This window comes from Oenanthe melanoleuca, chromosome 24 (genome assembly GCF_029582105.1).
Source record: "Oenanthe melanoleuca isolate GR-GAL-2019-014 chromosome 24, OMel1.0, whole genome shotgun sequence".
In the NCBI taxonomy this organism is placed as follows: Eukaryota; Metazoa; Chordata; class Aves; order Passeriformes; family Muscicapidae; genus Oenanthe; species Oenanthe melanoleuca.
In genome coordinates, this window is record NC_079357.1 from 4,278,405 (window position 1) to 4,348,763 (window position 70,359).

Sequence of the window (70,359 nt, forward strand, 5' to 3'; positions counted from 1 at the left end):
GCACAAGAGTCAAGAGGCTTTTAGAGGAATGAAACCACCTCCAGGGCTGGCCCAAAGGCTGCTGAGCAGCACGTGGCTGTCCCTGGGGCTGAGGATGGGACTGTGGATTCCTCAGGGACCAGCTCCCGTGTTTCTCCCCAGATGTCTAAAATCAGGGCTGGGCTGTTTTTCCTGTGTCTTAGGGGCACAAGACAAACACAACTTTCAGCCCCCAGCCTCTCTTAAGGACTAAATCCCAGCCCAGACTTCAAACCCAGCTCACCTCAGCTCAAAGCCAGTTCTTGGCATTTCATTGACCTGACCAAAAATAAGCCCAAAGTGGAAAAAAACCTTAAAGCAAGAGGAAAAGGAGCACTTGCTCTCAACAGCAGCGGGGATCCCCACGTTTAGATCTACTAGAATTTGTAATTTTACTCCAGTTGAAAATGTAAATGAGTTTCCACACTTGCTCCTTGCTGTTTTTCCCCCATTCAAACACGTTCTGAATGTGCTTTCCGTGATCACTCAAGGGATTATCAGGGAAAATCATTCAGTGTGAGCAGCAGCAGAGAGCTAATTCTGCACTTAAATAATCACGTTGAAAAATAAGATGTTAAGATTGTTCCTCAGCCAAAAGAGGAACAAAAACATCTTTAGTGTCTTGTGGACTCATGAAAAACTAGCCCAGACAGCAAGAGAATTGCATTTTTACCCAGACTGACTCATAAATTATTAGAATGGGATTAACAAAGGAAAAAAAATAATTAAAAAATCACTGGAACTGTTCCCACTGTAAAGTGGGGCTGAGTCAGAAACAATTATGTTCATCTGGGAAGTGGGAAATGCCATTTTGTAAAATTTACTTTACCCTTTATTGGAAAATGGCCAACTTTGCTTTCCTTGGCACGTTAACCTATCATTAAAATTTTTGTAAATTTTGTATTCTCACATTTATCAGTTTCATTGGATAGCAAAGAAACACCACACACTGCTTCCTATCTCAGGGCAAGGAAGTGATATTTTTTCCTCTTTCTACATTTATTTCCCCACCCTGTTATATAAATTTATCAGAATTCTTCAAATTGGACAAATCCACTGGGTACCAACTGCAAAGAAAACCCAACAAATGGATCTGCATTATCCATTTGATGAAAAAAAACATTGGTTGAAGAAAATACTGAAGTTTCCAAATGCTGTGTTTACAGCACATCTCTGATTGGGTTTTTTTAGTTAAAAACTTCCCAGGATGGTTTGGGCTGGAAGGGGCCCTGGACCTCATCCAGTCCCATCCCCTGCCACGAGCAGGGACAACTTCCATTATTCCAGGTTGCTCCAAGCCTGTCCAATGTGGCCTGGGAACAGATTCAGTACAATATATTTCACTTTGACTCAGACAAGTTGAAATATCCTTGATGCTTTCCCTGATAGTCAGCTTTTGTTTCTAGAATAATCCGTACACAAAATTTGATTTAATCAGGTGTTCAGGCTTACAAATCAACTGAGTAGGAACTCTTGCAAAGCTTTTTGCAACTTGATGGTGAAACTCATTATTAGACAAATGATTCCCACTCAATCTTCCTGAGTACTGTGGTATTTGAGACTTGTGGAAACATTTTCTGTGGAGATAGGAGAGCTGATGCCACTATCCAAGAACAATAGAGGCTGATTACAGATTTCATAGATCATCTAATCTAATTCCTGTATAAACAGGCCATAGGCCTTTTTAAATTAAATGTTATTTCTAGTCCAATAGATACGGTTGAACTACAGCACATTTCTGGAAAGAAGAGACAAAAAAAGACATCCAGAGATAAAGAATGTGCAACAACTCAGACATTGTATTGTAGCTCCAGACGAGCAGCAAAATCTTGCCTCACCACTTTTGCCTCTCACTTGGACTGTCACAAGGCTCTGTGGAAAGAAAAATGGTCAAAGACAACTAAACTTTGATGCATTTAACGGTAGAGGAAACACTTTGCAATTCACAGCCCGTGTTTCCAACAGAACAGACAAGAGGGAAATGTTTAATCACATTTCTAGTTCACTATGACAAAGGAAAAAGGAGCTGAAAGGTAACAAATACCAGTTCTTTTCTTAGTTCCTTCCAGATGCCCAGTTCTAGTAAATTTGATTTAGGTTTAGGTGCAAACCTGTAGATGCACTCAAGTCAGTGGCTGCCTTTTCCCAGCTGATTATTGTGCACTCCACACTCAGGGAGTGGAGCACGTCCCACCCTGGCTTGGCTGAAGCAGGTGCTTTACCACGTGAAACTGCAATCCCTGTCTCTCACAGTAAACACACACAGTGAGTAGCACAGAGAGGATTACCTGGAAAGCATTTCTCTATTAAGCCTTTTCAAAAGTCATTCCCCAGGCAGGATTATACAGATTCATTTCTTCAAGGAGTTACCCACATTTTATAACATTAGCACTCTTCTAAGACAGGAAGTCCCACAAACTGTTGCTTATATGACTTCTTATTTATTTTCACCTTTCTGAAAGCCATTTTCAAGTTTTAAAGCACATCTTCAGTCACTGACTAGATGGAGAGCAAACAACAGGGTTTGATGAATGGCAACCATGGAAAAGTCTTGCCAAGCTGGGACACTCAACCATGAAAATAAACTGCACAAATTCTTTACCAAATACCTATTTTATGTCACCCAATGCAGCACAGAGCTAATGCAAAGCTGGAATCAGACACTTCCAAACACCAAGCAAGAAACTGGGGGAAAAAGAATCCCTTTCTCCCCACTCAACACTGCTGGGAAAAGCCATTTGAGATCTGTGTGTAAATCCTTGCCATCCCAAAAAAAGGGATATTCAGAAACCATCTTCAAAGGGCCACAAAGAGCCAATAAATGTGTGTCCAAACCTGGAGGAGGTGACAGAAAATAGTGCCCTTCTTCTGACACATTCACCCAGTGGCAAGGTGGCATTTACAACACCCTCACCTCCCTTAGAAAGTGCTACAAATAGAGCTTGTACAGTGATGTTAAGGAAAATCTGATTATTTCCATTTCCTCCAAATTTTGTTGGAATAGAAAAGTTTATTCCAGAAAAGCCCCTGCCTGATATTCTGAAATGAGAATCTCTGGAAAAGAAACAACAGTGACAACTGTTTGATTCATATATTTTATTTTTAATTAAAAAATAAAGGTTATCTTAATACATCTCTTGCAGCCTTTGGGCAAAATGCACCCAAAACAAGACTCTATAAAACATGATGCACCTTTTTTCTTGGCATACATCTTAAACAAATGCCAACTTCCTGCAGCAACTTTGGAAATCCATCATTTTCCCCAAACCCTGAAAACATTTAACAGTTCATTTAAAAAACCCCCCAAAAAAATTAGAAGTGGGCCCAAAGCAAAAGTCCCAGATCCAAGTACCCAAAAGCTTTTGGAGCAGACTTATATCCAAATGCTCATCTCATTCCAAGTTTTATCCCACATCACTGCAAATTCACAGCACCCAGACCACCCAAGGAGAGGCAACTGGAGCTGACCCAGGTGTGGATGTCCCTTTGGAAGCTTTAAACTGGGCCAAAGCAAACCTGGGGTCTGAACCATTTCCTAAAACAGTTGAAGTGGGGCCCATCCCTAACAGAATTAAGTGCTGGTTACAGGAGGAAATGGTGCTGTCAGAGCTCCCATTCCTCAGCTATCCCTGATCTGAGCCTAGGCCAAGCTTTTTGTCCACTGGCACCACACAAGGCAAGTTTAGCACAGTGACCCTCCAGCACACCTGCCCCCCTGCCTGGGAGAGCCCCAGGCTTCTCAAGGAGCTGCCTGGGGTTCTAGGCATGGCTTTCCCTGGAAACATGGCCCGGGCCTCTCTGCAGGAAGGCTCAGGCACCTGCCAGAGGAACAGGCTGGCACCACTCTCATGGCATGTCTCTGTTCCACCTGGCCCGTGATGGCTGATTCCCAAAGGCACAAAGTGACCAATCTTTAGACTTATTCACAAGGTCTACATACATATATATATATTTATATATATATGTACACACACACCATTACATACATATTTAAATATATATATACATATATATATTTGGTTTTGATTTTTCTCTTTTCTCTCTCTTTTTTTTTTTTTTTCTCTTCTTTTCCTCTCTTTTCTCTCCCTTTTAACTTAATGGTGTAGTCTCCTCTGAGGAAGGCTCTGGTGCATGTTCTGGACACCCCTCTGTCTCCAGCAGGACTTTTTCTGGGTTCTCCTCTGTTAGTTTTGGCTCCTCAGAGGCTCGAGATCCCTCCTGTGCCTGACTCTGAGCCTGGCTGTTCATTTTCTCCTCTGCTTCAATCTCCTCTGAGGTGGGGATGGAGTTTTTCTTTGGGCGGCCTTTGGGCTTCGTTGGAGCTTCCTGTCCACCCTTCAACACCTGCAGCAAAGAGATGAACTGTCAAGGTTCTGAACTGCTGGGCTCAGACATCCTGTTCCTATGCCTAATTCCCTCTCTCTTCACACCATTCCTGCAGCAGCAAGACACTCCAGCTAAGGATCTATATCCAAGTAATGCCAAATTTGTCAGAAGTGACAGCAACTTCTGCAGGTGCCACATACATCCAAAGGAACAGCCTAGAACTGCATCTACTCTCCCAAATCAGAAAACTGGTCACCTCCACTGGAGAATTCATCATGTTCCCACCAGCATTTATTGGGTGGTTGTCCTTTATAAAAGAGCATTTTAACTGGAAAAGGACCATGAAGATGAGAATAAGTGAAAGGAAGATATATAAGCAAAAATTAATGATACCAGGTCTCAAAACTGCTCCGTTTCCATAGAGCAGCAGTTTTTTTTTGTCTATGCACAAAACCAATCCCAGAAGCACTGAAATCACACAAATGCCAAAAATGCAGAAGGAGGTATTTTGCTTCTTCCCTCAGTTCTATTCTCATTTCTTTCACCCCTTTGCTTTGTTCTCCTCCTACTGCTTTTTGTGGTCCCCTCTAGCCCACCACATATGCTGCAGTAGGAACACTTTAAAAAAGGAGATCATCTCTGTGAAAAATGATCAGGAATAAAACAAAATTTGGTATAAATAGACACAGTCCCTTCACTATGTTCAGCTTCCAAATCTGTTCTTCGCAATTAGTTTTAAGAGCCATGGAGAAATTACAAGGACCCACTCACCATTTTCTTCCACTTCATCCTACGGTTCTGGTACCACGTCTTTACCTGGAGCTGAGTCAGCCCCAAGGATTGGGCTAAGTCGAGCCTGGGAGACAAACCAGACAACAAAATGAGTCTACAGAAGCCAAGAGGAGCTCAGGGGCCAGGTCTAGGCAGTCCAACACTGTTAGAGCATTCAGCAGTGTCTCTCTGATCAGTTTCTCAAGAACAGTCACACAAAAGTGATAAAACCCAAGAATTCAGAATGCAAAGACATGCTCCTGTGGAAGATGTAGGTGCTTGCAAGCTCTCTTTATGGCAGGGCTTGTCTGCCCTCTTCAAAAAATGAACCTGCTGCACTCCAACTGCTGATGCTCCATGTTTGTCCATTAATTGGGAGCTACTGGTACATCACATCTGTGTAAAACAGGTCACTGGTGTCTGAAGCAAACATGTAGGAACAGATGTCCAACATCAGCTGCTCTTCAGATCATATTTCTCCTTCACTACCTTCAGAATGGGGATCATAGTACTTGCCCATTTCTCATGGAGTAGTAGTAGTACATCTAAATCTATTAATTTCATATACATTCTGCTATTTAGGCAATTTAGGTTTCTAAGTGATTTATTTTTTGTATGTTTAGCTGCAGGGTATATGTGGCAGAAAGCCCATAATCCTGATTCATCCTCCACAAATCTCCAACCCATGGAAGTTCATGTGAACCCATTCATTATTTCTATATGAAAGCCCAGGATATGAAGCAAATGTGGCTCAGAGTAGCTCCTGATCCTTCCCCACCATGCCCCTGGCAGTTTTGTAATGGAGCTGCACGAGGGATGGAGTTGGAAATCCTCAGCCATGCCAGGAAAATGCCCCTTGGAGTCATGCAGGTCCTGCAGGTGGGACAGCTCCAACTAAGAGCCACATTCCACAGTACTCTGCATTCTGTGACTTTTTGGCAAATATCTCCTTGCCTTTGGATAGGGAAACACATTTGTCAAGGCCAAATTTTTCATAACAAAACCTTTTTTACAGCTGGGCTCCTTGGGCAACCAGATTTACATTTGTAAACACCCACACACCCTGCACCAGGTCTTTGTGCTCCACCTCACACTCAAGGATTCATGCTCTGGATTCACTCTGGACCTGCAGGCTTGTTCTGCCACTGCATTATATCTGAAGCCACTGATCTAAGACACCATTATTAACAGGAGTAGAAGAGGTCAGAGTCATTACCCTGATGTACTGCCCTCCCTCACTATGGATAAACCAGGGTTTCAGGTGCTATCCCAGGGCTACAGCCTCCTATCCAGGCCAAAAGCTGCAGCATTGAACACAGACCACAGTCCACTGCTTTGCCACGTTTCTGGCCATGAGCTGACAGAGAGAAGCTCAGCTTAGCCAACCCTTGTACCTTAGTGCATGTCTGGTAACACCTGGGTAATTTACCTGCAACCAGCTGCCATCTCTTGCCACACATCTTAATGCAACCAACAGTGCCTGGAAACCCAGGGAAACAAACACAGGGGAAGTGGAACACGGGCAGGAATTGCTCATCGGCCTCAGCGAAGCCAAGGAACAATCATATGAGTTATTAATTACCAGCCTTGAGTGGTTCAGCAAAGTGTCAACTATCTGGTGACGTGAAGCTGTTCCTGCAGGCACAGCAGGAACTCCAACACTCTATGAGAAAGGTTGGCTATGGCCAGGAGTTTTGGTCTTGCAGCAATCTGGTGACAGGCAGTAGGAGCAGAAAGGGCCATCTTCAGAATCAATTTAAACACTGGGACACTGCCCTCTGTGGAGTGCAGGGATTGATACCTTTCAAACCTTCTCCAGGTTTACAAACTTCCTAGGAATTGGATGGATCATTTCCCCATAATTTAAATTTGCAGAGTAGGATTCAAAGCTCTTAAAACAGTTAAAATCTCTCTTGGTTTGGCTTGTCCATGTGGTACCAAGTAGTGCCTAAGAACTTGCCTGTGCCTTTGCAAGGCAGGTTTTAACCCCAGGCTGTGTTTTCCAAGCTTATGGACAAGCCACCACCTTCCCACTGAATTGCTGGCCAAGGTGCTGGATGAAAGCTGGCTCAGGAGCAGCTGAAGATATCATGAACACACAGCCATGAACTAGCAGATCCCAGGGGCAGACAGGCTCCATCCTTTTTCAAGTGTGCAGCAGGAGTGGGAAAGGCAGAGATCCTTCTTCTCTGAGGATATCTGTGAACCTGGAGACCTGCTCCCAAGCATGTGCACCATCATCTGACACTTCCACTGATATGATCTATTCATGTCACCTTTGATCCCAGGAAAAGCAGCCTGGAATTTGAATCAGTTACCTGCACATGGATGCAGCCAACGGCAGTGGCAACTCGGTGGATGCAGAGGCAGCACCCCCAGGCAGGGAATGTTCAGCGTGGAAGAGCTGAGCAGGGCTGGAGCATCCCATTTGCTCATCCCTATTCCTGGTGTGAGAAACCCACCTACCTATCGGGGGTGGAGAGGTACTTCTGCTTCTGGAATTTCTTCTCCAGGCCCATGAGCTGGATCTCAGTGAAGATGGTCCTGCTCCGGCGCGGCTTCTTCGAGCGAGGCGGGGGCTGCTCTGCCTCCGACTCGCTGCTGCCCTGGGGCTCTCCGGGGGCGGCCTCGGCGGGCAGGAGCCGGGAGCCGCCCGGGAGCAGCGGCGGGAGCGCGGGCAGCAGCGGGAGCGCCCGCACCGGCGGGGAGCCTGCAGGGGAGAGGAGGGACGGTCAGCTCAGGGCCAGCGAGTTCGGGTAGCGGCAGTGCTGGGGAGAGGAGGCACCCAGCAACAGCCTCCCCGCCCTGCCGCTGCTCTTAAAGGAACACAAGCGAGAATATTCCCCTTTTGACCTGAGCCTTCTCCCAAATTGCACAGCTTTTCTTGGGCTGGGGAACCCTAACCCTAATCTTAACACTAACCCTAAACCTAACCCTAAAACTAAACCGAAACATAATCCTAAAGCTAACCCTAACCCTAACACTAAAACAAGCCCTAAGCCTAACACATTCCCTACCCCTAGACATAGCCCTAGCCCTATCCCTAACACTAAAACTAGCGCTAACCCTAACCCTAACACTAGCCCTCAACCTAGCCCTAACCCTAATCCTAATCCTAACCCTAGCCCTAGCCCTAACCCTAACCCTAACCCTAACCCTAGCCCTAACCTTAACCCTAGCCCTAACCTTAACCCTAGCCCTAACACTAACCCTAAATCTAGCCCTAACATTAACCCAAACCATAGATCTAACCCTAACCCTAACCCTAACCCTAACCCTAACCCTATCCCTAATGCTAACCCTAGCCCTAGCCCTAGCTCTAACCCTAACCCTAACCCTATCCCTAATGCTAACCCTAACCCTAGCCCTAGCCCTAGCCCTAGCCTGGACCGTAACTCTAACCCTAAGAGAAGGAAATGTAGGGACTCCATTTTTAGGACCTATTATAACCATTTAAATAATCTGTCTATTTACTGCAACAGATTAAACTCCAAGCAAAAGATGAAATATATCCTCATTCTGTTCCCAACTTTGTTTCCCAGGGGAAACTAGGAGAGGGTTCACCTGAGACAGTCACCTGCCCTTGCAGGTAACAGACAGTTCACAACTCACTCCATCCCCTAACAGGCAGCTACATCAGAACCACTCTCATCCTCCATTGCCCACACGAATCCTGCTGGCCATGCAGGAAGATGAGGATGAAGAGATCCCAAGAGTTCTTCACCGACTGAACTCTGCATCTACACCAACCAGTTGATACCAGCTCTAGAAGAAAAACAGCTCTGCTCCAGTCTTTTCAGGTCAGGGCTGTTCTGGGATGACAAATCCAAATATTCCCAAATACTAGAGGAAGTTCTGATGCACGTCAAGCCTTCTGATTTACAGCTATAGCAAATTCCTGCTCAGCCTTAGTCTCAGCAAATCACATGTTCCTTTAAAGTTTGGGCAGGGAAATTGAGCTACATATGGAAAATGTAATCTCACAGTAAGATTTACAACCTGCAGAATCTTGGGTAAGTAACTTTCTTGCTCTGTACCTTTTTTTAGCTCATTTGCAAGATGGAAACCATCCTCCTTACCTACATCACTGATGGTAAAACATGGATTAGAATTTAAGGTACACAAAGTATTCTGAGATCTTTAGATAAATGGGACTGTGGAAAGGAACATATTACACCAGCAGGCCTGATTGTGAAACCCTTCATATGAATCACCACTAATGAAAATAATGATCTCTAGACCTCAGTGAGCGCTGGGGTAAGTAACTCCACACAGTGAAAGAAAGGAGTTGCCAGTGTGGCCTGCTGATGACCTGTATTCCCCAGCCCTCTCCCCAGGTGTAGGGTTGTGATCCCAGGAACCAGGTCCTAGGTGAGCTGGGTACATCAAAGAACATCACAGGCTGTTGATTGTTGTTTCTCTCCTCAACCAGAGCAAGTTGTGCAAAACCTAGCCACTTACAAAGCAAGCTTGGGAAACTATTGTCAAAACCTTAAATCCCAACAGACTGGGATATAAGGATAGCTGTGACTACAGACCAGGGTTTAGGCAGACTGGGGCTTCAGTCTTGCTTTCTCCTCCATACCTCTGCAACACTAAAATCAAAATATTTCCATTAAATGTAAAGCTTTCCACTTAAACCACCAAGGAAGTGCTTGAAAGATGAGACTGGAATTGCCAAGCCAACCTTTAGCTTGTGTCAGGCTTTATCTACCTTTTTTTTCTGGGGATTTTTTCCAGCTGAAGACTGTGCTGATCAACAGCATCCCTGAGTAATCTGGTGGAAATTCTGCCTTGATTTGCAATTTCTGTGGCTGTTCAAAGATCATAAATCAGGACGGAGTGTGCTGTCCTTTGCTTTACACCACTGTCCTTTGCTTTACACCTCTGTCTTGCTTCACACACTAAATCTGTGCTGGTATTTATGCACCCTCTGACACCACCCAGCTCCACAGAAGGTAAAACAGATTCTGCTCCCATAGCCTATGTCCTCCTTGTCAAACCACCACTGTTCATTTCTGACACTAACATAACATGGGATAACATCACTGGGATAACATAAACTTGCTGACCCACCCATAGAACAGATTATTTCTTCTCCCTCAGCCAAATTTTCCCAAAAATCATCCCCTCTTGCCTCCTCAAAAGGTGTCTCCATTTCTAGACTCCTATGCAGGAACATTGAAGCCACCTCTGCCACGAGGGAGGTGTTCCTGGGTGTGCCATGAGATTCATGAGGACATCATGTGTTGATGTCTTCATTTGCAGCAGTTTGGACTCAGCCCCAGTACACAGTGCTCTTGGTCACTCAGGCTCCAAGAGGCTTCTTGGATCCCAGTTCTACCCTGTTTTGGATAAGGAGACTTAAGCTTAAACTTACTCCAGAAAGCAGTGGGCCCAGTCTTATTACATCCCCTTATTCCACTGCTGTGGGGTCCTGGTTCAACACTGCCCAGCACAGAGCTCCTCTACAGGCTCATTCTCCAAACCTCATCCCACAGCCCATTCCTGTCCTCGCTCATGAGTAGCTTTTGGCACCAGATCACTGATTATCAATACTTTTGTACCCCCATATATTTCCAGCAGGGCCCTTCATAAAGCACAAAATTACTCATGAATAATAAATCACCAGAGCTCAGAAACCCCTGCAAGGCTCCAAGTGACTGATACCTGATTTTTACAAGGAATTCTCTTCAAGGGAGGTCAGCAAAGTTGTTTGATATCAGAGCAAACAGGGATATTTGCTTTCCTGTATGGCATGGCAGCAGCATGTGGGAGCGCTTGAAGGCAGGGGACAAGCGACCCCAGAGCTTGAGATCTGCCTTCATTGAACAGAGAAAAGTCTCTTCAGGTTGTTTTCTAACAGTCAGGTATGACTAGGATTAAAGGAACTGCTTTTCAAGATCAGCAGCAAGGTCTTGGCTATTTCTGCAGGGTACAACAGTGGTTATTAGAGAAGAAAATGACACCAGAGTTGTTTGAGTCTGGGTTTTCAAGTGCTAAGCACCTGAATGAGGGGATACATTTTCCAAAATGCTCAGCAGCCAGCAGCTGTGCGCTGGTCAAACAGCTAAAAAAGCTCAGCACATGCTTATTTTTGGTGCCCACGTCAGGACACAAATTTATTTATGGCCCTTCTGAAAGTGCGGTGCTGCTTCTGTGCCAGTGGTGGTTCAAGCTGCCAAGCTGGCTCGAGTTCCAGGCGCTGAGCAGATCTCTGGGGCTGCTGACACCAAGTGTCTTGTATTTGTTTACCGTTTGTGCTTGTCAGAGTAACCTTTGCTTATGGTTTGACACCAACAGTTGCTTTCAGAAACCATCAAAATATAATGAAAACATCATGATCAGCCCAGCTTATACAAGACTCAGCTTTGTGCCCTCAGCCTGGTGAGGACACAGGACGGTCGTGGCATGGAGTAAGGAATAAGGATGGCATCTAGAAAAGACGTGGGGGTCAAGGCTGCAGATTTTTTGGGGGCAAGGCTACAGGTCAGAAAGGGGGCAATGCTTTAGTAAACCAGAAATAACCGACCTCTACGTTGCCTGAGCCAGCTTTCAGTTCCCAGGGAAAAAAGCCCAAGTTCAGTGTCCTGCTCTGGATCTAGTTATCCCAAAGTTCAAAGCAGCTGAAGCTCAGCCAGTCCATAGTCTCTAGGTACACTGTTAACATGACTCCCCTTAAACCATCTGTGCAGTTCTCACCCTGATAAAGCCTTGCCTTCCAAACACCATGAAATCTGAGGCAAGATCTAAACTTCACATCCCCCAGAGCTCAAAGGTACTTCTAGACTGACACGGTATTACAAGAATGGAATAATTTCCTAATCTTCAACAAATTAAATGCTGGCAAGCAGCTCTTGTCTGCTCAGCACTGTTGTGACACGCTCTGTCTCCCTAGCTGGGATGAATGGAGTGAGGAGCCCTTTCTTTCCATACCTGCCTTTCACAATGGCTCCACTGAACACGTTCTCACCTGCACTGTTGTGTGAGCACTTTTTCTGACCCACTGCTCTTTTGTACATGAGAACCCAAAAGCTGCCCACATAAACAAGAAAATGAGGAATTTGCTATCCTAGAAACACACCTCAAGCACTTCACTATTTCCATCTGAAACTCGTCAAGAGGCCCCACACTCCAGTGGTGAAACCACCACTGGTTTAGGACTGAGGAGCTCTCACTGCTGTCCAGGGACAATGGTCTCTTACTATGTGGTTTGCTACAGAAAAGTCCCAGTTTTATCTACTAGAATAATCTTAATCACCCCAAAGCCTAGGGTATTCTCAGGCTCACTCTGCTGATGAGTACTTCTCAAGTACTTGGGAAGAATAAGTATAATCCCATACTTCATATCATGCACAACTGAAGGAGAGCTGACTAAACAACAGATTTTTTCCTGTTTTTTTTTTGTTTTTTTTTTTGTTTTTTTTTGTTGTTTTTTTTTTGTTTTTGTTTTTGTTTTTTTGTTTTGTTTTTTGGTTTTTTTTTTTTTTGTTTTGTTTTGTTTTGTTTTGTTTTGTTTTGTTGGGTTTTTAAAAGGATTTGATTAATCTCAGTTTCAAGCAACAAGAAAGCTCTTATTTCTGTCCACCCCACAACGCAAACATCTGGCCACTCTTGCCAAAACTAACCAAGGGCTAAAAATAAAATCGACATTGGATCTGCAGAGCATTTTCTATGATCTGAAAACATTTTGCTTTGCTATTTAAATCTGCATTGGCAGCCACTACACTGTGAATAAAAGATCTGCAGTAAGCACTGCCCACAACACCTTGGCATGAATTGCCTTACTCAAGCCACACAGGTATAGGAGGACCCTGGACTCCTGTTTTCTAATTATATGTCAGATATTTCTGCAAAAAAATGTATCATGGTTTGATGTATCCAAGGATTTTTTTTTGTCAATTGTTTTTCTTTTCAGCAGCAACAACAAGAAGATGTTACATCAAGAAGATCAACCTGAAGCCATCTCCACTCATCTTCTGGGATGTTTCTAATAAACTTCTTTTAAACTTTTTCTGACCACTACCTAAGACACAGTGGATACATGACCACTGCAGAAGTTGTAATTAAAAATAAATACTTAAAACAAATCTTTTCCCCTTTTTTACCCCCTTCCCCCATCCTCCCTGGCTTAATTTCAACCCCTGCAGACACAGAATAGAAGGAAGAGAAAAGGGAAAGCACTAATTAGTTGCACGGTTTGACTGTCGGCAATGGAAGAACAGTTTTCCTCCCAGGCAAACTCAGTTTCCAAATGTTGTTTTGGAAAGTAAGAAAGAAAAAGGAAGGAAAGATTTATGGATCAGCTCCTCTTGGCAGGTCAGCCCTGCTTGAAGGCAGAATGAATCTCACTCAGAATGGGCTGCAGTGAAAGGTAAATAATAAAAGAAAATGAATTTACGACTCAGGAAGGTCTATAAATCTCTCATCTCCCAAGTGTCAAAACAAAGGGAACCAAGAACAAGTTGAGTTCATTTGGGCAAGAACTGGATTTTGCTGAAGGAGCAGGCAGTCTCCTGACAGGAATAAGCAAACCCTAAAGTGAAGCAAGGAAAACAAAAGAAGCAAAGAAATGTTGAGAATTAGTTGAACCACACACAGTTTCTTTAGTGGGGAGGGCATTACATCGACTTTTTCCACCATAGATCCCAAAAACCATGCCAATTCCATGGATCTCAGCTGGACTTTAGCACTGAGCTGAGCAGGGACCTGGTGCAATCCAGGAGCTCAAGGTGGGCCAGGAGCCAAGTGCTTAAAGACAACTCCAGGTACCCAGTGTGTGCTGCAGGACACACCACGTCCCCTCAGTCAGAGTGGGACTTGGCCTTGTGGCTGCCAGAGCTGCCAAAAGCTGACCAGACACAAAGCCTTACCCTTGTACAAGCTCTGCTCCTCTGCTGAGCTTCCTCAGGCAGCACATGGACCTGCAGCACCTCTCTTGTCCATCAGGAGCCCCACTGAGGGCAGGAAAGCAATTCTTGCACTCAGGTTAGACCTTATCTATTTTTGGTGACATCAGATTTAAACCTTTTCTGCTCCATCTGTACTAGGCTTAGGCACTGAGAAGTTCCCCACACATGGGAGACACTTTTTTATTTACTATTATAAGGTATCAGGGTTCTTCCCAAAACCAACACTGTACTCCACCAAGCACCCTGATATGGGCATAAAGGCAAGAGGAAAGGGAAGAACAGCAACAGGCTCTGCATGTACCAGAAAAGTTCACATCCTCTCAGGAACAAGTGCTTAGGAGAGGGAATTGCCAGGTCTCTGAGACTTCCTTGATCCAGCCCTTTCCAAGGGGCCTGGCCCACTTGAATCCCAAGTTTAAAATATTACCTGGGTGATGTTTCTGCTATGCAGCATGGTGGGAACAGATCCCACTGCTATGTCCATGCCAGGGGATGGCTCCTCAGCCAATTATGGCCTGGGCAGAGCTGGGCTAATGAGGTTGTGATACCTGTGCTGACAGCTTGGCACTTCCCAGCTGTGGGTCCATGAACTTGCCCTTGGAACATACTGGCACAGACAGTCCTTCAGAGCTGGAAGACCAGGCACAGCAACAAAGCCTCCCTCAGCTGTCCCTGAGCAAGGAATTGAGCTAAGAGGTGGTACCTGAGTGTGGAATTAGATGCTTTTAGCACCCCTCAAACAAAGCTTGGCCAGAAAGGTGGAGACAGGTAACTTGTCAGAAGCCCTTTGTATCTACCAGTTCAGACATTGATTCTCTTCTCATCCTTTTCAGACTTTCTGAAAGACAGCCCTCAGAGACTCTTTTCCATTTCCTATACCTCTGTCAGTCCTGGAAGATCTGGAAAACCTGCAGGGAATCCACTGAGTCTTTACAAGTGCCAAAGCTCAGCTCTATAAGCAGACTTGTCTGTATTTAATGGGAATTCTGGAACCAGGGGTGTTTGAAAATGCTCTTTGTTGCAATTCTTCTTCCTCAGCTCAGAGACAGTTAGCCCTGCTTTGGGAGAAGAGAACTGTCTGTGGTTTGGTTTCTTTTTCTACTTGCTCTCTTTCTTTGGATACACGTGGAAATCAGTTGTAACTAAGCTAGAGCTAAAGTCTCTGCACAAGAGCAGAGGTGAAGGGCACTTCTGGGATATTTTGAGAGCTTCCAAAAATAGTCTCAAGACTCAGCCCAAATGCAGAGACAAAATTTCCATAGGAATCATGTCATGGAAGCTACAGAAAAGCAGAGCAATCAAGCCTGAAATCTTAAGTGCAGATCTGGAACACGAATAGACACCACTGCTAAAATAAAATAGCACCAGTGAGGTTCCTTGGAGTAAAGTTTAACTGCTCCTCAACCAAAGACTGCAGGTATATTCACACTAGATTATTTTGCCACTTCAATGAATCCTGTTAATCTGACAAGGACCATGAGTCTTGCAAACGTTAAATACAACTCAGCAATACAGCAAAAACTGTAGCAAATGGCCTCTCTTCATTGTGGAAAATCAAGATCTAACTGATGTCCATAGCAAGATGCCCATCAGCTTCAGTGGAGCCAGGATTTCACCCACATGTGCCCACAGAAAGAAAACAGAAGACAAAACAGAAAAAAAAAAAAAAAAAAAAAAAAAAAGAAATTAGTGCAGCTAATTTTAGCACAGCTAAAATGATCAGATCCTTTTTTTAGGCATTCTGACTGAAAGCCAGTTCTTCAGGAATCTACGCCTCTGTATGAGCCAAGTGGGAATGGGAGAAAAAACTGGCATCTAATCAAATGGCAATTTTTGACCTCAGATTTTCAGGTGGGAGAAAACCTGGGCTCATCCAGGAGTCATGTTTAAACTTCCCTAAGAGAACAGTCTCTTCTTCAATCACCTTTCTGGGGTGGGGGGGAACAGGTTTTCAGCTAAATCTGTTACAAACAAAACCACTGATGTTGGTGGAGGTTGACTTAAAAGATGCTCATCCCCAAAGCATCTCCCACTCTGCAAATCCCAGTACAACTGCCCAGGGATGACTGGAGCTGGACACAGCTCCAGCTTCTGCTCCCTGTGGTCTGGGACACTTGGAGCTGTGACTCACTTCAGCCCAGTTCAAAGCCACAGGGGAAATTCTCTCAGCTCTTGGAGCTGTAGGATCCAGATTTTTCTGTTGTAAGTGTCTCCCATTAGCAATTTATCAACATATTGCTGTATAACTTCTCAATAATAATAGCAATTAATAAGTTTGAATGACACAAGGTGTGCATGCTGCAGACCTCCACAAAAACCAACACAAAAATAATTAATCCTTACTTATTAATGACATTTGATATTAATATTGTGCTTTTTTGTGTGTTTAAAGCCCTGCACACAGTAAATAACTAGCCTTGAACAGCTGAGAAGCCTGAGAGCCTCCCTGAACAAGACCTGTCAAACTCCCTGCTGCCACAGGCAGATGTGGAACACCTTGCCTTGGACAGGTCTGGATTTTAGGCAATTATCCATCCTAAAAACACATTCCAAAATTCACCTAGAGCAGCAGTGTCTCCAGGGATGCCAGATCCCTGAAGGATCCTCTGGCAGGGCTGGGGATCACCATTCTGACAAACAGCCTTTGCTCATATGGTGGGGAGGAGATGGAAATGCACCTTGAAGCTGGAGGAAAGGCCTGGCTGTGCTGTCCTGGGTGCTCACTGGGGTATCCTGGGATAACAGTGCTTTATTCCCAACTACTGGAAAGACACGAGCCAGCACTGACTGGTGCTAAAGGCTGCTGTCCCTGCACAGAGCAGCTTTTCTGCCAGGCTGTCAGTCAAGCAGAGGAGTGTGCCAGGACTCTGTCAGATCCTCAGTGAAGAGGAAAATTTATACATAAAGAAGATCTATTTAGTTTTAAAGAAGCATTAAAAGAATCTATTTGGCCAGCACTCAAGAAATCCTTTGTGGCAAATGTAATGGCACTGTGGCTTCATCAGCAGAGAATGAATCAGAACAGAATCCACTTCTGTACTTTGAATTCTTCTGCTTCATGTACTCAAATGACAGCTTGCCTTTTTGCTGGGAGCCCTCCTTGAGTCAAACCTGCCCCCTCCAGCCAAACTGAGCATGGGTCAGAGAGGTCCTGCTCATTGCCTAAGGCTGCACAAAAGGGACTCTGTCTGGGATTCTTCATCTTTAGCTGATGATTCCTTTAAATCCTACTCAGTGGGAAAGGAGGTGCTCTGAACACAAGCAGATCTACCTTAATATTTATTGGATACATGGGCCCAAGGCCATCGTGATTTCAAACAGCTCCCAAGGGAAGGCAAGTTTGGAAGTGAACCTTCATTCCAGACCCTTATTGCTTGGACTCAGAGGGAGTTCTAAACCCAGGCAACATCAATCCCAGAGAAATAAACACCAGCACATCTCCACAGACAACAACACCCAGGCAGTGCAGAGAAGTTCTGGGATACAATCCACCAGCTCCCTGCCCAGACTTGCACCAAGGGACACTTCGGGTCCACCAAGCCAACTTCAGCTTGAAACTCTTTCTTTTTAGCTGAGTTAAATACTGAATTCCTCAATACTAAATCATGTTAAATACTTCAGCCAAGAGTTCCCTCCATCACTGAGGAGAAGACTCAGCACTAGAGCTCATCACCCACTGGACTCAGACTTGACATGAGGAGCAGCCAAAGGATGAGAGAATGGAACAACTCTAAGGGGTGGATTTGCAGGAAGTTTCTGGTCTTGGCTGTTGGGGATGGAGGGGGAACACAGCACTAAGAAGCCAGAACTCTCAGGGTGTCTCAGCCTAAGTTGCAACAGTCTACCAAAGACAGACATGACCAGACATCATGGGACACTGTGAGAGGCCAGATGGATTCCTCTGTCCAGAGGGTGTCACTGGTCAAGGAGCAAGATTTGGATTTTAATAGAGAAATGTCCAGCTGGATGGAGCTTGTCCTAGCTGAGAGGGTGGAGTTTGATAGAAGGCTATGTCTGTCCTGTGCTCTGCTCTGCTCCCTGAGCATCTCTCCCTGGCCACTGCCCAAGCTTTGAGTCTATATGGACCTTGGGTCATTCTTATGTCCTCACATATCTGAGAAATTATTCTGCCTCAGGAAATCTCAGGATTTCACAGTTTCTAGCCAAGTTCAAGCACACAATGCCATGGATGCATAAATCAATCAGTCCCTCACTTCCTGCTCTGTTAATTATTATCTCAGCATCCATAAGCAAACACCAGCCTTGGCCAGCTGACTAGCTGTGCACACAAAAGCACTCTTCAGGTTTCTCAAGCCCACCCTTGTGTGAGCTCCAGCAGAAAGCTGGCCATAAATATCACTACCTCTTCCTGCCCCACGGCTCTAAAACACACTGCTGAGTGACACATGGGAAGAAAGAGAGTGCAATTGTTTCTCAACACCAGACTGTGTAAATTTTGCCTGATAGATCCTTTGGAAAACACTTTTTCCTTCTCAGGAGAATAGTGGATCAGTGTTTAAAATACACAGACCTTCTGCTCTTTTCCTCCCTGCTGAAATGAAAGGGGGACTTCAGCAAGTGCCAGTGTTAACCTGAAATGGACCTGTCACATCTCAGCAAAGCCTCTGCCTCTTAGAGCTGTGGCTTATCATCTCAAGGATTGATTCATCAATAATTTTGCCCCCATCAGGGCACATTTAGCAGAGAGCTTGATCTCTCTGAGCTGCATATATGATTCTTTGATTTTGCATCTGCCTGAACACAGAGAAAACCCATCTCTATTTCCTCTATGGACAAAAATAAACTCTGTGGACAATTTGTCTGAACAGCTGCACAAACAATGCAATTTAGAAGGATGCAAACGATACATGAGCAGGTTTTGTTCACAGCCTGCCTGTCCTTTGTGGTTGCCAATTAGATCAGTGGTCTTAACCCAGCTCTGGTGGCTGGGTAAGGAGGAGAGACACGCACAGGGAACAAAGCTGAGCATAATGGACATCCCAGTGTTATTCCAGGAAGCTGAAACCCTCTTAACAGAGCCTAGAGCACCCTGGAAGAGGATTTCCTCTAAACCTGATCTTTTTGTTTGAATAAGCTGACTATGTCACAGCTTCCATAAGCACAGGACATGGCTATTTTTATCCTCTGCACATCAAATAACATTACGCCCATGTTACCTCATAGATCCAATCTTAACTGAAAGAGAATGAATTGAGGACAACTAAGCTTTCACTTTTTGGAGGGGTAAATACACAGCTGGATTTCCAGGTTACAAAAACTTTTCACTGCCAACCATTCTACAACATAAAAATCAGTCTTGGCAACTTCATTCCCGAAGCAGCTTCCTTGACTTCAATGCTCTCTGTATTACATGAAGTCAGTCATGAGCTGAGGATGTTGCAAGAACCACCAGTCATGGCTCCATCTCCTCCTCTACCTGCAGCCATATGTGCCCCATATGCACATGGGGAGGCTGATGCTCCCACCAGTTATACCCCAGTCTCCCAGCAAGCTGATGGATGGAGCCAAGACCCAGCGGGGTCATTCCAAGCTCAGTGGCATATTGGGGTTTTTCAGCTGAAACACAAGAGAGTTTCACTCTTACAGAAATTCATCTAATCCCAAAAAATAAGCTGAAAAATGGATGGGCAGTCCCCAAATGGACACACCAGAATAAACAGTTCCATGAGAAAAACGTCAGCCTCAGAGTTGCAAAGCGCTTTGGAGGCATGAAACCAGGTTTGTGCCAGAAACTGATGACAAGGTTTTCCCGGATACCAGGCTGTCCTCACCACACCCCTGACACAAGGGTGAGCCAGAGATTCCAGCTGGTGAGCTTCAGCTGTGCTGACCTCCTCCTGCTCAGAGGAGCTGAGGCTGCCCCTTCCCTGGAAGTGTCCCAAGCCAGGTTGGATGGGACAGTGGAACTGGATGACATTACAACCCAAACCATTCTGGAATTCCATGATTCTGTGATCTCCAAAGGCAAGCCCTCACTCATGTCCAATATTAGTCTGTGCTATTCTTTCTGATAGGAAGTCAGCCAAGGAAACACTGTTTACACATCTCCAGACAAATTTAGATTAGACTTTGGGTGGAGATAGGGCCCTAATTAATCATAATGGATGGAATTAGGTTTCTACAGTGCTCAAATTCAGCCTTAATTGTGAATTAATGCCCTTATGGGAAGAAATTTTAAAAGGACAACTGTTGCAAACAGCTCCAATCCAGAACTACATATGTGCCCCTGGAAATGCTCTGATTTAGGGATTGAGGTGGGAAATTTAGGGATCCAGATGGAAAATCTTCCCTCAGTCTAAGATTTGAAGTCAAAGCTTTGGTTAACACCCACCTCTGGTTTCGTCACTCATGGATTCTCCTCTGAGTTCTCCACAGCCCCTGTCACAGGGAAATGAGGCGTTGCCATGTTCCACAGGGATGCTGGAATAATCTCATTACAATGCCAGCTATAAAATAGGCAAGAAACAACACAGCCCTTTCTTCCCTTCAAATGTAGGTGGGTGTATAACTCCCACCAGCATAAAAAACAACTTCAGGCTGATGGGAATACTGTCACATTCCCACTGACTTCACTCTGTCCCACAAAAGCACCAAAAGAACGAAGTTCTGTTCACTTAGGTGTAAATTTGGGGAAAGAGGACCTCAGACACAGCATTTCCATCCCTGGCACTGCCTGAATGTTCAGCCTCAGCCACTGGACTTCTCTTTTCCCACATGCCAAGTGATGTGATGTGGTGTGGGAAGCAGCCAGGAGCAGCCATGGGGAGCAGAGGTGTTGCCATCTCCCATTAAAGCATTGCATGAGTGCTGTGCTGAGAACTCTCGTTTGTGTCACACCATTATGAAATTCCTTGATGTGCACTAATATATATGTTAATTTGGAAGCAATGCATGTGTCCTGTTCTTGTGCAAGCAGCAGTATTTCCATGGGAGCTCCTCCAATAACAGGCACAAAGGCAGTGTGTGACTTTTACAACAAAAATAAGTTTTTCAGCTCAATTTTTAAGAAGTTCTCCCCACCCAAGAAAGACATTCTGCCCAAGATCAGCCGTCCCTGCCAATTTCAATTGATCTAAAAAATTTAGATTGATTAATTTAGTTGATCTAAAGAATTCTGCAGGGAATATTTTATGTATCTCCCAAATCCCACCACTACCAGACTCTGGTTTGGCACTGCTGGGATAAAACGTATCTTAGATTCGACATGCAAACAGACAAAATCTTTACATTGACAGTGTTTTCATTAAAGTCTAAAATCGGGGCTGTATCCCAGCTGGAATGTTACTAAGCTATCCAGATATTTTAGACAATTATTGGCATTTACTGCTCTCTGATGAAAACACCCAGCACTGCTGACCCATCACAGGAATTGGTTTGCTCTGCTCAGCAATGGTGTGCTGGGCTTGACGGAGCTTTTAAATTCTGGGACCCAAAAGAGCCTTTAATTAATGTTTGGTGAACCACATATGAGAAACAGTTGCAAATTTTTTTTTTTTTTTTTTTTTTTTTTTTTTTACAACATCCTACTCATCTTTCCCTCTCTGTTTAAAGTATTGATGCCATGCCCCTAGCTGTCCCTGTTCCCATCCCAGATCATCTGCTGGGAAGCAGATCCAAGGACTTTCAGTTTATGTAGAGCTTGCAAAAGATTTGCTTGGATGCTGCATTCCATTTCACTGCTTTGAAATAGTGCTTTTAAAACTTTTTCCTCCTTACTTTAAGCCATTCTACAGAAGTTAAAGCCTTGACATTAGATGGATGCAATGTTGAATCCATATGGATATAAATATATTGCTGGTTAATAAAAAGGTGAGTTCTGTGTCTACTCTGTGTATTCCAAACACCACAAACACTCTTCCACCACATCCTTTATACTACAAAATGAAAAAGTGGAGGAAAAAGTGCAACTGAAACTGCAGCAAAATCAGAAATATATAATCTGATACAAAAATTGGCTCAAATACCTAAAGATTTTAAATTATTTTAGTCCTTTATTAAAAGTAAATTAAGAAAACAAAGTTTAAGGCATTTGAATAGCTTGCCCCTTTCAAATGCATGAAGTTTCAGAATGACAACACATTCCTACTTGTTTCCAGTTTGGAGGGAATTAAGTAAGAATCTTGAAAGGAAAAGAAAAATCCCATATGAAAAAATAGTTTTGTGAGTTGTCTTCTCACACATTAAAAGGAGGCAAAGAAAGGCAAATTTAAATTATTTTCTCCTCTCTGTGGGTCACCTTTCATTAAATTGCTAAGAATGGAACGCACTCCCACCAGGATTTTAACATCTCATTTTTAGTGCTGCTGGGGTGAGGAGCCTGAATAAAATAAATGATTTCTCCAATGAGACACATCATCCATCGTCAGCATGTAAAACACAGTCGTTAATCACTGCACAACCTGCTTATTATGGGCATTCAAGCACTGGCAACACAAATGCTTATAAAACAGGGGCTCCTTTCACAATTCTCTGCCCTTGTCTCTCAATAGTTTAGAGGATTAACCCTTTTGCAGTGAGGGATGGGCAAACTGGTTTTGCCTAATTCCAAACCAACCTGACATCATGGGTTCAAAAGTTCAACTTGAACTCGAACATTCTCAGGTGCAGTTTGTGCTGAGGGAACAAAGAACTCAAGGGGAGATAAGTGAAGGAAGATAGCAAAAGAGCAAATTGAAGAACCCTACAGGGCATAGACTGAGTGTAAAAATCCAGTAAGAGAAAAAGGATGGATAAAAAATGGTGATGAAAGGGTTGAAACTCTGGAAAAGTAATAAACACAGTTTTGTCTTAGCACCTATCTTAAAGTGATTTGTGGGGAAGTCTCTTCCCTCCTACAGAAGTCCCTCTGCTGGGAAAAAACAATAGGATTTTACTTGTACTTAATACTCATGAAGAGCACAGGAACATACAAACATTTAAACATACACCGACCATACAGCTTTGGGCTTCTCTTGCATTTCTTAGCAAAGAATTTTAAAATACTTGAACCACCATTTTTCTTTAAAAAATGGGAAGGATGAGGAATTCAGTTGGCTCCATGTCATGTATGAGTTCAAGGGCAAAGGCAAGCAGGGATGGCCCAAGGTGGAACTCTCAGCTCTTCCAGGGCTCTGCACAGCCCAGCTCCACTCAGTTACCCCTGCTCGTGCCCCAGGCTGACAGATACAGGAATGCTCAGCAGAAAATGGTCATCTATTTGCAGTCTGATGCAATTCCTTTTCTTTTTCTACACACCCAAAGCTTCTATTGACTTCAAGGAGAAAATAAGTGGGGACAGGAGGAAAACCAAGAGGTACTGAGAAAAGCAGTGTTTGGACATCCACGCCGTGTGCAAAAAGACCTAAGGCCCAATATTTACTGACAGTTGTAACAAGTTAAACACCCGAAAGAAGAAAATTCTTGTGGGGAAAAACTAGATGAGGGGTGTATTTGAATTTTCTCCTGAGGTGTAAACTAGTCCCAGGTTAAGCAGAGTTAGCAATTTATGAAACACTTCAGTTTGTCATCAACTGGACAAATATTTCCAATGTTGGTATCAATTACTGGAGGCAAATGACCCATGACTGGCTTTGGGGAAAATAAACATTTTGAGAAGACAAATTAATAGTCCACCACATTTTAAATTACATTAAAGCTACACACCAGGTACTGGAAATGAACACTGAACTTTCTTCTGGGTGGATTTTACAGTTAATTAACATTGCAGCAATGGGTGGTGGCAGCAATTCCATTATAATTTACTCCACATATAAGAAATACTCAGTGAATGCTTCATAGGCAGGACTGGTTCAGAGTAGAGTCCCAGCAAATCATCAGCAAGGAGTTAAAATCAAAAATACCTTGAGTTAAAAGAGACTCACAAGGATCATCAGCTCCAAGCCCTGCATAGGGCAAAATCACACCCAAAGTACTCAGAAATTCAGCATTGGCTCTACTTCCTAGAAATAGAAGAACTATCAGAAGTTTTCCCAAAGTTTTCAACCAAAGTCACTGTCAAGACACTGTGATGAATGAAAGGCTTCTCAGTATCCTTCACTGCCAAAAGAATTTTCTATCCTGCAATTTACTACAGGAAAGCACCAATTTTATTTTGTGGATAGAAGCTCAGATAAAAACCACCAGCAGGGGAGAGCTTTACTGATGAGTTTGCTTTTTCAAAGGCAGCCCCAAAGCTGAGCTCAGTGGTGAGCCAAGGCTGTGCTGAGCAGGGTCTGTGAGCAGGGAGCAGCAATGCTCAGGTTTTAAAATCTGCCAGCTGATGTTAATGTGTTTTTACAAGTTCTCTAGTGACTAATTGTGCTAATATTGAAAAAGGAGAAATAAGGCCTGAATCACAAGAAATCAGCTTCTCCAAAGGTATTAAAGCCACAGTCACCAGTTGCCACCAAAGTGTTTCACTGCTCTCAAGGCAGTGGTTTTGTTCTGGGGCAGGGAGTAATCCATGGTGGAGCATGTGCCTCAGAAGTCCTGTACTAATGTTCATCACAGTTCTGTCTCCTTTTCCTGATTAAAGCTGCTGGATAGGTATAATCTTTCCTCTTCTCCAATGGCCAGATTTCTATTTCATAGTTGCCAGCTCTTTAGAATGTGACAGTGGAAGCCATTATTGATCCCGCTATTAAAAGAAAACAAGGAAAACAGAAAGGCCAAAACAATGACAAAAACTGTGACAGCATAAAAGAAAAGGAAATTATTTGCCAAACTGAGTTTTCCAGACCAAAGCCCAGTCCATGGAGCCAAGTACACAGCAGTAAGACACTCCAGCACTCCCATGCCAGCTGGGCATGCAGTCAAATCCATCTTTTCCATGTCCACATGTGCCCAGCACCTCCATCCTCCACAAAGAACCTTCACAGAGCCAAAGCAATGTCATGCCTTTAAAACCAGGATTTTAAAACCAGGATTAAAGCCCTATCTTTCATTTTAGCACAACTGCTACAAAGACAGAAACCAAGCCAGACTGATCCCACACCTGCAGAAGTACTTTCAGCACTTGGCATGGACTGGGAGATCATCTGTGCAGAGACAAATTTAGTTCACCCAGAGATGGGAATGATCCCAGTGAATAGACATTCCTTGCTGTCTGCACAGCCTGCCATAACCCAAGGATTTGATGGGATGGCACTTGGGATGGGGAGCTCTGACCTCCCAGGACGGTCAGACAAGTGCAAGCCAGGAAACCCTACATCTGCAATCAGAGCTGCTCCCTGGCTCTGCTGGAAATGGACAGGGAGGAAAAATCCTGAGGACAGAATGAAAATAATCCATCCAGAAGGTATTAAAAATACATAAATTGTCTTAAAGGAAACCTGGGAATCATAATTTAAAAGATAATCATGATTTAAAATATTATCTGCCCAATTTTGTGAAAACACAGCCATACTTGATCTGTTTATAGATCCACCATTTTATTATGAAGATTGTTTCTTTATAAATAATATTTTTGGTTCTGTACATTGTTCAGCTGAGAAACAGATGAATATCCATAACCATTCCAGCTTTGGGATTAGCTCATGTGAAAGTTTCATTAATTTATGAGCTGATACTTACACAAGTAAGCTCTCTAAATCTTGGCAATTAGATGAAATAGCAGTGGGATTTATACAATCTCCTTTCAGTCATCTTTGCTGCCTCTTCTGATGCAATCACTTCAGCAGCAAGTCTGTGATGGACAAATTCATCCACAGTATCAATGGCTGTGACATCTCTTCACAACAGACAGGTGCTCTGGGGATTAAGCATGCCAAAGAGGTCTCTGTCACAGCCACAAGAAAAAGGCTTTTAATAGAGCTGCACAAATAAAATCAAATCAGTTGGAATTTCATAAATGCTTTCATTTTAATGTAATTTAAGTGCTGAACTACCTTACAGTAATATGCTTTAAAATGTTTACAGCTAAGGCATAATTGAATTTGACTCACTCTGGCTCTGATCCAGCTACAATTTAATTGACTTCAGTGGGAGTTGGCCTGGGCTCTAAGTAATTTTAGCTAAAGTAATCCATCAATTGTTCCTCACCCACTTCATCAAACTCATTCCTATCATTTATGATTGCTCTGTAATTTATTGCAACAAGGTGAAACCAACCCTTTTAACTTCTGGCATGGCTTCCTGACCCTGGTTGGAGAATTTCGCCATTCGCAGTCACCTAAACCAGACCTGCTCAAGGAAAGCCAAGAGCACAACCCAGCTAAGCCCAAACCTCCTGGTACTGTCCACAGAAACCTCCAGATATCAGCTCCTCCACGGCTTAGTCACCACAGGAACAAAATGAACTGTTAGAAAAGCTGTCAAGAGGAGGCTTGGAAGGAAACAGGCAGAGGGTGAAGGAAAATGCGTTCACAAATTGCAAATGTTTTTGGCCAAAAAAATCCCATTTGCTTCAGACTTGTCACCATTTAATTCTATCAATGATTACATTACTGGTTTCTATTTCAGGGGCCCTTTTCACATTTTTCTTCTTTGAGCAACAGGATTAAACACCATCCAGAGCATTAGGACTTCCATAAGGCATATCATGTTATGTGCAAGATGCAAGGAGACATTTTCCATCATAAAGTATCACACTGCTAATTTTATTTCAAAGATGACAGGTTAATCTGTCATGGAATACCCTGTTTAAGTAACCACAAACATATCATGCACATTTCTCTGTCTTCTAAAAAAACAAAAAGGACATGTTTTTATTAAAGCTTCAACCCCTCTGTGCTTACACAACAGTGCTCTGTTTTTTAATGGATCAATGCAGGCAGCTCTACACTGGATGTGGCAACAGGCACCTGCACATTCAAAGGTACAGGAATTTGTTGCTTCAACATTAGTTCTCAAGATGTCTATTAAAATTTAATTCAGATGAAATTCAACTCCTGTAAGGTGAAATAAATCCCAGTTTGAAAAAAAAAAATTGCTGGCAGGAAATGCAGCCATTAACTGCTCTGTGACTTGCCAAATAATCATTAAAAGAAATATCCAAAGGCAAATGGTGGCCAAGTGTTTAAAGACGACTCAGTGATTACATGGAAAACTCTCTTATTCTGATGGAAATCCAAAAAATGAGTAGTAAGATTATCCAAAATACAGGGCAAATATATATACTTGCAATTCAACCCCTTCTCTGTACGTCCTGTTGGAGTCAGACAATGAACTACACGAATAGAAACCACTGGCATGTAAAAAAATTTAAAAGATAAGACCTGAACATACAGATCCAAACACATTAAGGTCACTGAAAAGTTGTTTCTTGTATATTTGCAAATTTTCTGTTATTACATCTCCAAAGGGCATTGCAATTTTGTTGTATGGGAAGTTCTGGAAAACTGTTTTTTTCTTCCATTAAAAAAAAAAGTGTTATATTTTAAAAGAGAAAAATTAAAAACAAAGCAGACTTGTCTGTTAAGGTTCTTTCAGGTTCTGTGTTTTAAGCATTCTGGATATGCTCTCTGCAGTCCAAAGGTTTTGAATATGGGTGCAGGGTCCATGTTCAGGAAGATGGGGTTTTTTTGGAAGGCTGTCCTTCACTCTTCTATTTAGTCACTTAAATAGATCTCAGCTATTCCCAAACACCTGAAATGCCTGCAGCTGTTATCTGGGTGCTGCTCTGAGCCGTGTCCTGGCCAAGAATGGGTCAAAATGTAAAGGTGCATGACAGGAAAAGGGAAAAGAGTGGAAAATGGAAAATATTAAGTATTAATGTCTTAGCCAGGTCCTAATACCAAATCGCTCTATTTTTTAAGATGTCATTAAAATGTAGCTTTGGGAATTCTGGTCTAGAAATCTCTCAGCTCAATTCTCCCACAATCCTGGGAACCCAAGAAACAATAGATAACATCAGATTTCTCAGCTCCCATTACCTTGTCCTTGTGATCCTATTCTATTACAGACTTTACACAAATACAACTGAGATCACAAAACAGGTCCCAAATTTTCCAAGGAACTGTTATTTCCTAGCAAGTGAAGCTCTTGAACATGGTCTGGGTTCTGCAATCAAACTGGAGCAATTCTGACATGGAAATGACTGAAAATGTTTGGTTGTAACTTTCTCTCCATGAGAAAGAAAAATAAATAAAATTTTGCAAAACTGAAAGTAACTTCATTCTTTTCCTAATGTTTCATTAAAAGGAAAGTGCTATAAAGTTTTGCTTCAGCCTTTAGAAGATAAATTTTCAGTATTTTATTCCTGATTATTTTCTCTCATCTGATTTTACACATGCACACAGTTTTTAAACCTCTCCCTTGTCTACCTAAATTTATAACATTTTGCTTTGCTTGAACAGGAAAGGACACATAATGATTATTTCTCCAATCTACCAAAAATCCAAAACACCAATTTTTGTCACTTCTCCTGTTTTCTCTTGGATGAGATGTTGCACGTGGCCTGCAGATGCAAACCCAGGTTTCCAGTGGCTCCAAGCAGGGCCACAGCCTCTTCCAACACCAGACAAGTTATCATGGGCTGGACAGAAGGAACAGATCAGCAGAATCAAGCAATTGAATTGCCTGAGCAACCAGAGCAGAGCCATTCTCCAGCCCAGCAGGGGATTTAGGAAAACTCAAGGCACTTTATTGAACAAGTGTCTCCAGAGCTCAGTTCCTGACGTGACCATCAATTCCAGCTCTGCCACCCCTTGAGTGCAAATCTGCAAACCTGCCTTCCCACAGCCTCACCGAGCCATGGAAGGACCCTGAGCTGGAAAGCAGATTTTATTCCACCACCCAAACCTGCTCACAATCCTCACAGAAGCAGAAGATCCATGCTGGAGGTGGATCAATGCCCGAGCCCTGATCCAGGGAGCTGTCTGTCACTGCACCCAGTGGGAAAGAAATCTACTGCTCAACACAGCAAGAAAAAATACAAAGTCTGCTCAGTTACTGCCCTGCTCTGCTCCCCGAGCCTGCTGGGGTGACAGGAGCTTCACACATCAGCTCTAAACACTTGATTACTTTTCCTCACCTTCCCCAGCAAGGACTTTTGCCCCTGTTCATGTCCAGCTTGTCCTGAAGGCAGCAATGCTGGGGGTCATTGTTCTACAGGATCTTTTCCTGCATTCTACCGAAGCAAGTTAAATAAAAGTCCTCAAAATAATAATGGCACAGTCTGCACTGCACAGGCTCCATGAGAAGTGAACAAATTGAGGACACTTTTAACAGCAGTGCTGCATTTAAACCCAACTCACTGTGCAGATGGATTTAAACTGTGCTTCAGTGCCAGCTGTGAGGCTTTAGAAAATGAGGTGTAGGTGTCAATTTTCCCTGTGGAATCCCAGATTCATTACTGCCTCCTATTATAACATTCCTCCACAATGCTTATTCATGCCCAACCACAACCACAATGCTGATTACTTGCCACAGTAGGTTTTATTGCAATCACTGGGTGTGATCTTCTGGTTTGCTCACTGTAGTTTTGCCATTCATTAATTCCTTTTATTGACTATTAACAGTACCGAGATAAGACAGCAAAGCCAGTCTTTATTACAGATATTTTTATATCTAGCTCTGAAATTTCTTCAGACACAGATTTCTCTGCTCAGTCCTGAGATCTGCTTTCAAATACAGATTAGAATCTGGGTTTCCTTCTGAAATGCCACATCTAGTACTGCATATAATCCAACAGAGAAAATTAACAGGCACTTCTCCAAGTACCCATCTACCATCACCCAGCCCATTATCCTCCCCCATATGCCACTTTTGGGCATTTCTAAACTAGATTATCTGCTAAAAACATGAAAACACTTAAAACCCAAGATGACCACCCTGGAAAACACTCGGCTCTTTAAAATGAACCGTTGTGCCCAATCTACAGCAATTACAGAGGAAACCACTTCCAGTCCTTAGGACTGTTTCATTTACCTCAGTTGTTAAAGTGCTCCTCATCCACAGACAGGCTTTGCCTTATAGGGCTAAAATAGACAGGGAGTCAGGGAGAGTTGAGAAAACTCAGATTTCCCCAATGTGGCAGCTGAATAAATCCCACTGCAGGAGCAGGGACACAGTCCTGACAGGAAATCCTGACTTTCCTGGGTTTTCAGAGGAATGCTCAGAGACAGCAGTGTAACTGTGACTGCACATTCTGCCATGTCTAGGCAGAAATGTCATCTCTGAACTATCTTACATCTATTAAAAATACTGAGTAGCTTCACTAATACTGGATCAAAGACATCTACAGAGGAAGCACTTTGTATTTTTCAGGATTAATAGAATTCCTTTCTAATTTTGCCTTTACTTTTTGCTACTCAACTACAGAATTCTACTGATCTTTGTAAGCTAAACCAAATAAATACAGGCAGTTTTCAAAGTATCTTTTTTTTTCTTCATATGTTTGCACAAATAATCAGCAAAAATCCCAAACAGCCTTGCAGCGATGCAGATTTCCACAGGGAGACATTTTCAGCTTTGCAATTTAGGTTGGCACCTCTTGTATGAACACACAGATTCCTTTTGGCCTGTTCTCTCAATGTTCTGGTTTTTCATGGACTCAGGAGCCGTTTAAGACATGAAGATCTCCTGAGCACTCACTTCACACAGCACAGGAGCAAAACTCTTTCCAAGACCATTGCATTCCCTGGGGGATGACAATCCCACTCCAGCTGCAGATGCCAGGCTCAGGGAATGTGGGACACACTCAAGTCCAAGAGAGCCTGGCAGAAAGTGCCCCCACTACTCCACATCAGCTTTATTCAATGGGATTCATCCAGCTGTCATGTTCCAGACTGGAAACATGATGAATGGCTGGCATCTCACTTCCCCCGTGCTGGAACACACGCACTACATGGATTCCCTTCTCCTTCCCCCAGAAATTCCATAACAAAACCTGTGCAATTTAAAGGAAAAGATTCAGCAAGTATTTGAGCAAAAGAAATGGCATCCACCACAATTTCAGGTAAGGTCCCACAGCAAAACCAAGCCTTGTCCACATCAAGCCCTTTTGGAGGACAATCAGAAGGAATCTTGTTGTGAGGTCGCACATACAAACTGAGCTATTTTAAGTCACAATAAATCTACTTTCTCACCAGGGTTTCATAAAAAGGCTGAGGAGATGGGGTGAGAAGGACCAAACCTCAAACTTTAACTCCCAAGCAATGATTCCCCAAAGGCCCCAGCAGGTACTTCTAAGTTTAATCCAGAAAATATCATTTATATGAAGAAAATGACCGTTCAAAAGACCCCTTTGGAATAACCTGCTCCCAATTTCATCCTAAGATAAAACAAGAAGACAGACATGAAACTGGAAGAGAAGAATTCAAGATTTGAACAGTTCTGTACTAGACACCTGCCTACACTAAAATCCCAGCCACACAAATCCTGAATGTCTTGAACTCACAAATTCCCCTCAACAAACACAAACAAACCAAAAAATCCAATCACCAAACTAAAAATCACAACAATCATTTCAAGAGGGCTAATAATAATAATAATAATAATAATAATAATAATGTTCTTTAAAGGAAACTTTTTCCACAGACCAGCAAGCAGAGTAATACATTTTCAAAAAAGAAAAAAAAAAACAAGCGGAGAAACTTAAGATTGCATTCCCTTCCTGAAGGTGCCGTGCTCTTAAATGTACAAAGAGCAGTAGAATCATCTTCAGCACAACTCACCTAAAGCATGGGTAAATGTTTTATATTTTAGAAGAGAATTCTCTCAGAAAATAAGCAAGGCCACACTGGTCCAGGGTGATTTTTTGCCTGGTGAGGTGTTCTACTATAGAAATTAAAGAGAAATCAGCACAGCCCTGCCTGAGACATGGACTGGTAAAAAACCTTGGCATAGACATCAATTACTGTGCTGCTCATTAGGATTTAAATTATAAACCACTAAGATACATTCAAATTTGAGGGATTTTTTATGAGCTCTGGAACAGGGCCTGGTACAAATGAATACACAGCACAGACAATTAGCAATTTGCATTACCAACTTTGCTGAAATAACTGAACTCTGCAATTGAAGGCAACGCAATTCTTTTTAATCCAGCCATCTCAGTTCATTCAGAGAGTTTAAAAAGGCCATCCAAGACCAATATTACTGATTATAACACACAGTGTCACAAATTCCACTAAGACCAGGGATCACACACAACTCCCCTCCACACCCCAGCCTAGTTTTCATTTTCAAACTACATTAGTTCCTTTGATAAATAAGGAGTTTTTCTAATCTGACCTTGTAACACTGCACACTGACAGCATCCTTCAATTCTTTCTCATGCCCAAAACTACCAATAAGGCAAATGGAGTTTAAATCTATGGCTAAACCAAGATAATAAAAAACAGAGGAAACAAACTAGAATTGAAGTAGGCTTGCCTACAAATATTTTTAATTGAAAAATTAAATCAAGACAATTTGAAAAGTGATTCCTACAGGGCTCTCCTCAGTCAAAAAGCAACTGTCAGCAATCACTGTAACAAACCAAGCATATGAACAGTGTATCATTACTTACACAAATTAATTAATGGTGACATAATATGAAAAGCCAATAAAAATGTAAGTATCATGAAAGAAGATAAATAGAATTTTCACCCAGCCATCTCAGCCCAAAAAGTCATAAATCGAAGTGGCATTAATCACCATTTGAAAATATTTCTAATCTTTAAAATTTGAATCCTAATGGCTCTGAAACTGGACTAGCATTTTGTTACAGATTGGGTATTGGTTCAGCCGTGTGTTTTTTGCTCAATAAACACCACAGTACATGTTCGTGTACCAATTTTTAAACTAATAATGAAACATTTTCACAGGGAATTGAAGTTTTCTTTAAAAAAAAAAAAAAAAAGAATGCACAAAAAAACCAACCCAAAATTGGGTTGGGGCTTATTCCAATCTCTCTTGTATGGGAATCTCTCCGGCGACATCGGTGAGCTTTGCACTAGACTCATAAATGCTCTCACAACTAAAATGTCAATCTTCGACCTCAAGATGCGCCAGAAAAGTCCCAAATGCTTCTTCCACCTCCTTCTGCCTTTACTTGACTTTTACTTACTGTTTTGTTCCAATTCAGATGCAGTCAGTTAAGTATTCAGCAATTTATCACGGCCAAGACAAGAACTCCTTTCTACTGGGTTAGCAAAGTTTTCCGATCTCTCCTCACTGAACCAGGGATGTTGTTGAACACACACACTGCACACGTTCAACATCTTACGTCTTTCAGCTCCAAATAAATGATAAAGGCATGTCAGCCCTCTCTGACTCCACACAAGATGAAAGAAATACTAACTTTTTAGCCCAGGAAAACATCTACAAACCCTGACTCCTGCCTTGAGAAAAAGGCATGGAGGAGATTTTCAGCTGGAGTAATTTGTTACTCATCACTGTTTCAAACACTCCCAAGTCCCAGCTATGACAGTACAGTAACAAATCTCTGTGGTTTAGGTTAAGATTCATTTTTTTAGATCATTAAAAGATTCCTGATTGACTCTGGAGGCAAAGGAAACTCAGGCAGTAAGTTAAATGCCATGTAGTATTTAGTGCTGTATTTCTGAAGCCTTTAACCCTCAAGTAGTTTGGGAAGGACTTTTTAGTTTATTTTCACTCTGTGTGTCTGTGGGTTTGGTTTTTAAATTTTATTTTAATTTACTGACAGATTTATATTGGGTATTTTTCAAACGCTTTCACATTAAAATATCTTTTGTGGTATTGTCCATTTCTTAGCCAATAGTTTCCTTTCATTAAAAAAACATTCCCATTTCCTAATATATATAAGACTTGAATTGTGCCTGTACACCTTAGAACCTCACAGTTTTGAAGTGTGGACTTTGGTAGCAGTTTCCACTATGATTTAAATTCCACAAGCAAATCCCTTCCTGTTCTTCACGTCACAAGTGCTGCAATTCCATACTCCTTAGTCAATTAGAAGCAGATATTTACAACCTGGCCTGACATAGGAACAGGCCAGAGCTTGGGATAGAAATACAACCTTGAGGACAAATTCATTAAAGATCCCAGGCACAAGGAGAAATAAGGCTTTAATTGAAGAGCAACCACAAGAGACTCACTAGCATCACTCTCAATCCACTGCTGAATCATATGAGGATTATTAATGATTATTTACTGAATATACATCACTCTTGACAAAACAATGCTTGCTATACTTGACCCAGAACTATGTATTTTAAAATTTTCTCTCTTTTTATCCCATGGGGGTTGGTGAGAGTCAAACCAGCTGCCAGGAAGCACCTCACCCATCCAAAATTCTGAGGATATTTTAGGTGACATTCAGACCGTATTTATTTATGCTGTAGTAGTTCTTCTGGACAATGATAATACCCAGGTTAATATTCCTTTTGGGTGCTAAAGGGAGTTTCTTTTCTAATTCTTCCTCTTTCCGTACAGAAAGAGAGAAAAGCTCTTTCCCTGTCCTGGTGGGTCGAGGTCTGCAGGCAGAACCAGCTCTCTGTGCATCACTGCCACACACCAAACCCTCCAGGACGTTTGGCCACGCACTGAACTTCACACGCAGAAGCAAAGGATCAGCTCTCAAATGTCCCTTGTCAGCAGTGTCTTGATTAACAGCTAGTTCTTGTATAAAATGTGCCAGTGATTAGTTAGGGAAGGCAAGGGACATCACGCACAAATTGGTTGGAAGAAATAAATGTTGATGGAGGATCACATTGTTCATGCAACTTCTTCCCAAAAGCTGGTCATCATGGGTCTTAACTCTGATCCAGCCCCCTAATCCCTCCTGGATCTTTAATAACTAGTATTTACAAAATAAATATTGAGGTTGAAGGAAGATTTATGCTTGGAGAATGGATTTATTCCATTTGTCAGACTCTTAGGGTACCCTAACAGCAAGTTTTCTATCAGTACAGCTCTGCTAAGAGCTGAAAAGATCCTTCTTATGTATATTCAGCAATAAAAAATCACAAACTAAACCAGCAAACCTAAGCCAGAGCACAGGCCTTGAGGTTTTAAACACAGTCTAAAACAAGGGCAAAATAAATGTTTTCCAGCAAAGAGAAAGAGGAAAAATAGAATTCTATGATCTTGAAATAGGTATTATTTTATTTATTTATTTATTTAGTCTTTTACAAATATTTTGAAATATATAAGATTTTTTGAAGAATCCATTTTTAAGTTGCAGATTCATCATCTCATTTCTCTTGACACATTATGTGTCACCATTGGAAGTATGACCTTACGGGAGAACAAAAATCTGGAAAAATGCCTGCTTCACCAGAAAGAGGGATTTTAAAAAATATTTTTTAACATTTGGAATGTATCCTAAGAATACTGTTTTTACTTTTAATGTGGATTTTCAAACGCCCACATTAGACCAGTGTGCTTGTGAAATTTTATAATGCCCATGGTCGAGACCCGATTGCTCATCGTGCTGCCTGCGCAGGGCAGAGCCGCTTGTGCGTATTTAATTGTGGTGTCTGCAAAATCTTTTCAAGTATTTTCCCATTTTTCCTATTTGAAACAGCCCACTCCAAATAATCTTTCCTTCAAAGAAAACGATAATTTAGGGTAGAAAAACTGTGCCTCTATAGATTTTTTTAATCCTTTTCCCAATATTTCTGTTAATTTCTTTGTACTCACATAGACATAACGAAAAAACCACCACAAATTTCAACGAGCATAAGATGAAGGACGATTTCTACAGGAACTAGACTCCTGTAGAGCTGCTTAACTCATTATCAATAGCACTGCTTACATATTGGCTCCAACACACACCCCGACGACGATTAGGCTGAGCCCCTCCACTACACACTGACAGTAACTAAAAACTGATAGTGACTAACTGAGAGCAGCTAGTTCCTGATAGGGACTAACAACGATCCCTGCACTGACAAACCCAGGGAGCGGGGATGGAGAGCGAAAGCCGGGTCTGGGGGGGATGGAGAGCGAAAGCCGGGTCTGGGGGGGATGGAGAGCCAAAGCCGGGTCTGGGGGGGATGGAGAGCGAAAGCCGGGTCTGGGGGGGATGGAGAGCCAAAGCCGGGTCTGGGGGGGATGGAGAGCCAAAGCCGGGTTTGGGGGGGATGGAGAGCCGAAGCCGGGTTTGGGGAGGATGGAGAGCCAAAGCCGGGTTTCGTCCAGGCAGGGTTTGGGGGAGATGGAGAACGAAAGCCAGGTTCGTTCAGGCAGGGTTTGACTGGGATGGAGAGCGAAAGCCGGGTCTGGGGGAGATGGAGAGACAAAGCCGGGTTTGGGGGGGATGGAGAGCCAAAGCCGGGTCTGGGGGAGATGGAGAGACAAAGCCGGGTCTGGGGGGAATGGAGAGCGAAAGCCGGGTTTGGGAAGGATGGAGAGCCAAAGCCGGGTTTCGTCCAGGCAGGGTTTGGGGGGGATGGAGAACGAAAGCCGGGTTTGGGGGGGATGGAGAGCCAAAGCCGGGTTTCGTCCAGGCAGGGTTTGGGGGGGATGGAGAACGAAAGCCAGGTTCGTTCAGGCAGGGTTTGACTGGGATGGAGAGCGAAAGCCGGGTCTGGGGAGGATGGAGAGCGAAAGCCGGGTTTGGGGGGGATGGAGAGCCAAAGCCGGGTCTGGGGGGGATGGAGAGCCAAAGCCGGGTCTGGGAGGGATGGAGAGCCAAAGCCGGGTTTCGTTCAGGCAGGGTTTTGAGGGGATGGAGAGCGAAAGCCGGGTTCGTTCAGGCAGGGTTTAGGGGGTATGCAGAGCAAAAGCCGGGTTTGGGGGGGATGGAGAGCCAAAGCCGGGTTTATGGGGCATGGAGAGAAAAAGCCGAGTTTCATCCAGGCAGGGTTTGGGAAGGATGGAGAGCGAAAGCCGGGCTCGTTGAGGCAGGGTTTGGCGGGGATGGAGAGTGAAAGCTGGGTTTGGGGAGGATGGAGAGCCAAAGCCGGGTTCGTTCAGACAGGGTTTGAGTGGGATGCAGAGCGAAAGCCGGATTTCGTTCAGGCAGGGTTTGGCGGGGATGCAGAGCGAAAGCCGGGTTCGTTCAGGCAGGGTTTGGCGGGGATACAGAGTGAAAGCCGGGTTTCGTTCAGGCAGGATTTGGAAGGGATGCAGAGCGAAAGCCGGGTTTCGGGGTTTCGTCCAGGCAGGGTTTGAGGGATACAGGGGGAGATGCAGGAGCCGCTCGCCCGAGAGCCCCGGCCCCGCTGGGGTCTCGCTTACCGGCGCAGGAGTGCAGCGGCTTGGGCCGGACCAGGAGCGACGGGCAGACGGAGTAGAGCGAAAGTTTCTCGAAGTAGTCGCAGGTCTCCTTGGAGAGGATCTCGTCGATCATGAAGGTCTTGTAGCGCCTCCTGCCTGCCTTGGGCAGCCGCGGGGGCTGCGGGCCGGGCAGGGGCTGGGGCTGGGGGCGGCCGTGCATGGCGGGTGCCCTGCGGGGCGGCCAGAGCCGCGCCCGGCTCGCATGGGCTCGGGGCCGGCCGGTGCCGCTGTCCCGCGCTGTGCCCGCCGCGGCCGCGCCGCTCCCGGCGCTCCCCGCTATATAAAGCCGCCGATAAGCATCTCTCCCATCGCTCCGCGGCCTTTTTAGGAGGCTGAGGCTGTCAATCAGGGCGCCCGCTGCTCCTCGCCAGCCCCATTGTTACCCTGCGCCGGGCTGGGAGGATCCGCCGCTCCTCTCCCCTCCCTGCTCCTATTTTAAGATACTGGGGTGTGTGTGGCCCTTTTTTTTTTTTTTTTTTTCCCTTTCCCTCCCCCCCCCCCCCCTCTTCTCCTTTCTTCTCCCCCTCCTCCTCTTCTCTAGATTGTAATTATCTAAAAAAGTTAAAATGCGGGCTGCCGGAGGAGAGTGCCGCATCCCCGGCCCCGACAGCATCAAACCTATTCCCGAGCCGCAAAGTGTTGGAGGGTGGCAGGAAGGGGAAAAAAATCCTGTTTATAGATGCCTTGCAGGGCGCTGTGTAAAAGTTATTTTTCTCTGGAACGGCGTTACTTGGACCCTAAGTCTGAGGTTATTTTCTGATGGATCCTTGCTTAGTTCAGCTGGATTTAAGTCTGAGGTTATTTTCTCATGGATCCTTGCTTAGTTCAGTTGGATTTAAGTCTGAGGTTATTTTCTGATAGATCCTTGCTTAGTTCAGCTGGATTCAGCTGAGCTTTCAGCCCCTTCTGCTGAGGGGTACTGAGGCTTCCTCACTGGAAGTTTTCCTACCAGGCTGTGGGCTGAGTTTTATTTCTCATCTCTATGGCCTCCGACAGGAATCACCAGGATACTCTACTCAGGGAAAAGTGTATCAGGAGGAATTCTCTGGATTCAGTGGTTGCTGTAGGTTTTCCAGAACCCACAGCCAGCTCACTAACTTTAAACGGGTAAAGAGAGGCTCATTATGGAGATTTACCACCCTCCCAAAAATATTATTTGCAGGTTTCACACAAGGATTTAAATATAATTTGCAAAAAATTATCAGCCATTCTTTGGTTCTCATGCTTTGGCAATCCAAATGACAGCAAACTCTTATTTTAGTAACAGAAAACTCAATCTGTTTTTGCAAAAGGCAACAACCATTTCGAACTGTAACCAACGATTTTAACAACTTTTTTTTTTTTTAACTGTATTTTTAAAAAGCCTTCAAAACATTGTAATCTATCTTTAGCCTCCTTTATAAAAGTACTATTTATTTTTTCAATTCAAAGTTTCATTTAAATTCATTGATACAGTTGCTCATTTATAGAGACTCTAAATCAAAATAAGACACTTGCATTGTCCACACACTGTTGAAACGGGAAGGCAGACACAAGAATATATCCAACTTCCCATATATCCATTGATTTTTTTTTTATTAAAACCTCATCACATTTTTTTAAAAACATAGCACAGCAAATTCTATTAAAACAAAAGTAAAACGAAGCACTTTCCTCATTTTAAACCATTGGGATGACATTCTCATTTAAAATAAATTGGTTGGAAATGGTTTTATTTCTTTTTATTTTGAGAAAGTAAAGCCATCTTACCACGAGGAATTTAACTAGAATGGTAACAACTAAGGAGTTCAAGAACTTCTCTCCTCCACAACATTACAACTCTTTTTAAATTACTTAAACTGCTGTTTTAATTCCTAAACAAACTACAGATATTTAAGCAGATGAACGGACTTTATTATGAATGCAGTTTTATGAGTACTCACCTCTTCATTCAGACATAAACCATTTCAGGAGCACATTTTCTTCGTCTTTTTCAGACACCTTTTTTTTCCTTTTTTTTTAAGGAAACAAAGTAATTACTAGCAACACTAACTTCAGTAATTAGTACTTGCTGATAATTATTGCAAAGAATATTTCAGAAGCAACAGTGAGCAAGCCACTTATTTAAGCCCCAAAGCAGCAAATGGCATTTACTGCTCCGTGTTTCCTCGGGGTCCGGCCAGGAGCTGCAGCCTCCCTACCCCCGCTTCACATTTATCCTGCTTTTCCTGCCTTTGCAAAACCTGACACAACACAGCAGAGGAATGTTTCCTGAAGAGTATTCCAGGAGCTTGGCTAGATCCAGCCCAGGAATCACGAGTGGATGCAAACCGTGGGCTCGCCGAGCTCACACGGGCGACGGCGGACGGGAGACTCTGCTCGTCTTTGAACGCTCCTGTCTCACAGTGAAGGGCTCAGCATCCAGAGGTGTGTGCCTGACACCTCTGCCCATACCCTACAAATGTGATGCCCTCACCTGAGCCCGAGTGGATGAACTGGCAGGTGGGACTAGCCCACACTGACACAGCTAGAAACTTTATTTCTTTGTTTTAATGGTATTTAAAAGTACGTGGCAGGAGCAATATGGCAGTTTATGTCGTATGAAACACACGCTGGCTGTCAGTCAAAAAGGGGGCGCTTTGGTCAGGAATAATCAGGGGTTTTGTTTCCAAAATTAATGAAGTGGCTGGAATAGCGAACATCTGCCAAGGGGACTCAAACCCCAAGCAGCTGTTGGAGCCCCAGCGCTCCTGCCATGCAGGACAGCCTTGCTGGTAAGTGCTTCTCCCCGAGGTTTCTCTCATGGCTGGGAGCTGGGACCGGGCAGGAGGCTGGGAGTGAAAGGCACATTCGGGAGGCTTTGGAGGGCAGGAGATTTGACAGTCTCTGCCAGACCAGCACCTGCATGCCACAAATGGCAGCCAGGCAGCTGGGACCAGGGTTTTGGCCCTTTTCCAAGAGGGAATTAATCCAAGGGACACAATCCTCCACAGACTAAAGCATTTTTTCAATCAGAATTGAGGAGGAAAATAGCACTGCTGCAAGCCTGTCAGCCAGTAATAAAAAAGTCATTTCTAAGGAAAAGCAGGGAGGTCAGCCCAGCACCAGAGAGCTGGAAATAGATTGTCCAGGAGAGCAGTTGTGTTCAATCACGAGAGATATGGCAGCAGACTCTCTAAATTGGGGTTTCTGGAGACAACTAGTTTTCATTTGGAAAATGAAAATTTTCAGTTTGTGCTAATTTTGCCTGCAATGCCAGAGCCCCACAGGTGTGGTGCACCTTGGGAAAATGATTAAGCACCTTTGAGTTGACTTGTTTAGTCCCAGCACAAACATTACCATGAGAGACAGTGATTAAGGCAAGAGGAATTAAGTGGCTGCTGTATTACTAAATTTGTGATTTAGGTACTACTCAAGTGGCTCTGCTTAGGGCAGAGTCAGCTGGTTGTGATCACTTGCTGCTGTATTTGTGCATTGCTGAGCACACCGGGATTGTTTGCCTAAAGAGAAAAATTCTGTCTGTTGGGTTTTCAGCTCACCTGTTTCCACAAGAATTTAAAATGCAAACCTATTTTGATAGAATTGGCAGGATGAACTAAAGTGCTAAAGTCTGAAAGTGCATTGGCTCTCAGGCTGAATTCCTGTTTGCATATCAGAAGGGCAAAAATACCTTTTGCAAGCCCCTGACATTACCATTTTTAATCACTAGAGAAGTCCCTTTTCCAGTGAAATGCAACCACCTTTGAAAACAGATCTGTACAGACAAAATCCTGCTAAACACTGACACTCTAATCTCAAGTGCATGCCTTCTTCAGCATGATACTGGTCTTGATTCTTGATCCAGTATAGAAAAATCAAATGTGTGCCTAGAAAGAGGAAGGCACAAGTCAGACCAGTGCTTTGCTTCAGAGAATCCAGAGGCTTTTTCCTCTCAGCATGAAAGGTCTCAGTGCATAAAAATCCCTTTGAGTAAAAAATCTCAGCATCTGCCTCACATAAATAGAGTTTCTAGTATCTGCCCCATGCCAGAGAAAAGGGCATTGGCCAGGAAGATTTTTTTTTTTAAAGCCAGGGAGAGTGTAAAACATCCCACACATGCACACAGGAGGAAAACCCACCTGACTGGTGGGTAAGTGAATCCCCCAGTCCTGTGCATTCCCCTGACAGAAATGCTTGTTGACAGAAAGCCACCTCTGAGCAGGGTCTCCTTCCCATCTCCTGGAAAGCCTTGTAAAGGCAGAGGATGGAAAAGCAACCAGTGTTTGTTGACCCTGAACTTTACCTTGGCCCCTTTGCAGATGATGATACCTCTGAGCAGCCGAGGAAACAGAAACTGCAGAGCAGCAACTGCACAAGCTCACACACCCCATCACCTTCCGAGGGGGCTCTTTGCTCCCAGATTATCTTTACAACCAAATTTCCCTCCTGGCCTAAGTGACTGTGGAATATGACTGCTCCAAGCCCAGCAGTTTCATTGGAAATTTTTTTCAGCCTCCAAAGCCATGGAGCCTGTCTCAAATCCTCAATTGCATTCTTTCCCCTGTCACCTTATATCTGCCTGCAACCTCTTTGAGTGTCACCAGACCTCACTCTGAGTCCAGCTGATTCCCTCCTACTGCCTATCCCCCCACTGTGATGCTGCAGCATTTGTGTGGTTTCAAACCATTCCTGGCTCTGGGTTTGTCCCTTAATGGACAGCACTGGGCTTAGAGCAGCATCACTACAAAGCTGTCCTTGACATGCTCAGAATAAACAAAAGCTTGAGTTACTTTCTTCAATAAAATTATACTGAAAGCTGAACTATCAATTTGGACACCTTTGTTTTATTTCCTGCTCTGCCTCAAGCCCTAAACCTAATCTCCCTTGCCTAGAGCCAACTTTGAATCATCTAGAAATAGAGTATAAGGGTATTCATCATGTGACTGGAGCCACTGGCCAGCCCCCAAATTAGTTAAGATGCTCTGATTTAAAGTAATAGTACAGCTAATAACCATTTTTATCAGTGCTGATAGCAGGCTCAGAACACACAAGCCATAAAGTTCATGATATAATTGCAAAATCCCTAAAAAAGGAATCCTAAATGTGGCCTCAGATCTACACACAGAGAAACTGAGGCAAAGTTTCCCTCTATTAATGCTCAGGACAGAAGCCAGATCTCACTCACCATCATGTCTTCACCAGGCAGAGCAGAATCTAATTCCCAGAATTTTCCTCTATGACCTCATTTTTTCCTCCAGAGCACACTTTGAGACTTTGTGCTCATTTTTTTCCAGTTACCTCTTTGCAGGACACACAGCACCTGAGCAGCTTCTCCTTCTCCTTCCCTAGGCTCTGTTGCTACCAAAACCCAACCAGACCCTGGCACTGGAGTTGGAGTAATTCCCTGAGCTCCCAGGGCCTTTCTGTGCCACTAGCCAGGGCACCAAGGAACCAAAGCAGAAGAAGGAAGTCACTGTGAATCCTGAGACAGACCCACTGGCAGAGCTGAAGGCATTTAGAGAGATGTGTGTGGGGTGGCTCTGATTTTCCTGGAGTTGCACAGACACCACGAACACCAGAGGCTATGCCAAGGAACAGAGCTCATCTGTCAGCCAGTGGGATTGGTTTTTCCAGGCAACAGCTAAGAGGCTGCATCCTGGACTTACAAACTAGGGCTACAGAGTTGGGGAATGGCAACCAGGAATGCAAAGGACGATTCTGTGCCACCTGAGGGTCCAGTGTGGGCAAGGCAGAAGCCTTGGTCCCCTACTAGTCACCACAAATATTCATGGGACAATAAACAGTGTTCCCCTTTCTCCAGTGAATCACACTGCTGTGACAACCCACCATTAAGGGAAGGAAGCATCCAGCCATCACCCTCCTCCTGCCCACATTGTTGTCCTCTCCAGGATGCCAGTGAAAACAGAGACAACTATTTTAATATGGCCAAGGTAACAACAATCTCATTTAACTCACTTTCCTAGAGGGACTGGAGCCAATTGTGAGGGGAAGTATCTAATCTCATGAGAGTGAGCATGTTTGGAATTGGAACATCTTTCAAAAAACACCCCCAATTTTTGGCAGGGAAGGCTTCCCAAATCTAACACTGCTTCACTCTTTAATCCATGCTCCAGCCTCATTTGGATGAGGATCCACATGTGAATGCTTCATCCAGCTTTGCCTAAGGCCAATTATTTTTTGCACAAGTCTTGCTAAATCTCTGCCAAGCTGGTAGTGTTTTAAAAAGGAAAAATCAAAATATTTGCAACTCCTTCTATAAAACAGCCAGGATGTTTTGGTGTTCTGTGACTGATGCTTTATTCATTATCCAGAGGATTATCTCTGCTTTTTTTTTCTACAAGACAATTTACCTGAAAGCAGCAAAGAAAATATTCCCAACCAATAGGCCAGAAGAATGTCTCCAGTCTCCATAGAGACACCAGGAAAACACCAGGATCATGTGAGTTGTGCACAAGAAACCTATTCATACTGGAATGGGTGGTGTTCCAGGATGTTAAATAATTTTGACAATCTGCCACTATCTCAGCCTGCAAGAAGCCCAAAGGGAGTTATTGATGCCATCGAGTTCTGATCTTTATTAATGGTTTTTAGACAACCTACATCATTCTGGGCTTTGCAGGACCCCAGTCCAAACCTTTGTACAGTCATCCAAGAGCAAGCAGGACCCCCATTCCCAGAGAGCCCAGGGGCTGAGTGTCCTACAGGAGCTGCTCAAGCTTCCCCTGCTGACAGGCTGCAGAGTCAGGAGCTGCCAGCCAGACCAGTTGTCCCAGTATGCTGGAACAGCCCAGCACATCCTCTTCACTTACCAGGTGCTGTGCTGCTGCAATTCACTGCTATAGATAAACTTGTGCTTAATTAATACAAGGACAAACAAGGGGACACAGGGGCTAAATAAATAACAGAGCATACCAAAATTACTGTAGCATTCCTGCAGCCACAGGTAAGGCCAGGACTTTCATTGCCTAGTGCTAAGGGAAGGACAGAGAAGAGCCTGGTCATGCCTATAAATAGATGAACTCCTTCTAAACAAGGAAAGAGCAAAACCTCAGCTACAGTGAGAAGTCCTTTCCAGAGGTCCTGGCCAAGTTTACCCTCCTGAGGAGCAGGCAGAGGACTGGCTGTGTGCATGGAAGCCAGCCAAGGTAGAGTCTGGGGCTTGAAACACAGAGGAGGCTCTTTCCTATCAAAATTGCCTAGTTTGGTTTCCTATGATGCTCTGTGCCATTCCTTGACCTTCCACAAAGTCATAGAATCCTTACCTGTGTACCAGCTCAGGAACCAATTTCATCACCAGAGCTGGAGAACTGTGCCATTCCCAGAAGGATTTGTTGCCTGGGTTGCAGCAGTTAGGTATTTCAACATCAGCTGGAGCCAGCACTCAGCTCCAGGGGTTTGGGAATGCTGCAGAGGACACTGCACTGACAGTGGGGCTGCCTGCAGAGCACTCAGCTTCTTTATCTCAGCTCAGTCAGAGCTGCTCAGAACACTGAAACCCTCAGAGCAGCCCTGGACTGAAAGGTTTGATCCTGAAGAAGGGCCTGGCTGCACCGGTGCCACTCTGGAAGCAAATCTGTCACACTCAGACTGCTGGACAGCACTGAGGTACCTGCAGGAATCTGCAATCCCTCAGGCTGTGCTGCTGCTCAGCTCCAGGCTCTGCCTGGCCTCCCCTCCCCACAACACAGACTTTGGTTTTTGGGTGATCCCAGCTCCATGCAGAGACAGGCCCTGACCCCAGGCTCAGCATCAGACAAACCAGCCAGTGAGGAACAGGGAGGAATCAGCTCTAATTCCATTGCCATTCCCTGTGATTAGGATGTTCAAATACACGTAGCTGTTAAGACTCTGGTGCCAATAGTTAAGCCCCAGAGCTCTCACTGTGTTATCAGTGCAAATGGGGTGTAGGACATCAAGCAACTGGTATATGTGTCCAGTGTGTCCAGTCCCCTTATATAAGGAGCACCCTCAAGTCCCATAACTCAGTTGTCCCTTTTTTCTGCCCCTAGTCTCAGCTTTATGCTTGATCCTGAGTTGTTTTTCTTCTCATCATCACCTATTTCCTTGCCTGCTCTCCCCAGTCCTTTTCCAATGGTATTCTGAAAAACTTTAATTCCTACTGCTGTGGATCTTACAGCTGCTGGGAGCCTCAGGGCTGTCTCAGTGGTAACTGAGCAGTGTCTTTCACTCAGGGCTTAACCCAGACTGCACAGATCCTCACCGTGTCTGTTTGCAAGGCAGAATTGTTCTCATTTGCCTTCCACCCATTTCAAAGATTTCCCAGGGTAGATAAAGTTCCACTTTCCTGATGGAAGAAGCAACAGCAGCAACTGTAGGGTATCCTTAACACAGAAAAGAAACGTCTCTAGACTCAGCCTGGAAGCTTGTCCCTGCTCCCTGTCTGCCACCAGCCTGCCATTAACAATTCTTCATATTCCAGATATGCTCCTCCTTAACTGCACTAATATCTTACATTTAAATTCTTCATAGCTTAGCTCTCATTTTGGGGCAACACCTTCCTTCTTCAGTCAGGACTTCATGTTTTGTTGTGAAAGTCTTCCTGCTATAAGGAGAAGAAAAAAAGAGAAATAAGTAGAAGGAAGGCTCTTCCCCCTTTCATAAGCTGTCCAAGGCCTGGCACTTCCACCCACAAGCAATGACTAGAGGTCATTGTGCTAAGTGCCTTCTGCACTCTAAGAAGGGGACAAGACAGTCTAAGAGAGCTGTCATAGTTATGGTAGCTCTTTATATTGTGTTAATAGCTGAATGTTAATCTCAGCAATTGAAAACAAAGTGTTTTAACTGTTAAAGTAATGTAAAATGAGCTTATATAGGTTAATTATAGGTTATAATAATTGCACAATGTTGGGCTAGAAGGCTGCTATGAAGAAAAGACAGGTCTGAGCTCTTAGAGTAAGGGCATATTATCATAGATTATTATACAAATATCTTTTTTTTCTCAATGCTAAACTTCCCATTGATGTATGGTTTAGCACTGAAAAAAGAATGTTCTAAGACTTAGTTTCTGAAGTCTTTCTAGCTCACACAACATTTTATTTTCATCAGCCATGGATCCCTGGTGTAGGCAGGAAATCTCCTTATAAGCTAGAGGGGTCAGGGAGCACTTGGAGACTCCTTAGTCTTAATTCTTCTCTGTGTCCTATTCTGTGCTTTGTGTATTAAAGAAAATCATGGTTTACCACAGCTGTAGCTCTAAGTCTATTAATATAGAAGCATTAAAGTAGGTATGTACATTAACACTTGGAGGAAGGGTCAGAGCTTATGGAAAGTCTCCTTCTAAGAGAGCAGAAAGAAATTATTCAGCTGCAGCTAGAGAACAAATTAAAATACACAATTTTTCATAGTAAACCATGTTTCTTTTCAACTTATTACTACTCCTTCATAGCCTGATAGTGACTAATAGTAATAAAGTAATTGCAGTAAGATGTTTCTGCAGACCTGAGTGTGAAAATCCCCATTCTTCCAGAATATTGGGACTTTGAACAGGACCCTGTTTAACAGATGATTCCTGCTCCATTGCTTGCAATGAGATTTTACTGATAGAGGATAAAGATCTGTCTTGTGATACAGATAAGGCAAAGCTTGAGAATAATTACCAGCGAATTAGGTCTCCATGGTCCAACTGTTTTCTTGGTTGAATAAGTAACTGGTTAACAATAAAGACCTGATCCTTGAGAAAATTTACTCCTTTCAACTTAGTGTGATTTCTAATTTATTTTTTAACATATATACTGAAGGCAGGAACAATGACACCTTAATTCAGGCTAAGGATGGTGGCTGGGGCTGTACTGGTGAGCCACAACTGATTGCTGGGAAGGCAAAGAGCAGTTAAAGGGTTTTCTGTCCCTAATTGTTCTCAGCAGAACGGGTATGGCCACATTTCTCCAAGATGCTCCTGTGTGTAGGAGAACAAACAACTCTGCCATGTCCCAAAGGGCTCTCTGGGTCTGAGGTACCACTCCAGGCACAGAGCCTTTGCTCCCCTCTTGCCCAGTTGCCACTCTGGGCATAATGTGCAGCCTGGCCCATGGTCTGGGATAAATGGTGCTGGTTCTATTTGGTTCCACAGGGCTTGACCAGCTGCTGTTGGGAGGTACAGCCCTCCTGGGCAAAGGTTAATGTGGGCAGCTGCTGCTTTCCCACCCCTCTGCAGGGATTTCTGAGGGTGATGTGCATCCAAGCAGGAGCAGAGTGGGTAAAGGTGAGTATTCCTGGCTGATGGTGGTTGTGAATGTTACCCCTTTGTGTGTCACAAACAAACCCTTTCAGCTTTAAAATGAGCATGCAAATAGAAGAGGATGTCAATCACAGACTCACAGAATGGTTTGTGTTGGAAGGGACCTTATAGCTCACCTTGTCCCAACCCTGCCAATGGCATAGGACCTTCCAGTTTTACCAAAACACAGACTGATCAGGAGCCCTGGACTCCCTGTGACCTTCTCACATCACACTGCAAAGGTGGAAAACAGCTTTAGGTCAGAGAGACAGTAATCCATATTCCCTAACAGACTGCAGTGGGATCTCCAGAGCCTTGTTCCCACTGGCTATGGAGTCACTGGAAGGTGAGCAGAGCTTCATTAGTTCATCAATACAGTTATCAACAGTTTCAGCAGTGTGCTCCCACGGGGGAGTGGGTGCTGACAGCCTGTCTGAGGCACTAATGACACTAATGACCTGGTCATTAACTGCTGAGTTTGAGAAGCCTGTCTGTCCAACTCGGGCCGTGTGTGCAGTGGAACAGAAAGCAGCACAGGAGCCCAGATGGCTGGAGAGGCAAGGAGACAAATGTACCTTTGGTGTGCTTCAGAGGCCATCCCAGCCATGTTCAAACATGCTGCTGTGCTCCCAGAACCAACTGCCCTCCCTTTGCAAGTGCTGGGTCACAGACACGCGGGTTATTCATGGTAAAAGACAGGCAACACAACTCTTCCATAAAAGTCCACCAGACAGACACTTTAACCCCTGTAATCCCTTCCTGTGGTGTATGTGACGCCACATAGATTTATTAATTAAACCCTGTTATCTGGTGGCCACTGTCAATTAAGTGTTTCCTTGTAATGTGCATAACGAGGGCTCATTCATTAGCAAATGTTTCCATTACATTTAAGGCTGCGAGTCTCTCAGTGGTTCTGTTCCTCAAAAAGAGGTACAGAATTGGCTGTGGTTTGAGAGTCTGGGTGAAGGGAGGGGAGAGAGAAGTAAAAAACAGAAGGGAATGATAATGGATCTATTGTTAAACTGAACAATTAATACATTTAATTGCAGTGCCCTGGGAAGGCACAGTGCTGTCTGCAAACAACTCTGTTTCAGGAGGTGGATGCAATTCTTGCTGTGCCCCTTGCCAGCACTGTGACCCCAGGAAAGTTGCAGCACACCTTTTTTCTTGATGTTCTCTGCTTTGACAGCTCTCTGGAGAACTCTATATACAGCTGAAAAGGAACAACCTCACATTCAGGGTCTGCATCTTGATCAGTGCCTCTGGAATAGACTGAATAATGTGACCCAATAATTCACTGAAAAATGTGCTGACACTCTGTTAAAAGTACCAGCTTCCTGAGTTCTGTTACTAGAAATAGTCACATTTCTGCCTGGTAAACTCTGACTGCTGAGAAACCAAAGTACCAAAAGACTGAACAAAAAAAATTTCTTTCAGGCAGTATCTGTAATAAGAAAAATTTCATGATTTTAAATGAGTACTAAAAGTCCCTTCAGACCTGATATGATGTTTAGATAATTGGATTTCGTTAAAACAGATCTAACAGAATAATTAATCCACTTGGAATGTTAGACAGAGTTCTTTCCAGCAGCTGCCTCGAGAAAAAGAGGGAAAGGACTAACTGAATCCAAGGCTTTTAAGTGCATTCCTGTCAGTTGTGCTGGAGCAGCTGCTGGAGATGGAGCTTCAGTTCCACCTTCTGGCAAGATTTGCAGCTGCAAGAGTCTTTTTTAAAAACAGGATTTAAATTAAATATATATATTTTCAATTAATCCAAGGCTGAGTTAGGGCTTGTTCCGAATAAAGTTCAAAGGTAAGTATGTCAGACAAATCACAAAGCCTGCATGTCAAGGAAAAAAAGTAATCAAAGCATATAGGGAGATAATGACAAATAGTCAAAGAAATGATACTCAGCCAGTACCTTGTTGGCTGATTTAGCCCTCAGAATGACATTATTAGTGCTGCAGTGTTGTTAGGTCTTGGTACAGTGATCTCAAGGCTGTAAATTTATTACACTGGCAAAAGGAAGGAAAACCTCTTGTGAAGATTGATTAGCTGCCAGAGAGCCTGGAAAAAGATGGGAGTGGAAATCTGGCTGTGAGGGTGAGAAGGTCTGGGTGGTGTCACTGTGCTGCTGGAGTGCTGCACTGGGGAGTGGGGCCAGCAGCAAATCCTGAGAGAATCCCTCTGCAAAGATTCCAGTCAGAGGTTCCCCTTCTCCCAGGTCCTTTGCAGCCAGGCTGAGGGAGCTGTTACTGTGGAGCACATGGAAAAGGCAACCTTATCGAATCAAAATCACTGGGAAAAAGAGACAATGCCATCTGGAGAGAGCTGGGGAGCCTGCTGGCACTGCCTCAGGCAGGCTGTGCACTCACCCTTCCCCACACATTCCTGGGACATTTCTAATCATAACTGTGAATGGCATCCTGCAGGGCCTTTCTGGGATCAGGTTCCCCTCTACAAGTGTCCAATCCTGTGTTTGGAGACAGCACAGCTCCCACTAACATCCACTGAAACATAGCCTGCCTTGCTGCCATCAGAGCTGCTATTTCATGGTGGGCCCATTTATAAAGTTTTTAATAGAACATAATTTAGACTTTCAGAGTATCATCATATCTATTCAAAGCTGCAATTTTTTAGGAAGTTAGCAAATGACAGGCAAGGATAAAAGGACATAATCCTTGTTCTGTCTTCTGATTGTTCTAGAGTAAACATGTGCATATAATCAATTATAGAGAGCATTATTTTTAAGAAGCCCACTTTACTTTTCTGCCTTTTTAGTGTTGGTGTGTTCACACAATTCAGCCTGGATTGAAGTGATAATGAGTAACTCAGCACATGGCCCTGTCTGCTCAGTTTATTATCCTGCATTCCTATCTGGCTATCTAATCTAAGATGCTTTTAAAAGATCCATCACCAAAATATTTCAGTGCTGCCACAGGATCTAATTACTAATCTTCAGGAAGAAACACTGGCTTTGCTGTAGATTTGGAACAAAACCCCTTAAGCCTTTCTGGAGGTTGAAAATCAAACGTGTATAAAATATAAAACTGCCTTTCCTTGTGCATGTCTAGGAATACTGGATGCAGGGTGCAACATAAAACTATTGTTCTATCAGAAACTGAGGTGTTGTTTCACACTGCACAAGACCATGAGTCATTAAAATTGAGCTGTACCACAGCCAAGGAATGGTTTACATTGGCCTGTGCTCTTCATCACTCTCTTTATTGGTTGGCTTTTCTTTGAGCTTGTTTCCACAGCATTTGAGTGCCCTGCAAGTAGTTGTGGATTCATTCTCCCAGCACTCACAGATCAGGCAACATTATCTTTTTTTTTTTTTTTTTTTTTTTTTTTTTTTCCTCAAGTGTGGGGAATTGAAGGCAAAGATGAAGGATGAGATTTGTCTAGGGAAATAAGAGTGATTTTCACGGCAGCGTTCCAAGTGTAACCAGATGTCTTGTGTCATAGTCCTTCCCTGCAGGAACTCTGCTCATCTAAATAGAGCATTTCCCCCTGTGTACTAAAAAGCCAAGGACAGGTTCACCAGCTGAACCAAATAAAATCACAGTCAAAGTCTACATCCTTCTGCTCAAAGGAGTTATGAAAACACTTAAGGTGCAACAGGCTGGCTCACAGTAATAGTGTTGGAGAGAGACCTACCATAGAAAATTGGTGACTAGAAGACTGGGGAATGAGCCTGGGATAAGTATTTTATACTTGTTATAGAAGTCATCTTATACATGTTATAGAAACCTAAATCTAGGTCATTGCTTCCTTCTGTTCCTAAGTCACTACCAGCCTTATCCTCAGCTCCTGCCCATCAGGAATATCAGGACTATCCTGCATGCCCATGTTTCTGGATAGCTCTTCATCACAGACAGGAACAGCCTCATGAATCACATTCTTGAGTCTCAGAAAGAGGGGGAGACACTAATGATCTTCCCTCCAATTTAGTCCACACAGGGCTCAGCTCTGTTTGGTTTCCATCAGTCATAGTATGATTTTCCTAAAAGTACTGGAAAACATTGGGTGGGCACAGGCTGATTTAGGGTTTGGGAGTCCAGGTCAGTTTGTAGCAGTACATTTGATCTGAAAAGGAAACCATTAGAGCCAATTCCACTGTAAGTGACCCAGCACGGCTGGTGTAACTGTGTTTCTAAACAAACATCCACAGACAGGGCTACAGGCTCATGGAACCACCACCAGCCACCTCCTTCCATGGACAGAGCACAGACCATGTGCCTGAACCTTCTCAGCCCAGTCCTCTCACTCCATTTTTCCAGTCACGCTCCTACCAAGCAATGGCAGCACATCCATGGAGTCAAGGCACGTACCATGAAGTTAACCACTGCTCAGTGCAGATGTCCTCAGACTGCTCTGCTTGGTGATTCTGGGGTGAAGCAGCATCTTTAGAAAACCAGCCACAAAGTCTTCATGTGATGGCATCTGTAACAGGGAATTCACATGTCTGCAGAGATGTGCCACTGCAACATCAAAGTTTTATATCTAATTTGAATGCATTCAGCTCTAGCATCTAAATGCTGATTTAATAAGATTGTTTGGCATTTTATTTGCAATGTGCCAACTTCTACTTATTATTTTGCTTTGTAGTACATTTAGTCTCTTTTTTTTTTTTTAAGTGCTTTTACTAGGCTGGCACTCGGGATGAACGAACATCCTTTGTGCAGGAGATGTTGAATCCCTGTGCAATAAAAATGGTCACTTTCACAAAGTTCTTACACTCTATTGTTATTCCTTTTCTCTGGGGCACCCTCACAGATGATGAAGCCCCTTTCCTCCCCTGCCACCTCCTAGGAAGAAGTCAGGTGGAATACTCTTACCCTGCATATGCCCTGGGAAAGCTGCCTGCCTGCTTCATCCTGGGTGGAATACATGGTGCAGTGAAGGGGCTGGAATGAGCACCAGTAACACTCCTCTTCCTCCCTATATTCTCCCATGATTATAGCACTCATTACATTTGTGACTTTAAAACCACTGAAATATAAATCAGTCTCAACCTAGAAGTGTTCATGCTGGGAAGGACAAAAGAAGAATTTTAATGACACGAGGATTGAGTGCATAAACTATCATTAAAAAAAATAAAAATGAAAAAAATATCAGTCATGCAAAGCTTAAGAAATCACTTAAACCCAGCTCTAAGAGAGAGATGGGGAGCTGTCCTAAGGGTGGGGAAACAGAGAAGTGCCTACAGCCAGTACCAGAGTGGCCTTTGGCTCCTGAGTCTGGGGCTCCCAGAGCTGAAGCCCTCTGATTTCCGAGTCCTTCCCCACTGAGAGCTCGTTCAGATGCCAAGCCCACGATCCCCCTGAACAGACACTGTCCTGCCCCGTGAGCCTCAGCCCCGGAGCTACCAGAGATCGGGCTGGGTGCCGAGTGCCAGAAGGACAGAAAACAGCAGGGGGAGGTATCAGGCAGGAAAACCGAGGATATGCGGCTAACCAGGAGAAATCCCTGCCTTGAGCTGCCGGACAAGAGAACCACTAAGGTCGCTTTGATCTGCGTGTCTTCACTATGGGACACAGCGGGCCCTAAAGATAATTGTGCATAAGGAAAAAGGTTTACAGGTGACAGGCAGAGATAACTCTTCGTGCCCTGCTCAACTGCACAGCTGTGCACATCTGTGAGCTCTTGAAACGACAGGGGAACTGCAGGGTCAGGGAAATGTTTTGCCCTGTGGCTGTATTTCTAAGTGCTGCCGACCTCTCATGTCTAAGGGAAAAAGGCAGGGATGCCACGTGCATCTCGGGAGGAGGATGTGCTCTTACCCTCCCAAGACACGGGTGCTCTCAACAACCAGAGGTTCCAAAGAACACATCTGGAATCACTTTCAGCAGCATCTGGAAGCTGTCATGAGCTGCACTGAGACATAGTTGTTTAATTATTCCATATCCTTTGCCACTGTGAAGTTGTCAGTGGCCATTCAAGCTCCTCAGCACAGATCCCTGCTCTGGGTGCTCCTTGTCACATGGAACACTTGTGATGGCTCAGGAACATCAGCTTCAACTTCAGCCCTGCCCTGATGGTGTCCAGCACATGAAAACAACCCTAGCAAGTTCAGTGTTACAGCAAGAGGGATGAAATGAAATGAAAAAACTCTTACATACCAAAAGAGCCTAGAACAACACTCTAACACAATCATAGAATATGAGCTGGAAAGGACCCATAAGGATAATCAAATCCAACACTTAGCCCTGCACAGGACATCCCTAAGAATCAGAGAATTAACATGTGAGAGGAGGAGAAAGGTTCAGTCAATTTATCTCACCACCATACACAAATGAAGATTCCTAGCATCAATCCATTCTTTCATGAGAAATCCATCAAGAAATCCATTTTCAGCAGCTGTATGGCTAACATTCTCTTGTGAGAAATGCTGGAAGAGAAAAGGAGTATGAAAGTATCCAGGACAGATTTCTATTTCATCACTATCCTCTCAGTATCTCATGCTCTCTTACCAATACAGAACAGATTTTTATGGAAGATGCTCCTTTTTGTTTCCCTGTCTCTTTACCAACACCTTTGCTGCTGGCAGCGACAGAGTTAAGCAGACTGCACTGTGCATTTTACTCACAGCATAAAGGGAGAGGGCTAAGGACTCTTGCTGATTATCCCAGTGCTGAATTTTAAAAGCTTTTAAAGCTGAACTTCCTCTGTAATCGTTTGCACCTTCCCTTTCCGCCTCCAGCAACCCCTCTGAGGTCAGTGTCTTGACCCAGGGTGGATGTGATTAGAGCAGGGGAGAGGCTGATGCCTACCCTGAGTGGGATGGTGCTCTCTGTGCTAACAGGAAGCAGAGAAACGTGAGAAAAAATGGAATAAAAATAATAGAAACCAAACAAGAATGTTGAGAAGTTCTGGGGCAAAGAGGAAACATGAAAGTACGTGGGATCCAAAAGGACACAGAGCACTCACTCAGCAGTGGCTCCGGGGGCATGAACGAGACATATGGAAAATGCAAAGGAATGACAGAGAAATCACTAAACCACGACCAAATTCCAAAGGATACATCTAAGAGTTCAGCTCATGCTGCAATAAACAGCCAGATGGCTGCGAATCCCAGAGAGAGGCTGCTGGGAAAGGAAATGGAGAGGGAAAGAGGGGGCGAGCAGGGTCAACTACACACGACTCTTCCATTCCCAGTGAAAGAGGAAAAGGAAATGTAGATTAAGAGGTGTCTTCGTGGCCCCAGCACTGGCTGAGCCAGCACAGGAGGCAGAAGAAGCCAAAGAATGTCTTTGAGCCTCTTGTACTCACATATTTTTCTTGCCCTTTTCCTTGTCATTCTCCCCCACCATTCCATCTCCCTCTTCCCTGCACACCAGGCACTCTTCCATTCATGACAGTCCCTCTGCAATTTTTCAGAGGCCTAGAGCAAGGGCTGGTTTCTGGCACCCTAAGCTGTGTGTCAGTGAGACAAGGAAGCAGTGAGATAAGCCTTTATTGTTACAGAAAGAGCTCTCTGCCATCCCCAAAGATCCACAGCATCTCCCAGACTCATCTTCACCATAAATACAGGAAAAAACAGCTCCTCTATTAATACAGCAACGCAGGCAGGAATTTCAATATCAGGACAGTTGTGGAAAATAATGTGAATTTCAGGTTGCATCAATTAGCTTAAAAACAGGACATCTTGTAGCTGTCTGTGTGATCACTGTGTGAACTTGCATACATCATCCCCTCAGCCTCTGTCTCAGTTTCCTCAGCTCTGAAACGTGGAAGAATGCTGACCTTGCTTTGTACAGGACCCAAAGATTTTGTATTGAAAACAGGAAAACAGTTTAAAGAAATATTACTGAATGAATCAGGTGCTATTAGTGCCTTCTCTAAACAAGATTTCAAAAGCTTTGGTCCTTCAAGCAGTTGTGAAGGTAAGAAACATCTGTGAATTTCGAAGAAGGCGCTTGCTGTTGTTTGGGTTTTTACTGGTCTCCTTTTCTGGCTTGGGCTGCAGTGTTCCACAGTGAATATGGATTATTTTATCCTATTCAGCTAGGATGCATCAAAGACAAACTCTCACTGGAGACAGAGAGATAAGAGACTGTTCTTGATGCATCATTTAGTGGCTCATAGACAGCCCTGACCCACAGGGTGAAGGGCAGCAGCAGGAAAGGCAAAACCTGGTGCCTCAGACAACTGGCAAAACAAAAGCAAATAAAACAAAAAAACCCACAATATTGTTCTGTTCTGCTTTGATAAAGCTCCTTTTCATTCAATATTACTGTATTATCTGTACTCTGTATCTGTACAACTATATAATTGGGTCTTCAATTAAAATTAAATTACTCTGGAAAAAAGGGAACTGACTTATATAGAAAGAGCATTTCTAAAAGGCAGAAAAAGCTTGGACATTAAATCAACATTAATCTTTACATCTCTCTGCAGCTGGAAAGAGTCTATGTGGAATAAATCTAGCAAGCTGAGTGTCCCACATACAAACACAGACTCTGAGCACTCCTGGGAAGACAGTTCAGGATGTGCAGCCTCAGATCTCCTCTCTGCTCCACCACTGAGTTGACAGAGTGCCCTGAACCCAGGCCAAGGGGACTGGAGCAGCTCATGGAATGGAAAATTGTAGGAGCAGTATGGTATTATCACTGGGAATGCCAGTGGGATTCCTGGACAAAACAGTACCAGAAGTCATTCCTCAAGACCTATTCCCATTCCAGCTGTAAAGGGCTGACAGTTTGTTCTGCCAGGAATACAAAACTGTGAGAGATGTGACCTGTGAGAAAGGCTCTCGAGTGGGGTGGGACACAAAAACAAGGTTGCACTCTCTCCACCACTCTGGAAGGTTAACACACCAGGCTGATTTATCACAGCTTTAAAAAAAGCAATATATACAGAAAAGGGAAAACTAGACTGGTTTTGTTTTTTTTCTCTTTCTTCTGTATGCCAGCTACTTCATGTTGAATAAGGAATTATTTCTTCTAAGCTTTTAATTCTACCATCACTGTAAATTATTTTCCCTTTTACATGTTTGCCTTTAGAAGAAGATTAAAGTCTGCTGTGAGGAAGATGTTGGTAGTACTTCTGTCCCTGGGTGCCTGACTGACAGGGCGAAGCACTTTGAGAAGTCAGCATTTTTAGGGCTGTGTGCTTTCATCTGTTTTAGAACCTGCTGACTAAGCAAGGGAATAAAGAGATTGGGGTGGAAGGGCTGGCTCAAGCAGGAGGGAGACAATAGACTTCCACAGCACCTTGCTAAGGGATCCCTTTCACACTAAGCCTAATAATAATGCTGCAGATGCTTTTCCCACCCCTTCTACTCCATGAGCAAGAGCTGAATATTAAAAGAATGGTTTCATGAATAAAATAGTAAACCAGATCCTACAGATTTTATAGATCATCTTTAGTAAGTCACTGTGTGGTAACTCATCTGTAGAAAACCAATTTGTTTTTCTGCCTTGTCTTTTGAGGCTGTGTTTCTTTAGTGACTCACATGACCCACCAACATCTCTCCATGGGGATTTCTGTGTCTCTGAACACCCCCACAGTGGGAAAATCAGTGGTTGAATCCTGGGTCACAAGCCTTGGCCACCACCCTCATTTCCCCTCAGATCACTCCTGGCATCTCGAGGAGCAGGAAGCCTTTTTCTCTGAGCGGCTCAGATTCCAGAGCCCTGGAGCTACAGAAATTGAAACACACTGTCCAGAAAGATTTAATAAAATAGACTTTCAGCCACAAAGATGGGCACCAAGCCATCCCCCTTTGCCTCTGCCTAGCAGCATTCCTTCGCTGGCAAGCAGTCAGAGTCCAGAAGAGTCAGAACACAGGAAAGAGAACAATTCTCCAGAGTCAAAACAATTGTAGCATAGAAAGCATTTGCATTTCTGGGCTGTTGCAGTAACTGAGACAAATGCACATCTCTACTTGCCACAGCATTTGCAATATCTCATACCACAGAAGAGCCCAATGTAAGCAGGAATTCAGTGGAATTTGCCCTGACTTCCTCCCCACTCTGGCTTCTGAAGCCAGAAATCCCTACCTGCACCATCAGAACAGATAAAGATTTAACTGTGTCTTTGATGGAGTTTTCCTTGACTCAGTGATGTGTGGGGTATTTTTACTATCATCATCAGGGTGGCAGGAGAATCTCAGATCCCAGTCCTAGCCCAGCAAAACCAGCTGTTGAACAGAAAAACAGCAACAGGCTTCACCCCAGGAAGTGTCTCTGATCAGACTTGCTGAATCCTCCTTGTGTCCCACACACATATACACAGCTAATTCCTACAACTGGAAAGGGATTTACACTCACAGACATCTCCACTCTCTGGATGTAAAGCAATTTCATTAAAAAATAATAGGTTAATAAGTAAAACCAAAATAATGAAGCCAGTTCATACACAATTAAGTTCCCCAAAACCATCAAGCTGGAAAACAGACCCAGATATTTCCTCACTGAAAACAGAAAGAGGTCAAGGTCCATTAAAACTGGTGAAAACTTCCTAGAGAATAATGCCAGTTAATTGACAGGAACCTTTTAGATAGTCTTGCACACTTCTTAAAAATTGTCTCGCTTAGATGACACAATTCAGGCCTAAACTGGACACTGCACAGCACAGTGGTGGAAAAACAACAAACCCAACTTCCCTCCCCACAACAAACCCAACAAAACCCTAAAAACAAATATATCCCCCCAAAGCTGTGCTTTCATCTAGGTATCACCTCAGACACGTGATTTTTTTTTGTTGTTTCTGCTGTTGTTTTTCCTTCCAAGAGATGATATCCAAGCAGAACTGAAGACCATACACACTTTTCTGGTTTTCTGGGTATTCTGCAGTAGTTCTGATCAGGTAGTTCTGCATTCAGGGCACCTGAACATATCCACTGGGTATGTAAAGCTCATTCCTACAGCACCTGCAGAGCAAGATTAAGGCTTGCAGGAACTTAGGAGGCATTAAGCATGCAGGTCACAACCCATCCATGCAAAGTGACTCATGGTGCTCAGAATGTGCTGCACTGAATACCTGAGCAGGAAAGAGGCAGTTCTGCACCTTGCTGGCAAGACAAACATTGTCCTTGTAACAGAGGCTTGGGAAAAGATTGTAAATCACGAAGCAAGCACTAAGGTGTGCAGGAGTTGGAGACACTCTATTGTAGGGCTGCAGCTCTATCTAGAGGTTGGTTTAGACAGTTTAAGAATTTAGAAATATGCTGCAGGGGTCCATTCCACTCTCTGGCAGCTCCTTTGCTTCTCTCCTACCTGGATCCATGTCTGAGCAGTGCAATTCAGTGCAGTTCAGCAGGAGCTGTGGGCACTAACCTCCCATGGATCACAGCCCTGCCAGCCCTGCTGCCTGCATTCCCCAGCTCAGGGGATGTTTTAAGGCACCTGTATTCATACCTTGCCCAATCCTCCCCTCTGAGATGGGTCAGCACTCTGAAGAGCTGCTGCTTATCATGTCCATGATACTTTCCAAGAGACAGACTTTAATTTTAATGATGTCAGTCGTTTTTGCTTGGCACAGGATTCACAGAATTCATTTAGTTTTCCTCCTTCCTCTCTGAGGCACTGCAGAACCTTCACACAAACGCCCCCAGTCAGTGGGCTCATCTCTGGGATAGAGACAAGTACTGAACTTCCAGGTATGGAAACAAGCCTTAAAAGGCACTTTGTGCTCCTTCATGAGAAGCAACATGAGGACAAAAGTCTGTCTCTTCCTTCTCTCTCATCAGTAAGTAAGTTTATTCCTCAATATAAGAAAGAATAAGTGTGGAAAGAAGGAGCAAAGGGAAGAGAGATCTCTCTGAAATGAGTGAAGGAATTACAGTAATTGAACAGCTCATATTTTGACACACCGAGTTACTAAATTTTGAGAACTGATGAAATATCTCTCTAGATATAGCAGCCAAAGTTCCAGGATAAATACCAGAGCTTAGGCAGCCTGATTTTCCACACAGACACCTTGTCCATGGGCTCAGGCAAGCCTACAGTTGCTGCTGGTGGAGAAAATTCTGAGGAAAAAGCCTCTAAAGGAGCAGGTGGCTCTGAAGGCAATGGATGCTGTTCAATAACTGTTGCTAAATAGTTAAATTAGAGCCTGCACCTCAATATTCCTGCAAACTCTTCCACTACCTACTGATTTTACTGAAAGCTTAGGAACCTCCTCCCACATCACCCCCTCCTTCTGTTTCTGCAACCTGCTGCATTTCCAGCTCTTTTCTGTTCCAAGGGGAACCGATGGGAACCACTCCCACATGGCAAATTTGGCACAGTGCATCACTACCTAAGTATATACTTGGCTTTTCACTTGCAACCTGAAATGTGCCATGGATCTGACTAGACTGCAAATTTAATATTTCACAATGAATCTAAATTATTTTACCTTCCAAATAACTGAAGCATTGCTTTAATAACTAATAATCATCCCTTGCACATCCATAGCATCTCTCATTCAAAGGTCTCAAGGCACTTAATAAGCAACAATTAATTAACCCTGTAACATCTCACTGCTGTAATTAAATCATCTGTATAAGGAATAATTGCACCACTGGTGATTTCGGTTCCAGTAATTTCATCAAAATGCAGCAGATATGTCACAGCTGCTGTAGCACAATGCAACAAATGGTGGCAGCCTGAGAAAGAGCCTAAAAAGTTCTGTATGAGGCCCTGGAGAGGGACTAAGGAAAGGAGAATGTATATAGGTAACTCGTAATATTACAGGGCAACATGGTTTAATACTTCTCTTTCATAGATCCATTAATCACCAGTATCATTCTGTTCATCATGTTCACATTAGGTTAAAAGTACCCTGTAGAATCCCCACAGGGGCCCTGGTCTCCAATTCCCCCAGAAACAGTCAAGTCAAGGCTTCCAGCCTCTGAAACAAAGTTCATGGATCAGTTGGACAAGGTTGCCTGAAAAAGGCAAATGAGTTTGTGTGTCCAGCTGATGCTTAAAACACTTTTGAGACTTACAGGCTGAAAAAGGAAAAGCAGTAAGTGCTAATATCTCAGATTTGAGGGTACTATCTTTGCATTCAAGGAACAACAGCCATTGTCTCACAGCCTCTTAATGTCTAAATATTTATGGCATACTCTCAAAAGGCCAGTTTGGGAATAATTTATGTTTCACTATCATGTACTCACTGTGGATGAATCTGTCTCCCATTTCTTCTTTCTCTAGTGCTGCATTAGCTTATATCCTTCCCTTTTGTACCTCCTTTTCAGTACTAGCTGTCCTATCTTCACATACAATTACGAATTTTAGTCCAAAACAAAGGAAAATGGAATTTGTTCCTTTAGAGAGCTTTCCTCTGCACACAATGCTTTAAGGCATCTGTCTAGATTTATGCAATCAGACAGCTTAAAGGCAGAACAATACTACTAATAATAATGGCAAGACTTACCCTTTTCCTCCAGCAGCTCTCAAAGCAATGCAGTGTTCTTCATCATTAATTAAGTCTTACACCATTCCAGTGTTTTTGCAAATGGGAAATCTCAAGCACACGGTGTTTAAAAGCACTTACTTTTGCCACAGGAGTTAGTAACACATTTAGGAACAGAGTAGAAATATCCAGAACATTGTGGCAAGGCCTAATTTCTTTTTATTCCTCTCAACTTCGTAATTAAAGTGTGTTTCTAGTGTGCAGATTTATAAGAAGCAGCTGTACTTCATGCTCTGCTGCTCTCCTTTTCCTTCCAAGCCCACAGACCATCAGCCTCAATCCTCAACACTGCATGTCAAAGCAGTGCTTAAAATGTGAAACCTTGCAATGTCATACCTGAGGTTTCACAGGGTGCTGGAGCACAGACTGCTGAGATTGAGTTACCTGCTCCCATCAGGCTAAAATCACACAGCAATAAGGGACAAAATCTTACCAGGTGTAATTTACCAGCATTTTGTTGAAGGCAGAAACTCCAGGCCAACTTAATCAAGTCAAAGCTGTGGTAGCAATAGACTTGAAGGAAGCCTTCAGCATGCATAAAACCATCAAGATCTGGAGTTTCATCATGACAAAAAGAGAAATATCTTGCTTCAACATTCATGCCAAACTTTGGAAGAGACCCAAAGCAAGACTGGGGTGAGATTTCCCACACACACTCACTTATTGCCTAAACAAAGGAGAACCAGGTTATTTCCATCAAAGCTCAGTCTTCTGAGAGTTCTGGCAATACTTAGACCTGAAAAGCAACAGTGTCAGCATGACAGTGTGGCAATCAGTCAGCAATAAAAATGTTAACTGAAGCCTGGGCTTGTACTGCCCCAAATTGCTGCAAAAGCACCAGGAAAGAATTGACTTCTCAGCTCAGAAGACTAAGGATGCCCCAGCTGTAACTTCAGCTTTAGAGGCAACCACCCTCGAAACTTTCAACTTGTTTCATACCCCAGTTCCTCCTGAATAGGAAACTAATGAGTGGCATGAAAGCTGCTGTTAATTAAGAGCTTCTGTGATGCCAAATCTTCTCCTTGCTCGGACTAAAGTCAGCAGTTCTGCAGGGCTTGGTTCAGGCTGCACACCAGCCCACAGCCCCTGGCAGCAGCAGTCAGATATCTGGGAAGACATTCAGCCAGTATTTAACCCACTGCTAAGACAAGTCCACATCTTGTTTAAATTTCTCAGACTGCTTGCTCCTGCTAAAAAACATTTGACATGACAGAGCTCTGTCAAACAGCTCAGAGGTTGTGGTTTTTGTCTAGAGGACTCAAGCCAGTGTTAAAAACATTCAATGAGCACTCCAGGTTGGTGTAATAGAAGAAAATGTAGTTATTCTACCTCAACAAAAGTAATGCTGTGCAGAAACAGGCCCCACATTCCCAGATTCCAGCAGAATTCCTAGTGTCTTACAAAAGGCTGTGGGTCTTCTGCAAATTAAGAGGCACTGCCATGTTTGACATTATGGCCTGTTTGGTACATGAAAAATCCCAACACGCCGGAGGAGCAGAATATTCTGTTTTATAGAGCTAAAGCTTTCAGTATTCATTTTCTGTCTTGATACAAATGAGGCAAGCAAATCCCATCAACTTCTCTGCTGTTATGGTACATAGGACACACAAGCTCATCAAAAATAAGAAAAAAAGGGGAGAAAAGGAGACCAAGTCACAGCATGTTAGTCACATCACCCAGGCTCCTAGTTGCCAAAAATTAAGCAACAGAATCTACTTGTTATTGTCAAGTTTCTAATATCCTGAAATGAAAAACTTCATCCTTACAAATTGCCTTTTATATGAACCTTCAAGCTGAGAATCTCCTTATTTCATGTAAAGCACCTAATGCTGCAGCAGCGACAGAGCTGTCAGCAAGCAGTGCCATTACCCTGGCTGCATCCTTCACCTACACACCTAACTGGGAATTACACCTTAGAAAATGAAAAATCTAAAAACTCAAGCAAGGAAGGTGGGTAACTGTTCTGCAGTGCTTGTTCTCATGAAAATTAAAAAAGGTTTCTTCCCTCCTCCATAGCTGGCTGTAGAGAAGACCAGATATTAAATTAGACACACAGCATGGGACATCCTCCTCTCATTTTGCTCCAAATCTATGAACAGTATGGAAAACTTGCTTTGCAAGGAATGGTCTTGTTTGAATGGCTTGATAAATTGGATTCCTTTGATGCTGTTTGCTCTGGCCTTCCCTAATCTCTCCTAATCATAATGATTTTGTCTGCAATGCATCTGACCTACTTCCACATTCCGCCCCCCCATCCTGCTGTTCTTTTCTATCTATATTCTCTGTGAAGTATCCATATTTTTCCACCTTTAAAAAAAAAAAATTTAGTCCAAAAAATTAGGATCCTTGGGCAAATGAGAAGAGGTTTTGGTTCTCACCAGCCAGTGAATTCTGGAAACCACATGTTCAGATTTTTCCCCTTTAACCAGTCCAGGCATCAACCTTTATCAGTCCCAAGATACCATGAGTCTACATGGAATTTGTTGAACTATTTGAACAGGACTCTGACAGAGACTTGCAAAATGCAAGCAGATGCAATTCTTAATCACTCCAGCAAAAAAAAAAAAAATGAATTTGGCAATTAAAGAAGCAACTTTGACACAGGAACATAAGGAAAATAACTGGCTTTAAACAGTGGCAGGTGCATCACTTCAGATAAATTACACACCATCCATCCCTAATGCTGCCTGAAGCAGAAGGATGGCCCAGGGATTAGGGTTTTAATAGAGAATTTAAAATTAGGGATTACAGTCCCTGCTCCCCTCCAGCCGACCTCTGCCTTTGGCCATTTACAAAACAGGGTAAACCATTTTCCTCCTCTCTCAGCAATATTGAGAGACCAGAAATGCCAAATATTTTCAGGCTGATAAGGCTAAATACTACTTAAAGTAAATTTTTTTTTTTTTGGATGGGACCTGCTCTGTAGCTTTGCACAGACCTAAAGAGACCCTAACCTGAGCAGGGAAACACTTCAACTCAGGTGTAAATTCTGGCATAATCAAGGAGAGAAGAGCAAAACCTTCTTCACAGCCCATCTCAGCAGTCAGATTAGCTTCTACTAGATCCTGGAATGGTTTGGAAAGGACCTTAAAGCTCTCTTAGTCCCACCCCCTGCCCTGTCCCTGGGCAGAGACACTTTCCACTAGACCAGGTTGTTCCAAGCTCCATCCAACCTGGCCTGGAGAGTTACTTCTCTTTGTGTATGTGTGTGTCTTTTTGTGTTTTTTTGTGATTTGGTTTTTTTTGAGGGGGAGAGGTGATTGTTTGTTTGGGGTGAGTTTTTTGTTTTTGTTTATTTTTTTGTCTGAGACTGAGATAGCGGTGCAACATCTGCCATAAAGCCAAGGAAAGAGCAGCTGGGTGAATGCAAACCACTTCCAGGACAGATAGGTGCTCATGAGGACCCAAGTGCTACAGTGCAAGTGAAAACAGCATTTTAGCCCAGTATTTGTGAGGTTGTCCCTTTTTGACACAGAATATAGCAATAAAATAGGAGAGGGACTCAGTCTGAATAAAGCTGTGACAAAATAACACCAAAGACTTTGGGACATTTATTTTTGTTCAGACCTTAATTATTTTCCATTTTTTGCCACTTCCACTCTTCCCTGGAGATCAGGAGAGGTAATAGAAAAGCAGCCTTTACATCAAGAAAGTAACTTCTTTCCTTCTTTCTGGCAAACTCCACCAGGAAACCATTTGCAGAGCCAGCCCTGGTGCAGGCTCTGAACCCTTCTGTACCAAAGATGCCCCCATCTCCGCTCCATGTTTTGAGTGTCTTGTGATCAAGTACATGAGGTGCTATGAATAAATCCTTCTGAAAAAGTTTTAGCCCGCTCCCGTCCCCTCGGGACAGCTGCCCCCCGGTCCCGATCCCGCTCTGTCCCCTCGGGACAGCTGCTGCCCCCCATCCCGATCCCGCTCCTGTCCCCTCGGGACAGCTGCCCCCGATCCCGATCCCGCTCCTGTCCCCTGGGGACAGCTGCCCCCGGACCCGATCCCGCTCTGTCCCCTCGGGACAGCTGCTGCCCCCCATCCCGATCCCGCTCTGTCCCCTCGGGACAGCTGCCCCCGATCCCGATCCCGCTCCTGTCCCCTGGGGACAGCTGCCCCCGATCCCGCTCCTGTCCCCTCGGGACAGCTGCCCCCGATCCCGATCCCGCTCCTGTCCCCTCGGGACAGCTGCCCCGATCCCGCTCCTGTCCCCTCGGGACAGCTGCCCCCGGTCCCGCTCCTGTCCCCTCGGGACAGCTGCCCCTGGTCCCGATCCCGCTCCTGTCCCCTCGGGACAGCTGCCCCCGATCCCGATCCCGCTCCTGTCCCCTCGGGACAGCTGCCCCCGATCCCGATCCCGCTCCTGTCCCCTCGGGACAGCTGCCCCGATCCCGATCCCGCTCCTGTCCCCTCGGGACAGCTGCTGCCTCTGGTCCCGATCCCGCTCCTGTCCCCTGGGGACAGCTGCCCCGATCCCGCTCCTGTCCCCTCGGGACAGCTGCTGCCTCTGGTCCCGTCCTCGCTCCTGCCCCATCCCCGCTCCCTGCTCCTGTCCCCGCGGGATGCAGCCGATCCCAATCCCGATCCCGCTCCCCCTCCTGTCCCTGATCCGATCCCGACCCCATTCCCGTTCCCGCGGGAGGGAGGGAGATGCTGCCCGTGACTTCGACCCCGCACTGGGATTCCAGGCTGGGCAAGTGGTTTCACGGGGACAGTTCCCAGAGAAAGTTTTACAGCGGTTAAAGCTGTATGTTTTCATAACTGTTTCCAGTTGTCTGTAATGTTAATTGTTAATGTTAAGTTCTTGGCCTCACCCTGTTTTGGCCCCAATTATCTTATCCCATATCTCTTTCCCCTCGCGTCGGGTTAATGCCCTCGCTGCCCCCCTAAAATGGCACCTGTGACAGAGGAGGAGGAGTGACGTCAGTGGAGTACATGCAAATGAAAGACGCAGAGAATGCTGGGACAGCATTCAGAGCTGAAACCACTAAAATAACGAGCCCAAATAACATCTGAGACTGAAAATAGCATTCTACATATGGGAAAAACGGAGAAGGCAAGGTCACCACCCGGAGCTGCTCTGTTTTGTCACCGTGACCTCAATTGCACCCTACCATCAGGACCTCCCCTTACAATACCACAGCCCGTTCAGTGTTTCTAGGTACCAATGAGAACAGTAGACCGTGTTCTGCCTTTGAAAAATGGAGCTGAGCAATTTCTTTGTCTTCTGTGTCCCCTTTTGGGAGCAGCAGTAGTGTGCGCAGCTGTTTGAGTTCCCTGCCCAGAGCTGATCTCTAATAAAGGCCTTATAAAAGAGCAGGTCTCCTGGCCCGTTTATCTCAATTTGGGGGCTCGTTCGGGATAGGCCACACCCAAAGAGGACCAAGGATGGGACTGCGGCCTGCCTTACTGGGCCGGTGGGGAACAGCTGGCTGAGCCTGTACAGAACTGAACAAGTTCGCCGTGTCGCCTTTCGGGAGCAGCAGCGGTGTGCGCAGCCATTCAGGTTCCCCGCCCAGAGCTGGTCTCTAATAAAGGCCTTAAAAAGGAGCAGGTCTCCTGGCCCATTTATCTCATGAGGTTTCTATCTGCCCTGGGAACACGGCTGTCTGGACATACCTGTCTTCTGGGACATCCATCCAGCAAAGTTCAACAGGAGCCAAGCAGCTCCACTGGTGGTGTGGCTTGTGCTGTGACTACAAGGCAATGAAGGATGATCAGACAACTGGAAATAATAATGTGTGCTATCAGCACTCAGAATGTAGTCACTCAGTCCTGGACCAATACTGGAAGATTTGGGAAAAGCAGTACAGAATCCTTAATAAAATTTGGGAAAAAAGTAATAGTCAAGAGTCCTAATTTCTCTTGTGTGTGTCAATGCTTCTCAACTAATTGCTTCAGAAGCAGTGTTTGGTTTGCTGCAGAATGGGAGAATGGAACAAAATGTTTAGAGCCAAGTGAGCAAAGACAAAAGGACAACAGGAATCAAAGGGGGTTGTATCTGAGCCAAGAACACGAGGCAGTTGGAAAATCGCCTCCGAAGTAAATTGCAAGAAGTGGCAGGTACCATTGTAGCCAGAGAGCTGAGAAACAAGGATATTTCCTGAGCAAGAAACCAAGTAGCATTATATAAAAAAAGAACTTAATTGAAAGGGACAACGATCCTGATTCCAGGCTTCCACCACCCTTAACATTTTATGATAAACCAAAAGGACACCCTAATACTGCAGCATCCAAGGGGCTCTCCTTTACCACAGAATCTGTGAAGTTGTTTTCATGGATGCCAAGCCAAAGCACAGTGAGGATACATGACCACATTCATACAATTTTTCTCTGGTACCTTCCAGCTGAATCTGGACCTCCCACAGTTCAGGCTCTCACTGCTGGACTCCCTTTTAACACATCACCTCCTCAACACATGCACACCTACAAAAAGGGGCTCACTTTATTTTTGTTACTAGAAAGCCAGTGAATCAGCTCTCAGTGAGAAACTGCAGAATCAAGCACATGTGACTGCTCAAAATAGGGGAATAGGGAAAGATGTAATTTTCTCTCCTGTCCTCAATACCTCACATTAAATGAATTTTCAGAGTGTAAACCCCACTATATCACAGACTCCACCATTCTGACTAACAGTGTTTGCCCTCTTGTCAGACACCCGACAGAGCCAGCACAGCTTCTTCATCCAAGAGCCTCCTGCTCTCACTGAGCATTCAATGTGTTAATTACAGGTCTCATTTCCACTGGCTATCTTGTCAGAAGGACTGTGCAAAACTCCCCTATAAATGAGAAAAAAAAGTCTCCTAGATTAAGTAGGCTTAAAAAAAATTAAAAAGCAGCTCTGGAATGGAGTATATATGTCTAATAGCTACTTATGCTGCTAAGTCATGGAATCTGATGATAAAAAAAAATAAATTAGCTATCCCCAGAAGACACACAATCTAATAAGTGTTCATTGCAAATTTAGCTCCTAAATCTGCTGCCCACTGAGCTAATGAGGAATGATTCAGTCACCCCAGACATGTTTTTAATTTTATTCAGTGTTGTGTGAGGCTGCTACAGCAAGCACAACTGGGAGGACAGTCAGCACAAACCAGCCAGCCAGGAGGAGCTCCCTGGCCAATTCCTTCAGGGCTGGAAGATGAAGGAAAAAAAAGTGCCATAATGAAGGCTTAGGGGCAACAATTGCCAGTAGGATTTCAGGCTTATTTTTTGGTTTGATCTAACTGTGGAGAAGCACTTTGGTTTATGTTTGGCTGATTATAGAACAGAGAGATTCTGAAGACCTTGCTGCTTCTTAGCAAATCTTCTCTCAGGCCAGTTCTCATCCTTATTCCTTGGTAGGTATTTTTATTAATTAATGCCACTAAACCATAGAATCTGAGAATGGTTTGGGTGGGAAAGGACCTCAAAGTGCATCTCATTCCACCCCGTGCCACAGACAGGGACACCTTCCACGAGCCTAGGGTGCTCCAAGCCCTGTCCAACCTGGCCTTGGACTCTTTCAGGGATGAGGCAGACACAGCTTCCGTGGGCAACCTGTGCCAGGGCTCAGCATCCTCATAAGGAACAATTTCTTCCTAATTCCTTATCTAACCCTGCCTTCCTCCATCTTAAGGCTAATGCCCTGAGTGAGTTCTATCCCTATATTACCTGCACCTGTCCTTAGGGAAGCAACACCTGGTGACCTTCCTTAATCTCTGAGCTAAGAACAAAGCAATTACCATACTACTTTCAAAAACTGATCAGCAGCTCCAGTGATAGAGCACTAGGCAACAGAACTCCCATCTAGTAAATAAATTGGGACATGCTTTCTGTTTTCTGACCTACATATTTAATCAACATGTATTTCCAAGGGGCTGGTAGCACATGGCTCTGCTCCAAGGACAGCCAGAGAGTTTCCATATCATAAATGAGCTCCAAAAAAGTGCCACACCTGATGATGCAGCATTTTAAACAAAATTGCAGATACAGGGAGGTGGGTGCTCTTCCTATTCACCTCCTAAGAGAGGAGCCCAGGGGGAAAAAAGACTCCTGGCATGTAAAGGATATGTTGGGGAACTGTCCTTGGAAGGGACATTTCTTATGCCTTTCTTGTTTGCTGCCCACAGGCCAAAGTGCCTGGCCCAGCTGTCATTCTGGGATGCTCAGAGGGAGAGCAATCACATAAAAGCACTGCAGATGTGACCTAAGGCCGTTTCTCTCCAGCACAAGTTCAACCAATCAACCAAAGAACTTTTTAGCAAAATTCCCTGCTTACTTCTCATACTTCCTTTGTCCTACCCATTGCCCAAAGCCCTCCTCAAATTCTCCCTTCCTTCCAGTGTTTTCTTCCCCCAGGTTGTCCCTTCTGGCCCCAGAAGCTCTCTGGCTCTCTGTGATGTTTCCTCCCCTCATCTGGGATTCTTAACCAGTGCCAAAGGGACAGAGGAGCCTCTCTTGGCTGAACACAAGTCTGAAACACTCCATCTGCTGGTTCCAGCTCAATTCCTGCAGAAGTCCTCTGCAGGGGAACTTTACTCACCCTGGAATTGCAGTGCCCTGTCGGGGCAGAAAGCTGAACATGTCACCTTTTCTGTTGCATTTACCACATCTCTCGTGCTCTGTTCTTACCACCTTTTCTACTAACTCACAATTTAGTCCAGGTTGGTGTTCAGGACTTCACCCTCTCCCGTTCCAGACTTTCAGGCTGGCTAATACCAATATCCAGAAGTCTGAAACACACCAGCAATAATCACCTTTTACCCCCAGCACTGTGGTCATGCTATATGCCAAGCTCTCCAGCCCAATATCAACCTGAAACTGCAGAGCTGTTAAATTCAGTGTTCATATCCTAAGCTTTCTATCTACTCCCTTCTAGTCCATTCATTCAGGTTAAACTTTGTAGCTTTAACCTTTCTTTAATCTACAGATTAAGGTTTTTATAAGGTACCATAAGTGAAATAATGTCTATATAAGTCTAAAAGAATTATGTGTTGAGGTCCAGCCTGCCCTTAAAAATAAGTGTGATTTCTGGTTTTTACTGCAGCAATATTACAAATTGACTCTCAGCAAAAGGCAGGATGAAGTTTTAGATCATTACTAAGTAATTCAGTCCATTTTTGCTATAAATTTTATGAAGATAAGCACTGAGTTTTGAGCTGTTCTGAAGGCTTCACCTTTATAGCTCTTTGTTAACTCTGTGAGGCCCAAAGCCAGGTACAGGGAGCCTGTGAGGGCTGAGAGCATATGATACTTTAAAAGACTCTTACATTTAGTTGTAAGATTATTAAATTCCTACAGTATCATTTACTTGCTTAAACAAATCACCACCCAAATCACTACCAAATGTAGTTTTCCTAAATAATAATAATAATAATAAAAATATAAATAACCATTAGTTGAGTGCTAGATTAATTAGTTTTGTTAAAGAATGTGCCCTAAAACATCAGCAGCCTTCCAGAGCTTTTTTGTCATTGTGTAAAGGTCACACAACATGGGCAAGTTGCCACAAATATTTACACTTGTGAAAGAAGTTTGTGAAAGATGAGATGAATAGTTGAGCTGAAATGAGTGCCCTGCCCATGAAAACTGCCCTGAAGCAGC

At 44.0% G+C, this 70,359-nt stretch overlaps 1 protein-coding gene across 1 annotated transcript; it reads right to left on the reverse strand.

The window, feature by feature from the left end:
• Window positions 1-3,099: 3,099 nt before the first annotated feature.
• On the reverse strand, window positions 3,100-37,409 carry BARX2 (BARX homeobox 2). Its single transcript, XM_056509862.1, has 4 exons — window positions 37,119-37,409; window positions 7,582-7,825; window positions 5,116-5,200; window positions 3,100-4,362 (listed from the first exon to the last, which is right to left on the reverse strand). The coding sequence occupies exons 1-4, from the start codon at window positions 37,315-37,317 to the stop codon at window positions 4,108-4,110; spliced, it is 783 nt and encodes a 260-aa protein (XP_056365837.1). The 5' UTR covers window positions 37,318-37,409; the 3' UTR covers window positions 3,100-4,107.
• Window positions 37,410-70,359: the final 32,950 nt, after the last annotated feature.

Coding starts and splice junctions, on each gene's coding strand:
- BARX2 (XM_056509862.1), bottom strand. CDS start 37,317: ATGCACGGCCGCCCCCAGCCCCAGCCCCTGCCCGGCCCGCAGCCCCCG. Junction 5,201..7,581: donor TACCTCTCCACCCCCGATAG/GTAGGTGGGTTT, acceptor TTTGTCTCCCAG/GCTCGACTTAGCCCAATCCT. Junction 4,363..5,115: donor GGATGAAGTGGAAGAAAATG/GTGAGTGGGTCC, acceptor TCTTTGCTGCAG/GTGTTGAAGGGTGGACAGGA.